At 47.1% G+C, this 71,778-nt stretch overlaps 2 protein-coding genes across 2 annotated transcripts; one reads left to right on the forward strand and one right to left on the reverse strand.

The window, feature by feature from the left end:
* Nucleotides 1-24,440: 24,440 nt before the first annotated feature.
* LOC135517135 (suppressor of cytokine signaling 6-like) lies at nt 24,441-33,277 on the forward strand. Its single transcript, XM_064941170.1, has 3 exons — nt 24,441-24,792; nt 26,360-26,419; nt 26,712-33,277. Exon 3 carries the CDS (start codon nt 26,735-26,737, stop codon nt 28,463-28,465), a length of 1,731 nt encoding a protein of 576 aa, XP_064797242.1. The 5' UTR covers nt 24,441-24,792; nt 26,360-26,419; nt 26,712-26,734; the 3' UTR covers nt 28,466-33,277.
* Nucleotides 33,278-34,613: 1,336 nt separating this feature from the next.
* On the reverse strand, nt 34,614-59,531 carry LOC135518485 (uncharacterized). The gene is made up of 8 exons (XM_064943657.1): nt 59,502-59,531; nt 56,789-56,842; nt 56,503-56,634; nt 56,113-56,322; nt 55,774-55,905; nt 55,462-55,593; nt 54,864-54,995; nt 34,614-35,705 (listed from the first exon to the last, which is right to left on the reverse strand). The coding sequence occupies exons 1-8, from the start codon at nt 59,529-59,531 to the stop codon at nt 34,614-34,616; spliced, it is 1,914 nt and encodes a 637-aa protein (XP_064799729.1).
* Between the last annotated feature and the right edge of the window lie 12,247 nt (nt 59,532-71,778).

Here is a 71,778-nt window from a genome sequence, read left to right on the forward strand (position 1 = left end):
AACGCCCAATTGCTTGGGAGCTCCATGGCTTGCAGAGATTGTCCAGATGTTAGTTTTGCTACCTTAGGGCATCCTGATGATATGGAATTGGCTATTTGAGGCGGGAGACTCGATAGATTAATGGCCTGTGCTGGACCGACCACTGATGGCTTGGTTCCTGAGAGGGAACAAGTTAGCGAGCTGCAGGTAATCGGCCGCTGTCATCGGCACGATACAGGGCCCGCAGGCTAGTTCCACTTCCAAGACCTATGCAAGTAAATGGAACTTCTTTACGCAATGGTGTGTTGGAGAGAATGCGGACCCTGTGTGATGCCAGGTGGAGAGTATTCTCTCAATCCTACGGTACCTATTTCGAGAAGCTACATTCGTCAGCTACTGTTAAAGTAGAAGCCTCTGTGATCTCAGCTTGTCATGAGGGTTAAGGTACGGTGTCGGTTTTCAGCCATCCACTTGATAAACGGTTCCTTTTGGGGACACGGAGACTAAGACCGGTGACCAGGACTACTGTTCTCCAATGGGATTTGGCATTGGTGCTCCAGGTGCTATGTGAGCCCCTCTTCGCGCCCTTGACGCAGATTTCACTCAAGATGCTGTATCTCAAGACAACATTTTTTTACTTGCCTTGACCTCCGCTAACCGAGTCAGGGATTGTACGCGCTGTCCACTTCACCTGACTGCCATTAATGGTGATTTGAGCAGAGCTGGGTTATGTCCTAATCCATCTTTTTTTGTTTAAGATAATTAAGAGCTCACAGATCTTGGAATTGCAGGCTTTCTCTGCCCCTCCTCACAATGAGGAAGGAGAGAAACGGCTTCATAACCCATATCCAGTGCGTTCTTTGGTAATGCTATGTGGAACGCACAGCAACAATTAGTTAAAAAGGCAAGTCACTTAAGAACAAATTGTTATTTACAATGATGGCCTACACCGGCCAAACCCTGACGACGCTGGGCCAATTGTGCACTGTCCTATGGGACTCCCAATCACGGCCAGTTGTGATACAGCTGGATTCAAACCAGAGTGTCTGTAGTGACTAGTCTTGCACTGAGATGCAGTGCCTTAGACCGTTGAATCACTCGGGAGCTGCTGAACCAGGTCATTGCCCCAGTCATTTGTGTGCCACGTGGAATGGCAGCCTCTGTGGTGTGGGAGTGGAGGATATTTGTATGGTAGCGATGTGGTCGTAGCTTCCCCTTTTATCAGCTATTATTTATTGGATGTGTCCTCAAGCTGTTTCGCACAGTCTCTACTCAGTGTTGCTGTTGAGAGGATGTAAGCGCAGAGTGTGGGTTATGGGCTGTTAGAAATATGTATTTGATACAGCCCTCTCCATGGAGGACAAACAAAGAGAGTGTTTTTCATGGTTATGGACTGCAGGCACAATTTTACAGATTTTTTTCGGTCCCCCAGTTATTGACTGGTTGTGGAATATTGACCAGGGAACACAGTGATTGAGGCACTTGTTTTTTTACGCACTGTTGACTAAGTCTTGGCCTGAGTTGGATCAGACCTTTTCATTATGCGGCAAGTGTTTGATTTGGCAGGGAGTACATTTTTTGGCTCGCGGAGCTACGCCCTATACCAATAGGAGCTATCCCTCCTACGGGGCGAGCTCCATGATTTAGAACTAAAGGTTATTCACGTAACCATGGTTCTCTGAGTGGAGCGAAGCCCCATAGGACCATGAGCCCTGCCGACCTCAGTTGTCTTGCTGAAGATAATATTCGGGAGACAGAATGAGAGTTGCACCCCATTATATAGGGGCTCCTGTAAAAAAATATTGCGCCCCTTTTAATTAAAAAATTGCAGGTAACTATTTGCATCAGCCATTTTTAACTAAATCCAACCAGGAGGATCATTTACGTATAATATACGTCGCTTTTAGTGCATTACAAACTCAAATAGATTAAGTGCAAACAACTAACAGGATCTCAAAAATTCCTTTTATTCAACTTAATTTTATCAGGTTCAGAACAGTTTTTTGGGGGGGGACCTGCTTAAGTCCTTCAAGTCCCAGAACTGATGTTATACATTTGATACTGCTTACTGTAATCAGTTATAGAACTAATGTTATATACGTTTGATATACTTACTGTAATCAGTTATAGAACTAATGTTATATACGTTTGATATACTTACTGTAATCAGTTATAGAACTAATGTTATAAGTTTGATACTGCTTACTGTAATCAGTTACAGAACTAATGTTATAAGTTTGATATACTTACTGTAATCAGTTACAGAACTAATGTTATAAGTTTGATATGCTTACTGTAATCAGTTACAGAACTAATGTTATAAGTTTGATACTGCTTACTGTAATCAGTTACAGAACTAATGTTATAAGTTTGATATACTTACTGTAATCAGTTATAGAACTAATGTTATATACGTTTGATATACTTACTGTAATCAGTTACAGAACTAATGCTATAAGTTTGATACTGCTTACTGTAATCAGTTACAGAACTAATGTTATATGTTTGATATACTTACTGTAATCAGTTACAGAACTAATGTTATAAGTTTGATATACTTACTGTAATCAGTTACAGAACTAATGTTATAAGTTTGATATACTTACTGTAATCAGTCCCAGAACTAATGTTATAAGTTTGATATACTTACTGTAATCAGTTACAGAACTAATGTTATAAGTTTGATATGCTTACTGTAATCAGTTACAGAACTAATGTTATAAGTTTGATATACTTACTGTAATCAGTTACAGAACTAATGTTATAAGTTTGATATGCTTACTGTAATCAGTTACAGAACTAATGTTATAAGTTTGATATGCTTACTGTAATCAGTTACAGAACTAATATTGTAAATTAAATTTGCTGAAATTACTCAGTATTGTAATTGATATTCTGTTTAATCTATAAATGTTTTCTGCTCAGTTACTTATGGTACTCAGGTTAGTAAAATGTATATGGGTTCCTGCTACACAAATATATACTCACAACTATACTCAAAAATCTGATGCAAATAGTTACCTCAATATACTTAAAATTTACTAAAAATAAAACAACAGTGTTCACCTTCAAACTTCAACACCTTTATGTTGAATACAGGTTTTCTTCAAACTTCAATCACATATTGCCCCTTAAATCCTACTCCTTAAGCATTTGTGGAGAGCTCATTATTTTGTAATCTCTAAGCATTCTGGGTATAACTCCACCTTGCCTCCTTAGATAAAATTACATCCAGGTAGCTTGCACCTGGCTACAAATAATTTCATATCTTCACAACTGCTTCAAGTTTAGGTGATAGTTTGGGATTAGCACTTTGACCTCACATCTTGTATAGTTTGGCAAGAATTCTCTGGTGGTCTGCGTGCCCCTTAACATCAAAGTGATATTTTAACAGAAACGTAAATTAACGATTTATCTTAATAGACTTTACACAAAGCACAATATGAACTTTATCTCAAATACAACTTCATTTAAACTGATTTAGATTAATCAAAACGTGCGTTTTTAAAACAAACATTGCACATATTGTTACAAAAAATATGCCAATGTCATGACTCCCACTGAAGGTGGCTCCCCTGCCTGTTCGGGCGGTGCTCGGCTCCCCTGCCTGTTCGGGCAGTGCTCGGCGGTCATCGTTGCCGGTCTACTTGCCGCCACCGAACCCTTTTTCCTTTTCTGTTCGTTTGGTCTTATTAGTTGCAGCTGTTCCTTATTGTGTTTCTTGATTTTTGCCTATTTAAGAAAGGGACTGGACGCCATGCCTGGACGCCATGCCTTGACTGTGGACCGTCGCAGGAGGTTCCGGACTGTGGACCGTCGCAGCAGGTTCCAGACTGTGGACCGTCGCAGGAGGTTCCAGACTGTGGACCGTCGCAGGAGGTTCCGGACTGTGGGCCGTCGCAGCAGGTTCCAGACTGTGGGCCGTCGCAGGAGGTTCCGGACTGTGGGCCGTCGCAGCAGGTTCCAGACTGTGGGCCGTCGCAGGAGGTTCCAGACTGTGGGCCGTCGCAGGAGGTTCCGGACTGTGGGCCGTCGCAGGAGGTTCCGGACTGTGGACCGTCGCAGGAGGTTCCGGACTGTGGACCGTCGCAGGAGGTTCCGGACTGTGGGCCGTCGCCGAAGGTTCCGGACTGTGGGCCATCGCCAGAATCTCCGGATTGGAAACTGTCGCCGGAAGCTCTGGACTGTGAACCGTCACCGGAAGCTCTGGACTATGAATGCGCACTGGACGCCCAGTGCGTAGAGCAGGTACGGGACGTACCGGACTGGGAAGGCACACTGGAGGCCCGGGGCGTGGAGCCGGCACAGGTGGCAGTGGACTGGTGACACGCACTTCAGGGTGAGTGCGAGGAGGAAGCACAGGACGTACCAGATTGGGAAGTCACACTTCAGGGAGAGTGCGAGGAGGAGACACAGGACGTTCCGGACTGGAGAGGCACACTTCAGGGAGAGTGCGAGGAGGAAGCACAGGACGTACCAGATTGGGAAGTCACACTTCAGGGAGAGTGCGAGGAGGAGACACAGGACGTTCCGGACTGGAGAGGCACACTTCAGGGAGAGTGCGAGGAGGAAGCACAGGACGTACCAGATTGGGAAGTCACACTTCAGGGAGAGTGCGAGGAGACACAAGACGTACCGGATTAGGAAGGCACACTTCAGGGTGAGTGCGAGGAGGAAGCACAGGACATACCGGATTGGAGAGGCACACTTCAGGGAGAGTGCAAGGAGGAGACACAGGACGTTCCGGACTGGAGAGGCACACTTCAGGGAGAGTGCAAGGAGGAGACACAGGACGTTCCGGACTGGAGAGGCACACTTCAGGGAGAGTGCGAGGAGGAGACACAGGACGTACCGGATTGGAGAGGCACACTTCAGGGAGAGTGCAAGGAGGAGACACAGGACGTTCCGGACTGGAGAGGCACACTTCAGGGAGAGTGCAAGGAGGAGACACAGGACGTTCCGGACTGGAGAGGCACACTTCAGGGAGAGTGCAAGGAGGAGACACAGGACGTTCCGGACTGGAGAGGCACACTTCAGGGAGAGTGCGAGGAGGAGACACAGGACGTTCCGGACTGGAGAGGCACACTTCAGGGAGAGTGCGAGGAGGAAGCACAGGACGTACCAGATTGGGAAGGCACACTTCAGGGAGAGTGCGAGGAGGAAGCACAGGACGTACCAGATTGGGAAGGCACACTTCAGGGAGAGTGCGAGGAGGAGACACAGGACGTTCCGGACTGGAGAGGCACACTTCAGGGAGAGTGCGAGGAGGAAGCACAGGACGTACCAGATTGGGAAGGCACACTTCAGGGAGAGTGCGAGGAGGAAGCACAGGACGTACCAGATTGGGAAGGCACACTTCAGGGAGAGTGCGAGGAGGAGACACAGGACGTTCCGGACTGGAGAGGCACACTTCAGGGAGAGTGCGAGGAGGAGACACAGGACGTACCGGATTGGAGAGGCACACTTCAGGGAGAGTGCAAGGAGGAGACACAGGACGTTCCGGACTGGAGAGGCACACTTCAGGGAGAGTGCGAGGAGGAGACACAGGACGTTCCGGACTGGAGAGGCACACTTCAGGGAGAGTGCAAGGAGGAGACACAGGACGTTCCGGACTGGAGAGGCACACTTCAGGGAGAGTGCGAGGAGGAGACACAGGACGTTCCGGACTGGAGAGGCACACTTCAGGGAGAGTGCGAGGAGGAAGCACAGGACGTACCAGATTGGGAAGGCACACTTCAGGGAGAGTGCGAGGAGGAAGCACAGGACGTACCAGATTGGGAAGGCACACTTCAGGGAGAGTGCGAGGAGGAGACACAGGACGTTCCGGACTGGAGAGGCACACTTCAGGGAGAGTGCGAGGAGGAAGCACAGGACGTACCAGATTGGGAAGGCACACTTCAGGGAGAGTGCGAGGAGGAAGCACAGGACGTACCAGATTGGGAAGGCACACTTCAGGGAGAGTGCGAGGAGGAGACACAGGACGTTCCGGACTGGAGAGGCACACTTCAGGGAGAGTGCGAGGAGGAAGCTCAGGACGTACCAGATTGGGAAGGCACACTTCAGGGAGAGTGCGAGGAGGAAGCACAGGACGTACCAGATTGGGAAGGCACACTTCAGGGAGAGTGCGAGGAGGAGACACAGGACGTTCCGGACTGGAGAGGCACACTTCAGGGAGAGTGCGAGGAGGAAGCACAGGACGTACCAGATTGGGAAGGCACACTTCAGGGAGAGTGCGAGGACGAAGCACAGGACGTACCAGATTGGGAAGGCACACTTCAGGGAGAGTGCGAGGAGGAGACACAGGACGTTCCGGACTGGAGAGGCACACTTCAGGGAGAGTGCGAGGAGGAAGCACAGGACGCACCAGATTGGGAAGGCACACTTCAGGGTGAGTGCGAGGAGGAAGCACAGGACGTACCGGATTGGGAAGGCACACTTCAGGGAGAGTGCGAGGAGGAAGCACAGGACGTTCCGGACTGGAGAGGCACACTTCAGGGAGAGTGCAAGGAGGAGACACAGGACGTTCCGGACTGGAGAGGCACACTTCAGGGTGAGTGCGAGGAGGAAGCACAGGACGTTCCGGACTGGAGAGGCACACTTCAGGGTGAGTGCGAGGAGGAGTCACAGGACGTTCCGGACTGGAGAGGCACACTTCAGGGTGAGTGCGAGGAGGAGACACAGGACGTTCCGGACTGGAGAGGCACACTTCAGGGAGAGTGCGAGGAGGAAGCACAGGACGTTCCGGACTGGAGAGGCACACTTCAGGGTGAGTGCGAGGAGGAAGCACAGGACGTTCCGGACTGGAGAGGCACACTTCAGGGTGAGTGCGAGGAGGAGACACAGGACGTTCCGGACTGGAGAGGCACACTTCAGGGTGAGTGCGAGGAGGAAGCACAGGACGTTCCGGACTGGAGAGGCACACTTCAGGGTGAGTGCGAGGAGGAAGCACAGGACGTTCCGGACTGGAGAGGCACACTTCAGGGTGAGTGCGAGGAGGAAGCACAGGACGTTCCGGACTGGAGAGGCACACTTCAGGGTGAGTGCGAGGAGGAGACACAGGACGTTCCGGACTGGAGAGGCACACTTCAGGGTGAGTGCGAGGAGGAAGCACAGGACGTTCCGGACTGGAGAGGCACACTTCAGGGTGAGTGCGAGGAGGAGACACAGGACGTTCCGGACTGGAGAGGCGCACTGGAGGCCTGATGCGTGGGAACGGTACAGGTTGCACCGGACTGGTGACACGCTCTTCAGGGCGAGTGCGGGGAGCAGGCACAGGACGTACCGGACTGGGGACACGTACTTCAGGACGATTGCGAGGAGGAGACACAGGACGCACCGGTCTGGGAAGGCGTTCTGGAAGCCAGAAGCGTGGAGCCGGCCCACGTTGCACCAGACTGCTAACCGGATCCTCTGGTCAGCTGTTGAGCAGAACACACTTGCACAACATCTCTCTCTCTCCCAACTTCCCCATAGCCTCACTGACAGTCTCTGGCTCTTCAGGACGAGTGCAGGGAGCAGGCACAGGATGTACCGGGCTGGGGAGGTGCACTGGTGGCCTGATGCGTGGAGCCGGCACAGATGGTACAGGGCTGAGAAAGCGCTCCTCAGCGCCCCTGCGCTGCAGCATACTCCTTGCCAAAACCTCTCTCCGGTATCTCTCAATAAATTACTCTATCGACTCCCACACAGGCTCTGGCATTCTGCGCTGCTCGACCGCTTGCTCCACCGACCACTCTTCGTGCCTCCCCCCCAAAAACAATATTGGGATTGTCCTTAAGCTTTCTGTGGGCGCGAACCCTGGCGTCGTCACTGTCCTCCATTTTTTCCTTCCGTCTTCCGCCAATGAAGGGTTTCGCATCCTCTCATGTCCTCCCAAGTCCAAAACTTCCTCAGCTCATGTTCACGCTGCTTGGTTCCTTTGTTGGTGGGATATTCTGTCACGGATGTGTGGAGAGATGGACTAAGGCGCAGCGTGATTAAAGTCCCACATATATATTTAAGCGAAACAAAAAGAAACAAACAACGAAGCATTACATCAGCGGTGCAACATGCACAAACTCAAAACAATATCCCACAAAGCAGGTGGAGACAGGGAACCCTTAGTATGATCCCCAATTAGAGACAACGAACCTCAGCTGCCTCTAATTGGGAACTATACCAAGACCACCAACATAGAAATAATAAACCTAGAACACCCCTTATTCAAGCCCTGACCTACTATACCATAGAGAACCAAGGGCTCTCCATGTTCAGGGCATTACAGGGTCATTTTTTACAGTGTGTACTCTCACTGGCTACAGGTGCATGCATACATAATTTCCCAGATGGGCGAGGCCTCAGGTTAAACCAATAGGAGCTCTCCTTTGGGGTTTCGCTCCACTCATAAAACCGTGGTTACATGAGTAGCTTTTTTTATACATATATATTTCAGAATTATCTTCTATGGGCTCAGGGACCAATCACAATGCAAATACAAACGAAAGATGTTATTGATTAAATCTCCAATGCATTTAATAAATCAAATCTGTTGTGATTGGTCCCTGAACCCATAGGAGGCCAATCTGAAATGTATATTAATGTCACGCCCTAATGTTTCACCTGTCTTTGTGCTTGTCTCCAACCCCTTCTAAGTTTAGCTCATCTTCCCCATTATCGCCAGTGTATTTATACCTGTGTTCTCTGTTTGTCTGCTGCCAGTTCGTTTTGTTCATCAAGCCTACCAGCGGTTTTCCCCTTGCTCCTGTCTGTTTCTATTTTCACAGTTTTGACCATTCTGCCTGCGTTGACACCTTGCCAAGTTCTGCACCACACTAGATTATTGACCTAGGCCCGCCCTGACCCTGAGACGACCTGCTGTTCTGTACCTTTTAGACTCTGATCTGGATTATTGACCTTGGCCCGCCCTGACCCTGAGACGACCTGCTGTTCTGTACCTTTTAGACTCTGATCTGGATTATTGACCTAGGCCCGCCCTGACCCTGAGACGACCTGCTGTTCTGTACCTTTTAGACTCTGATCTGGATTATTGACCTAGGCCCGCCCTGACCCTGAGACGACCTGCTGTTCTGTACCTTTTAGACTCTGATCTGGATTATTGACCTAGGCCCGCCCTGACCCTGAGACGACCTGCTGTTCTGTACCTTTTAGACTCTGATCTGGATTATTGACCTAGGCCCGCCCTGACCCTGAGACGACCTGCTGTTCTGTACCTTTTAGACTCTGATCTGGATTATTGACCTAGGCCCGCCCTGACCCTGAGACGACCTGCTGTTCTGTACCTTTTAGACTCTGATCTGGATTACTGACCTCTGCCTGCCCTTGACCTTGCATTTTTCCTGTCCCCTGTTCTAGTAATAAACTTTTGTAACCTCGACACTGTCTGCATCTGGATCTTCCCTAAACACGATAAGTAAACCTTATTATATTTTTCAGTCTGTTAACTCTGATTTAAGGCCAAGGACCAGAAATGCATTGGTTTTCACTTGTTTATAACAGTACAGAAGCTCTTAATTCAGGTTCCTCTGAATGTCCTCTTTGAATCTTGGAAATCCAACCAGCTATCAAGAAAGGTTAGCCTAAGGTAAGTCTGAACAGCTATCCTGTGCTTCTCAAGTCAAGCTCAATCATAAATATCCAGTCTGGAATGATTGAAGGGATCATATAACTTGTCAGTGTATGAACACATTTTCCATGACCAAGCCGATGTAGTGTTTGCATACGCAGCAAAAACGGTGTATTGATTCATTCAAATAGCAAAACTGTCATTGTAGGTTTAATTCATACTTCAGTCTAATGCTGGCAATCAGGTCTGTTCAATTATGAATTATGTCTTACATGCATAGGGTTAGGAATTGGTCATTATTTCATAAATTTAAAAAAAGAGACCCGTCCTTATCTCATCCTTTCTGGTAAATGTTGGATGAGCAGCATTTCTACACAGGTCTCACACCAGCTCAAAATGGAACTGTCCATTCCATTAATGGCATCTTAATGGGGGTCATATCGTTTAGAAATGAAAAACAGTCTTGAAATGTAAAGAGAGTCCTCTGACCAGGGATGGCCAATATTTAAAGAAGTTTTTCAAAATCAGGGAACCTTATTAATACATGACAGATCGAGTTAAGTTTTGAGAGCACCCAAATGATCTTGTCATTCAATTCATCTGATATATATATTTTAAAAAAACGTTAGTTTGCCAAAGAATCGGAGTGGACGTGTACAGCCTTTCTAAAAAAGTGTAGGCCTCATTTGTTTTCATAGCCACTCTGTCTGTACTACAGGAGATTGGCGGCGACTTAATGGGGGAGAATGGGCTCGCGCTAATGGCTGGAGCGGCATTAGTGGAATGGTATCAAATACATCAAACACATGATTTCCATATGTTTGATGCCGTTCCATCCTGACCATTTATTAGGACCTATATACTAGGTGGTGTCAGAGGAAAGCCCCAAAAATGGTCAGACTCCAGTCACCCAAGTCAGACTGTTCTCTCTGATACCACATGGCATCAGTACCGGAGCGTCAGGTCTAGATCCTAAAGACTCCTTAACAGCTTCTACCTGCAAGCCATAAGAATGCGAACAATTAATCAAATGGCCACCCGGACAATTTACATTGAACCCACCCTGCTACTCACAGTTTATTATCTATGCATAGTTACTTTACCCCTACATACATGAACAAATTATCTCGACTAACCTGTACATTGACTCGGTACCGGTACCCCCTGTATATAGCCTTGTTATTGGTATGTCATTTTCTTGTGTTACTTTTTGATTCGATTTTTTTTAAACTTTAGTTTATTTATTTTATTTATATTTTCTATACTCTTGAACTGCATTGTTGGTTAAGTGCTTGTAAGCAAGTGGTAATGTACGGAAACGGTAAGGATCCCCCAGCAGCCTCCTGTGGTCTGTAATAATCCAACTATTTCAGAGAGGATGCAGATATTTGATCAATCAGGAGGCTTATAATTAAAAACCTCAACAAGATGATAATTCGACATGAAAAATAAGATAATCACACAGTACTTGAGAAACCTGCAGGGTGTTGCGTACTTTTGCAAGTGAATTTGAGTTTTGATGTAATGTTTATTTTCTTTCCACTCCGAAGATCCTACTTCCTTCTTTTGAATTGGCTGAAGCGTCTTCAGTTTTGTTTTCCAAGCCTCCTCTCTGAAGTTGATTGAGCAAAACTGTCCTTACAATCCAATTCACCTGTGGTTCCTCCTGGAAACCTAGACACTCTCAACAATTAGTCTCTTCGGTCCCTCTCAATATTTTGGGGTGGCAGATGGCATCGTGGTTAGAGTGTTGGGCCAGTAACTGTAAAGGTTGCAAGATTGAATACGCGAGCTGACAAGGGAAAGATCTGTTGTTCTGCCCCTGAACAAGGCAGTTAACCCACTGTTCCTAGGCTGTCATTGTAAATACGAATTTGTTCTTTTAACTGACTTGCGTAGTGAAATAAAGGTACAAATATGTATATGTTGAAAGAGACATGTTGAGAGCATAGAGGATGGGCATGTTGAGAGCATAGAGGCTGGGCATGTTGAGAGAACAGAGGCTAGGCATGTTGAGGGCATAGAGACTGGGCATGTTGAGAACATAGAGGCTGGGCTTGTTGAGTGTATAGAGGCTGGGCATGTTGAGTGCATAGAGGCTGGGCATGTTGAAAGCATAGAGGCTGGGCATGTTGAGAACATAGAGGCTGGGCATGTTGAGAGAACAGAGGCTGGGCATGTTGAGAGAACAGAGGCTAGGCATGTTGAGAGCATAGAGGCTTGGCATGTTGAGAGCATAGAGGCTTGGCATGTTGAGAGTATAGAGGCTGGGCATGTTGAGAGAACAGAGGCTAGGCATGTTGAGAGCATAGAGGCTTGGCATGTTGAGGGTATAGAGGCTGGGCATGTTGAGAGAACAGAGGCTGGGCATGTTGAGAGAACAGAGGCTAGGCATGTTGAGAGCATAGAGGCTGGGCATGTTGAGAGAACAGAGGCTGGGCATGTTGAGAGCATAGAGGCTGGGCATGTTGAGAGAACAGAGGCTAGGCATGTTGAGAGCATAGAGGCTTGGCATGTTGAGAGCATAGAGGCTTGGCATGTTGAGAGTATAGAGGCTGGGCATGTTGAGAGAACAGAGGCTAGGCATGTTGAGAGCATAGAGGCTTGGCATGTTGAGGGTATAGAGGCTGGGCATGTTGAGAGAACAGAGGCTGGGCATGTTGAGAGAACAGAGGCTAGGCATGTTGAGAGCATAGAGGCTGGGCATATTGAGAGAACAGAGCCTGGGCATGTTGAGCGCATAGAGGCTGGGCATGTTGAGGGCATAAAGGCTGGGCATGTTGAGAGAACAGAGGCTAGGCATGTTGAGAGCATAGAGGCTTGGCATGTTGAGGGCATAGAGGCTGGGCATGTTGAGAGCATAGAGGCTGGGCATGTTGAGAGAACAGAGGCTGGGCTTGTTGAGAGAACAGAGGCTGGGCATGTTGAGAGAACAGAGGCTGGGCATGTTGAGAGCATAGAAGCTGGGCATGTTGAGAGAACAGAGGCTGGGCATGTTGAGAGAACAGAGGCTGGGCATGTTGAGAGAATAGAGGCTGGGCATGTTGAGAGCATAGAGGCTGGGCATGTTGAGAGCATAGAAGCTGGGCATGTTGAGAGAACAGAGGCTGAGCATGTTGAGAGAACAGAGGCTGGGCATGTTGAGAGAAGAGAGGCTGGGCATGTTGAGAGAACAGAGGCTGGGCATGTTGAGAGCATAGAGGCTGGGCATGTTGAGAGCATAGAAGCGGGGCATGTTGAGAGAACAGAGGCTGGGCATGTTGAGAGAACAGAGGCTGGGCATGTTGAGCGCATAGAGGCTGGGCATGTTGAGAGCATAGAAGCTGGGCATGTTGAGAGAACAGAGGCTGGGCATGTTGAGAGAACAGAGGCTGGGCATGTTGAGAGAACAGAGGCTGGGCATGTTGAGGGCATAGAGGCTGGGCATGTTGAGAGCATAGAAGCTGGGCATATTGAGAGAACAGAGGCTGGGCATGTTGAGAGAACAGAGGCTGGGCATGTTGAGAGCATAGAGGCTGGGCATGTTGAGCGCATAGAGACTGGGCATGTTGAGAGCATAGAGCCTGGGCATGTTGAGAGCATAGAAGCTGGGCATGTTGAGAGCATAGAGGCTGGGCATGTTGAGAGCATAGAAGCTGGGCATGTTGAGAGAACAGAGGCTGGGCATGTTGAGAGCATAGAGGCTGGGCATGTTGAGAGAACAGAGGCTGGGCATGTTGAGAGCATAGAGGCTGGGCATGTTGAGAGAACAGAGGCTGGGCATGTTGAGAGAACAGAGGCTGGGCATGTTGAGAGAACAGAGGCTGGGCATGTTGAGAGAACAGAGGCTGGGCATGTTGAGAGAACAGAGGCTGGGCATGTTGAGAGAACAGAGGCTGGGCATGTTGAGAGAACAGAGGCTGGTTATGTTGAGAGAACAGAGGCTGGGCATGTTGAGAGAACAGTGGCTGGGCAAGTTGAGAGAACAGAGGCTGGGCATGTTGAGAGAACAGAGACTGGGCATGTTGAGAGAACAGAGACTGGGCATGTTGAGTTCATAGAGGCTGGGCATGTTGAGAGAACAGAGGCTGGGCATGTTGAGAGAACAGAGACTGGGCATGTTGAGAGAACAGAGGCTGGGCATGTTGAGAGAACAGAGGCTGGTTATGTTGAGAGAACAGAGGCTGGGCATGTTGAGAGAACAGAGACTGGGCATGTTGAGAGAACAGAGGCTGGGCATGTTGAGAGAACAGAGGCTGGGCATGTTGAGAGAACAGAGGCTGGGCATGTTGAGAGCATAGAAGCTGGGCATGTTGAGAGAACAGAGGCTGGACATGTTGAGAGAACAGAGGCTGGGCATGTTGAGCGCATAGAGGCTGGGCATGTTGAGAGAACAGAGGCTGGGCATGTTGAGAGAACAGAGGCTAGGCATGTTTTGAGAACAGAGGCTGTGCATGTTGAGAGAACAGAGGCTGGGTATGTTGAGAGAACAGAGGCTGGGTATGTTGAGAGAACAGAGGCTGGGCATGTTGAGAGAACAGAGGCTAGGCATGTTGAGAGAACAGAGGCTGGGCATGTTGAGAGAACAGAGGCTAGGCATGTTTTGAGAACAGAGGCTGTGCATGTTGAGAGAACAGAGGCTGGGCATGTTGAGAGAACAGAGGCTGGGCATGTTGAGAGAACAGAGGCTGGGCATGTTGAGAGAACAGAGGCTGGGCATGTTGAGAGAACAGAGGCTGGGCATGTTGAGAGAACAGAGGCTGGGCATGTTGAGAGAACAGAGGCTGGGCATGTTGAGAGAACAGAGGCTGGGCATGTTGAGAGAACAGAAACACGTTTCCATATACGCATGTTCAACAAGAACACAACGTCAGCTCTGATGGAATTCTAAGGGCATTCGAGTGGTGTCATTCTGAGGGAGATTCTTCACCCAGAAGAGAGAGGGGGGGGGGGGTCCCTCTTTATCTGGATGTAAAATACCTTACTGAAAAGTCAGACTGTGTTTGGGCTTTGATGACTGAGTCTGGTCTGTGAAATGTTTCGCCTTACGCCCGTTCCCCTGTTTAGCAGCCAGTCAGTGTGTCTGTTGGATCAGTCATTCATGTCAGTAGTGTGCAGGGAGCAAAGCTTCACTTCAAATAAATGACAACAGTGCTGGTGTGAGTCATCTGCCCTTGTCTCTCGCTGAGCCTCATCGTTGTTGTAATCACCCTTCTTTTGGTCAAACGTTCTGCCGACTCATTCCCCCCCAAGCCTGATGTTCAATCCTTCCTTCGCATTTGGCTCTGAGCAGATGCCAACCTTGAGACAAGCGCAATGATTTGTTTGTTCAGTTTTCCCATGGTTGTCTGTCTGACTTAGGTGCACTGTTCGCATTATCAATTGTAGGTTGATTTCCGTCATATTTATTTTACACCAAAAACGAACATTATCCCTGCACATAAGTAAAGCTCCAGAACACCAGCCTATGGTTATGTGATGTCATATACAGGCCTCATTGTCGCGGTAACCCTTTGATGTTAAACTCATCGTCCCATCTTGTGTCGGTATTATCTGAAGACCTGACCATCAATTTCATAGGTGTGAAGTCGATGTGCTGAAAAGGTAAACAAGTTTGTTTTGTGATTACATGTATCACCGGGCTGACCTGCTATTGATGTGTAGGCTCTATCATTGAGTAAACGTGTGTACATTGTTTGAGTAGTCATGTGATGCTGTTGAGTTAGCTAGGATTCTGTGCTTTGAATGCTCACCCGGTTAAAATCACACTTACACAATTGCAAACATTTGCTCACGCAGTGTTAAAAGCAGTGTGTGAGTTGCAATCTCCAGCTATTGTCAACTCATGTTGACTTGTTGGTGGTTACAACATTGTCTTGTTGATACAGCTGTTCACGTACCCTTGGGGATACATACACACACACACACACACACACACACACACACACACACACACACACACACACACACACACACACACACACACATACATACATACATACATACATACATACATACATACATACATACATACAGTGGTGCAAAAACATATTTAGTAAGCCACCAATTGTGCAAGTTCTCCCACTTAAAAGGATGAGAGAGGCCTGTAAATCTTCATCATAGGTACACTTCAACTATGACAGAGAAAATGAGAAAACAAATCCAGAAAATCACATTGTGGGATTTTTAATGAATTTATTTGCAAATTATGGTGGAAAATAACACACACACACACACACATTACATACATACATACTCTCCAGACAGCCAGTGCGTCTCCTCGGGCCAGGATATCCTGTGTGTCTGCACAGCCCAGTGCAACCTGTGCCTGCGCCCCACACGTGCCGGGGTAAAATCACCATCCAGCCAGGATGGGTTGTGCAGGCCCTCAGTGCGAGACCTCCAGTGTGCCTCCACGGCCCGGTCTATCCTGTGTGTCTGCACAGCCCAGTGCAACCTGTGCCTGCGCCCCCACACGTGCCGGGGTAAAATCACCATCCAGCCAGGATGGGTTGTGCAGGCCCTCAGTGCGAGACCTCCAGTGTGCCTCCACGGCCCAGTCTATCCTGTGCATCCTCCGAGGATCAGGCTGTCTCTCCATCCCCTCCCTCCAGGTTCTCCCGCCTGTCCGGAGCTGCCAGAGTCTCTCTCCTGTCCGGAGCTGCCAGAGTCTCTCTCCTGTCCGGAGCTGCCAGAGTCTCTCTCCTGTCCGGAGCTGCCAGAGTCTCCCGCCTGTCCGGAGATGCCAGAGTCTCTCTCCTGTCCGGAGCTGCCAGAGCCGCCCTTCAGTAGGGAGCTGGCGGAGACGCCCGTCAGTCGGGAGCTGGCGAAGCCGCCCGTCAGTCGGGAGCTGGCGGAATCTCCTGTCTATTCGGGGCCCGCCCCAGTCCGAGGTCAGTGGCGAGGGTCTCAGCTCTGAAGGCGGCACTTAAGTGGGCCAAGACTAGAGCCGCCACCGCGGACAGATGCCCACCCAGACCCTCCCCTATGGGTTTAGGTTTTGCGGCCGGAGTCCGCACCTTTTTTGGGGGGGATACTGACACGTCCTGACCGTAGTTCCTTTTTTATGTCTCTATTGTAGTTTGGTCCGGGTGTGAGTTGGGGTGGGCATTCTATGTTGTGTGTTCTATGTTTTCTATCTCCATGTGTTTGGCCTGGTATGGTTCCCAATCAGAGGCAGCTGGCAATCGTTGTCTCTGATTAAGAACCATACTTAGGTAGCCTGTTTTCCCATTTTGAGTTGTGGGTGATTATTTTCTGTTTAGTGTGTTGTTTCACCTGACAGGACTGTTTCGTTTCTTTCATTCACTTTGTTATTTTGTTTTGAGTGTTCAGTTCTAATAAATTAACATGGACACTTACGACGCTGCATATTGGTCCGATCCTTCCTACTCCTCCTCAGAAGAGGAGGACGACAATCGTTACACATACATACACACACACACACACACACACACACACACACACACACACACACACACACACACACACACACACACACACACACACACACACACACACACACATACATACAGTAACTTGTGAATGATATATGTGACCAACCAGCTCAAATTGGCCTTATGTAGCAAAATTTGAAATTGTGTTTTTTTACATTGGATAAAGTGGAGACTCAGAGCTACAAAATGGTAAATCATACACTACAGTGGAGGAACAATGGGAAAGTAATTTTTGCTTTGAAAGTTGATAAGATTGTAAACTAACTTTTGAGAAAATGGCCTTTGAGTCTTTTGGTGCTACTATTGGAGAGCCCTTCTTTGTCTACACCCATTCAACATCGTTCACACCCTCTTAAGCTTCAGCCCCACCCATCTCCTTAAGTGTTGATCCGAGCAGTCTGTACTAACAGAAGTCAAGCACCCAAGCTAACTTGCTAGCTACTTCCAGACACAAAAGAGAGAATAGCTCACTGAACATTACTCGCCCTAGCAGAGCTGGTTAGGCTGTTAAGTTATCCAGAGCGTTGGTGACTGCAACTGTGCTGTCAGATTGTCCATTCTTAAATTCAAAACGTGTCCTCCTCGGAGCGTTCAGACCGCACAGAGGAAGCTCTGGCCGATGAGTAGGGTTGAGCTGTACTTTCTGACCTTACAATGGCAGTCAAGCACCCAAGCTAACTGGCTAACATTGGCTAGCTTGCTAGCTACTTCCAGACACACAATGAGAGAACACCCCTCTCTGACCATTTAACTCGCCCTAGCAGTGATGGTTAGGCTATTTACATATTATTTTCATATAGTATTTTCATATTTTCATATAGTGTTGGTGACTGTAACTGTGCTGCTGGCAAAAATTTAATTATGCTTTATCGCAGATACGTTTTCTGACGCAGGCCATATTCAACGGGTGATAAGCGTTCGTAAATTAATTCACCAGATATTCTGCTCTCTCTGACGAGAGTTCTCTGAAATTGGAGTAGATGGCCAGACTGAATTTAGGAACGTACCCAAAATGGTTACTTGCACGGTGGAGTCTTGTAAAGACATGTAGCTATCTAGGTATTCAATGAACCATAATCCCAACTCATGCCGTTACTACCCTGCATGAATCTGCAGGTAGCTAACCAACCAGGTTCAATGTTAGCTAGCTAACATTAGGCTATAACTAGCTAAGCAAATGGCTCTGAGATACGAATAATAATGTCATACACATAACGTTAGCTAGCTAGGTAAATAATTAACTATAATCATAACTCTTGATGTTACTACCCTGCATGAATCTGTAGGTAGCTAATCAACCAGGTTCATTGTTAGCTAGCTAACATTTGTCTATAGCTAGCCAAGCAAATGGCTCTTTCTGTCAAAGTTAGAAATGTGTAATATCTGAAAATGTAACTAGCTAGACTAGCTTACCCGTATACATAATTCATGGTTGAATGCGTCTGCTGTCGGATGCCATGGTTGCCCTTAGTTTGAATATGTAATCCGGAGACAGGTGTTTTCTCTACCTCCTTAGTTATCATACTCTAATTCCACTAATTTCAAAATGCAGTCCTCCAGAAAGTGGAGAGCAACACTTTTGCACTTTTAATACACAATACAAATAGCAGCGTTAGATAGGATTACCTAGAGCAGCTCAAATAGACAGAAGGATGATATATGGCAGACCAATCCAAACTCATCTCTCGGGATGTCCAGCCCACTCAATATCTTAGCCAATCATGGCTAGCAGGAAGGTTGCTGATTTTTCCATTGGCTAAATCAACTTGGCTTGTAATTAAACAAGTAATTGAACAAGTTTATTCATATTCACAGATGGCAAACAAGTTTGTTATTAAGGCACATGAAAGTTCACATGTTTGAGAAGGCATTTCCCACAAAAAAAACACTTTAAAAATATGCTTATGTTCATACCCAAATCTAACTGCCTAGCTCAACACCTGAAGCAAGGATATGCATATTTTTTGAAGTTTGTAGAAATGTGAAATTGATGTAGGAACCAATGAACCATTGCATTTCTTTTCAAAATGTTGTGTCCAGACTGCCCAAATGTGCCTAATTGGTTTATTAATACATAACTGTGCTTTCTCCTCAAACAATAACATGGCATTCTTTCACTGTAATAGCTACTGTAAATAGGACAGTGCATTTAGATGAACAAGAATTTAAGCTCTCTGCCAATATCGGATACGTCTTTGTACTGGGAAATGTTCTTGTTACTTACAACCTGATGCTAATCACATTAGCCTACGTTAGCTCAACCGTCCCGCGGGGAACCCATCGATCCTTTTAAGCAAACATGGATGATTTTTTCTTTCCCCTTTTCCTTCACAGAACATACAGTATTTTCATTCATCTCATGTCTTACTATAGCTGAATCATTACATTCAGTGTGGATACAACTGTTGTAAATGTAATTAATGCCCAATCCTCCAAGACCTCTTACAACCTCTCCCGTAGGAGAGCTGGGGCGACTTGAAGGACTGATTTAGCACAGGGTCGACCGCTGAATCCCAAATAACCAGCAGAACTGCTCTCGCCGGCTGGAAAAAAAAAACATAAAAGGTTCTATAGAACAAAACCTAGTAGTAGGCCTGAAAAAGTGAACATGATCCATTCAATACAGGTCCCAAGCTGCCTGCGTTGAGAGAGGGGAGCATGCGGCATGAGGGCGGGCACTGGCATGGTGCAGAGTCGCACACGCCCCCCGTGTTATTCCTTAGTAATTCCTGAAACAAAAAGCCCAAGTGGTCCCAGCGGCGCCGTCTCTGCTTGACATGCCTGCTGTAGACGTCTTCCGCTCCGTTGCAAATGTTGAGGATATGAGGATGGGCACCTTGGGACCCCCGACAAAACCCCCACGGCCGAGCAGTCAAGTCTATGGATCTGAGTCAAGTTGAAGGATGCCGCAGACCTATTGAGCAAATAATTTATGGCTGATGCAGCTTTCATTTGGAATTAAGACGAGACAAAGGAAGAAGAATGTGCCCCTTGTGTAGAGGTATCTCATAAAAGACAGGTTTCCCTCGTTGTTGTTCTGATTTTACATTTTCTTTTTAGCTTCCTGTACTTATACATACATTCAATATGTCTATGATCTTGTCATAGACATAAATGCTCCCTAAATCCCATTTACCTTGTACGTTGCAGTGCTATTCAGCCAATAATCCTGTTAATATTTAATCTCTCATCAAATTATGATAGTCTATTGAAATCTTCAGAATTCATTTGATACAAAAAAATACATTTTAACCCAGTTATAATATACATTTACAAAAACTGCTTGATTTCACTCAAATAAATGTAACACCACTTTTTTGCTAATAGCAACATGTTTACTCATTCTGCCAGGGAGTAAACAGCCCGTCACTAGAGAAACACTGTGTTTGTCAGGTCTAATCAGACATGTCGAACCATGGCACTCCGATTTGCTGCTGGCGGTGTCCGTGGTGCTTGTGCCCTATGAACACACGCACGCAAACACACACGCACGCACGTAAACACACACACACACACGCATGCAAACACACACACACGCATGCAAACACACACACACGCACGCACGCAAACACACACACACGCATGCAAACACACACAAGCACACGCATACACACACACACACACACACACACACACACACACACACACACACACACACGCACACACACACACATAACACACAAACACACCACCACCACCACCTCCCTCTCTGCCCATATCAAGTTTAGGGATCTTGATCAGCCCTAATAGGGTTCAGTAATTACTGTGTTTGCATAGGGCCTGTCTGCACCTCTAAGCAAGTCTGCCATGGTATGCCTTGTATGAGCTTGACAGTTTAACAGCGCAGACAAAATATAATAATGACCAACAGTGTATGGCCCAAATTAGGCCAGCAGCAGTAAACACAATTAGAGCCACTTTAAAACAAAACTGACACTAATTAGTCCACTAATTAGATCAAGTTTGAGCTGGTAGCTCTGATATAAGGTAACTCAGAAAAACAGTTTGGAAAAATTGGACAGCCCAATATGATATGTTTCGGAATACAAATTAGGATTCGCTTAATTGCATCATTTTCTAAGTAACACTAGTTTGGGGAAAATAAATAGTCCGTTTTGCGGGTGACAGAAAATGGACTCATAATATTGTCATGGAAAATATTATTACTAGTTGTAGTAGGGTAGCCTAGTGGTTAGAGTGGAGGGGTGGCAGGGTAGCCTAGTGGTTAGAGTGGAGGGGTGGCAGGGTAGCCTAGTGGTTAGAGTGGAGGGGTGGCAGGGTAGCCTAGTGGTTAGAGTGGAGGGGTGGTAGGGTAGCCTAGTGGTTAGAGTGGAGGGGTGGCAGGGTAGCCTAGTGGTTAGAGTGGAGGGGTGGCAGGGTAGCCTAGTGGTTAGAGTGGAGGGGTGGTAGGGTAGCCTAGTGGTTAGAGTGGAGGGGTGGTAGGGTAGCCAAGTGGTTAGAGTGGAGGGGTGGTAGAGTAGCCTAGTGGTTAGAGTGGAGGGGTGGTAGAGTAGCCAAGTGGTTAGAGTGGAGGGGTGGTAGAGTAGCCTAGTGGTTAGAGTGGAGGGGTGGTAGGGTAGCCTAGTGGTTAGAGTGGAGGGGTGGTAGAGTAGCCTAGTGGTTAGAGTGGAGGGTGGTAGGGTAGCCTAGTGGTTAGAGTGGAGAGGTGGTAGAGTAGCCTAGTGGTTAGAGTGGAGGGGTGGTAGAGTAGCCTAGTGGTTATAGTGGAGGGGTGGCAGGGTAGCCTAGTGGTTAGAGTGGAGGGGTGGCAGGGTAGCCTAGTGGTTAGAGTGGAGGGGTGGTAGGGTAGCCTAGTGGTTAGAGTGGAGGGGTGGCAGGGTAGCCTAGTGGTTAGAGTGGAGGGGTGGCAGGGTAGCCTAGTGGTTAGAGTGGAGGGGTGGTAGGGTAGCCTAGTGGTTAGAGTGGAGGGGTGGTAGGGTAGCCAAGTGGTTAGAGTGGAGGGGTGGTAGAGTAGCCTAGTGGTTAGAGTGGAGGGGTGGTAGAGTAGCCTAGTGGTTAGAGTGGAGGGGTGGTAGAGTAGCCTAGTGGTTAGAGTGGAGGGGTGGTAGGGTAGCCTAGTGGTTAGAGTGGAGGGGTGGTAGAGTAGCCTAGTGGTTAGAGTGGAGGGTGGTAGGGTAGCCTAGTGGTTAGAGTGGAGAGGTGGTAGAGTAGCCTAGTGGTTAGAGTGGAGGGTGGTAGGGTAGCCTAGTGGTTAGAGTGGAGAGGTGGTAGAGTAGCCTAGTGGTTAGAGTGGAGGGGTGGTAAAGTAGCCTAGTGGTTAGAGTGGAGGGGTGGTAGGGTAGCCTAGTGGTTAGAGTGGAGGGGTGGTAGAGTAGCCTAGTGGTTAGAGTGGAGGGGTGGTAGGGTAGTCTAGTGGTTATAGTGGAGGGGTGGTAGGTTAGCCTAGTGGTTAGAGTGGAGGGGTGGTAGAGTAGCTTAGTGGTTAGAGTGGAGGGGTGGTAGGGTAGCCTAGTGGTTAGAGTGGAGGGGTGGTAGGGTAGCCTAGTGGTTAGAGTGGAGGGGTGGTAGAGTAGCCTAGTGGTTAGAGTGGAGGGGTGGTAGAGTAGCTTAGTGGTTAGAGTGGAGGGGTGGTAGGGTAGCCTAGTGGTTAGAGTGGAGGGGTGGTAGGGTAGCCAAGTGGTTAGAGTGGAGGGGTGGTAGAGTAGCCTAGTGGTTAGAGTGGAGGGGTGGTAGAGTAGCCTAGTGGTTAGAGTGGAGGGGTGGTAGAGTAGCCTAGTGGTTAGAGTGGAGGGGTGGTAGGGTAGCCTAGTGGTTAGAGTGGAGGGGTGGTAGAGTAGCCTAGTGGTTAGAGTGGAGGGTGGTAGGGTAGCCTAGTGGTTAGAGTGGAGGGGTGGTATGGTAGCCTAGTGGTTAGAGTGGAGGGGTGGTAGAGTAGCCTAGTGGTTAGAGTGGAGGGGTGGTAGGGTAGCCTAGTGGTTAGAGTGGAGGGGTGGTAGGGTAGCCTAGTGGTTAGAGTGGAGGGGTGGTAGGGTAGCCTAGTGGTTAGAGTGGAGGGGTGGTAGAGTAGCCTAGTGGTTAGAGTGGAGGGGTGGTAGAGTAGCCTAGTGGTTAAAGTGGAGGGGTGGTAGAGTAGCCTAGTGGTTATAGTGGAGGGGTGGTAGGTTAGCCTAGTGGTTAGAGTGGAGGGGTGGTAGAGTAGCTTATAGTGGTTAGAGTGGAGGGTGGTAGGGTAGCCTAGTGGTTAGAGTGGAGGGGTGGTATGGTAGCCTAGTGGTTAGAGTGGAGGGGTGGTAGAGTAGCCTAGTGGTTAGAGTGGAGGGGTGGTAGGGTAGCCTAGTGGTTAGAGTGGAGGGGTGGTAGGGTAGCCTAGTGGTTAGAGTGGAGGGGTGGTAGGGTAGCCTAGTGGTTAGAGTGGAGGGGTGGTAGAGTAGCCTAGTGGTTAGAGTGGAGGGGTGGTAGAGTAGCCTAGTGGTTAAAGTGGAGGGGTGGTAGAGTAGCCTAGTGGTTATAGTGGAGGGGTGGTAGGTTAGCCTAGTGGTTAGAGTGGAGGGGTGGTAGAGTAGCTTATAGTGGTTAGAGTGGAGGGGTGGTAGGGTAGCCTAGTGGTTAGAGTGGAGGGGTGGTAGAGTAGCCTAGTGGTTAGAGTGAAGGGGTGGTAGAGTAGCCTAGTGGTTAGAGTGGAGGGGTGGTAGAGTAGCCTAGTGGTTAGAGTGGAGGGGTGGTAGGGTAGCCTAGTGGTTAGAGTGGAGGGGTGGTAGGGTAGCCTAGTGGTTAGAGTGGAGGGGTGGTAGAGTAGCTTAGTGGTTAGAGTGGAGGGGTGGTAGAGTAGCCTAGTGGTTAGAGTGGAGGGGTGGTAGAGTAGCCTAGTGGTTAGAGTGGAGGGGTGGTAGGGTAGCCTAGTGGTTAGAGTGGAGGGTTGGTAGGGTAGCCTAGTGGTTAGAGTGGAGGGGTGGTAGGGTAGCCTAGTGGTTAGAGTGAAGGGGTGGTAGGGTAGCCTAGTGGTTAGAGCGTTGGACTAGTAACCAAAAGGTTGCAAGTTCAAATCCTTGAGCTGACAAGGACTAAATCTGTCATTCTGCCCCTGAACAGGCAGTTAACCCACTGTTCCTAGGCCGTCATTGAAAATAAGAATTTGTTCTTAACTAACTTGCCTAGTTAAAATAAAGGTGACATCCTTTGGGGCTTGTCATTTGAATGGGTGTATGATGTGCATTCTGAGAGAATGGCATGGTGGGTGCAACAGGTAATAGAACCAAGCAGTCAACCATCATTAAAAAAAAAATCATATTTGACATGTTCATTGCTTTCTGTTCCCCAGTATGTTTGTGTTCTGTATTCATTGGTCTGGGGCATGTGTAGGTCAATAGAATAACATTATTTGTATTAAACACACACCATTCTGTGACCCATTCTTCAGCTATGTCTTGAAGGAATTTTAGAAATGGTTTCATACATCAGCAGCCTGGAGGCTGGATGTGATTCGCTGTATTTATCAGCTTGCTCTCTCCCACAATTCAACAGGCACCAGAAGGAGAGAAGAAGAGGGCGACAGAAAGTATTTAAATAAATAGATTGTTTGTTGAAGTACTACAATACAACATAAATAGCCAAAGCTAAAACGGGGAACCTTTGCAACACACTTTTGTTTTATTTTTATAGCTAGCGAGATACAGTTGCTTCCACGAAATGTGTTTGACTGCTAAGCTAGCCGACTGGCTAAACTAAGTAGCTAGCAAGTTAGCTCAGCTCGGTTCCGGCCTAAAATAGCTAACGCTCGCTCCATTTTCAGATTTCGGGAGAAAAAAAAGCTATTCAAGTGTACATTACCACGTATGCAGATGTTCATCTAACGAAGTAAGTACCCAAATATACATTATTACAGATTGTTTAATAAACACATGGCTAATGAATGTAGCTAGGCAGCCAAGTTAGCTAGCTATAGTAAGGTTATTTGGCTAGGTGAGCTAACTTTGTTGACCAGACCGCTAAATGCAGTATTACGTGTCGCCACATTATTAACATTTTGTTAACTAGCCGTTTACTACATTGATATTCAGCTGTCAAGGTGAAACTGACGTCGGATTTTAGCATACCTAGCTATGATTCATCATGTCACAGTTCTCTCTGAACGATTTAACAATGTAAACATGGCTAGTTCGCTAGATGGCTAGCAGAACTAAAGACTGTAGTAGGCCCAGATGGCTTACTAGCTATTAGCTAACATTGTTAATTTGGCAGCTGGCACACACAAGACCATGCCGTTTAACACCACAGCCAATTATTTAATAGCAATGCAAGTAAACTGAACAAAAATGAAACAATTTCAAGTATTTTGCTGACTTAGTGCATATGAGGATATCAGTCAATTAAAATAAATACATTAGCCCCTAGTCTATCGATTTCACATGACTGGGAATACAAATATGCATCTGTTGGTCAGACACCTTAAAAATGTATGCCTGCCCATACCATAACCCCACCACCACCATGGGGCACTCTGTTCACAACTTTAACATCAGCAAACTGCTCATCCACACGATAATACACGTGGTTGTGAGGCCGGTTGGACATGCTGCCAAATTGGAGGCAGTTAATGGTAAAGAAATTAACATTAAATTACCTGGCAACAGCTCTGTTGCACATTCCTGCAGTCAGCATGCCAATTGCACACTCCCTCAACTTGTGACAAAACTGCATAATTTAGAGATGCCTTGATTTGACCCCAGCACAAGGGGCACCATGTAATGATCATGCTGTTTAATCAGAGTCTTGATATGCCACACCTGTCAGATGGATTGATTATCTTGGCAAATGACAGATGCTCACTAACAGAAATGTAAACAAAGATGTGCACAACATTTGAGGGAAATAAGCTTTTTATGCATATGGAACATTTCTGGGATCTTTTATTTCAGCTCATGAGACATGGGACCAGCACTTAACATGTTGCGTTTATATTTTTGTTCAGTGTAGTTAGCTACCTATGATTTCAGGTGTGGTTGTTTGGATGGCAACTACTGTATGTGTTGTCAAAACATGACCTTTTGAGGTTAGAAACGTAATCAATAAACTAGCTGACTTTTTTTTTTAGCAATGACAAGGGCCTAAGCTACCGATACTTAGTTATGGGCATTCATTCTGTTCATATTTTAGCTGGCTATCGAACATTTCATTTTGAAACAGTGTGTAAATAATATTTAGCCAACAATAGCATGATGAACACTGTAAAAGAGACGTGTAAAGACCCCAGGTGAACGATAGCAGAAACCTCTTCAGAAAATGATTCCGCAATGTCACTGTGGTTGGTGACATTCATAGTTGTACCTACAAACAAATGTAGGTCTTTTTTTATTATTATTTCTTGAATCCCCATGATATTGCGATCAGATTCAACATGATCACATGTTTTATTTATTTCTAGAGCAAGGGGAAGCTGATGGAACTTTAGTCCAGCTGAGTCACCAATTCTAGTCATGCAATGGTGAGTAATCACTTTACACTGTGCACAGATAATACGAGGGTAAGCTTATCAGTAAACATCAGGGTGTGTCAAACGTCTGTAGAGGCGTGCCTGTGTTGTACCAGGATTATCTGCATTGAACGAGGGTATTGATTACCAATATAATGTAGGTAGAGGAACTGTCGGCCTAATGTTGGCCCACCCAAGAATTATAGAAACATTATTTGGTACGAGAAACACTTAAATGACTGTATTATGAAGAAAAATAAATAAAGTGGAACTGTAGTGATTTTTATTTGTGTTTTCTCTTAAGGGGATGAGCGCTCTGCAGTGTGTATGACCAGCTGTCTCCAGCCTGATGGGAGGACTCTGTGGATAGCAGCATCGTCTTCAGTACTCCAGGAGGAGAGTAGCCGCCCCTGCCAAGGAGGGCCGTTTAGAATGAAGAAAATCAGCCTTAACACCATCCGCAAGTCCCTCAACATCAAGGTCAAGGAGGAAGGAGGGGGGGACTTTGTCATGCTCCAGCAGCCCTCGCTAGCGGCCGACTTCTCCAAGGAGGAATCGCTCTTCGGAGGCTGCTACACTAAAGATCTTGCGGGCTGCAACCTGGGAATTGGTGATGTGGGTGAGGAGAAGGCGGGACACAACAAGGGCCGGTCTAAGAGTGAGAGCCTGATGGGTTCTCTGAAGAGGAGGCTGTCGGTCAAGCAGAAGGCCAAGGTCAAAGGTGGCTCATTAGCCATGGGGTCGGCTGACGATGATGACACCTTCTCCTCCTCCTCGGTCCCAATCAGCTTCAACGAGGTCAAGGCCCAGCGTCCGTTACGATCAGCGTCGCTCCGTAGCCACCATTACAGCCCGTCTCCATGGCCCCTGCGGCCTGTCGCTTCAGATGAGGCCTGCATCAAAATGGAGGTGAAGGTTAAAGCCATGGTCCATTCCCCCAGCCCAGACCTGAATGGCGTGAGGAAGGAGTTCCGCCACCATGACTTTCAGATGGAGAACATCTTCCAGGAGCCGCAGAACGGAGACCTGAACAGTGACAAACACGTGCCTGTAGTCCTGGGCTTCACGCCACAGGACTACATTCAGTACACCATGCCTTTAGAGGAGGGGATGTACCCAGAGGGGTCCCACTCTGTCCCCCACTCCTTCTGCCTGGACAGGTCGCTGCCTATGGAGGTGGTGACGGAGGCGGACAGTAGTTCCCTCCACGCCGACCACCAGAGTCAAGAGGACCAGGATCTGGTGAGTCTGAACCGGAACCTTCCAGCGGACCTCTTCGTGGAGTCGCAGTCGGTGAACGGCCTCTTCATCGGCTCTACCGGTGTGATGCTCCATAGCTGCAGGGTCAACGCTCAACAACACCCCGCTCCTCCCCAGCGCTCCCCTCTCCTGCCCGCGTTACCCAGCAACAACATCTCCAGGACTTACTCCAGGTTCGGCGGGGCAGATGGCCACGTGGCGGCCCGGGTTAGGCAACACCTGAACTTTGACCTCGACTCTGCTCCAGGGGTGAGTCGGCTGTACGACTCAGTCCGGAGCAGTGGACCAATGGTAGTAACCAGCCTGACTGAGGAGCTGAAGAAGCTAGCCAGGCAGGGCTGGTACTGGGGACCTATCACACGCTGGGAGGCCGAGGAGAAGCTGGTCAACCTGCCTGACGGCTCGTTTCTGGTCAGGGACAGCTCGGACGACAGGTACCTCCTCAGCCTTAGTTTCCGCTCCCAGACCAAGACCCTCCACACCCGCATCGAACACTCCAACGGACGCTTCAGCTTCTACGAGCAGCCTGATGTGGAGGGACACACGTCCATGGTGGACCTGATAGAATTCTCCGTCAAAGACTCTGAGAACGGAGCCTTCTGTTATTCTAGATCTCGCTTACCAGGGTCCGCCACCTACCCCGTCAGGCTGACCAATCCCGTGTCTCGGTTTATGCACGTGCGCTCTCTGCAGTACTTGTGTCGGTTTGTGATTAGACAGTATACCAGGATTGACCTAATTCAGAACCTGCCTTTGCCCAACAAGATGAAAGATTACCTGCAGGAGAAGCACTACTGACTCGGTTGACACAGATGTGAGATGGGACAGACAACGTTAGCAACTTGCACTTTTGGGTTCAGTTTAAGAGATTCAACAAAGGTTTACAGACATCTGTAGTTTGGAGACGATCGATTGGGTTCCATTGGCTCTTTGTTTGTGTCCAGGGATGTCTGAAATTGAACCCTATTATGTATGTAGTGCACAACTTTTGCCCAGAGCACTAGCTTAAAGTAGTGCACTACATAGGATGTAATTTCAGATTACACTTTGGTTATTTTTATTAGTGTCTAGTCCTCCGTTTCTCAGTTAAAGGATTGTCGCCAAGCCTCCAGAGAGACGTATCATAGCATCTCCGTTTCCCAGTTATGGTTAAGTCATCGTAGCCTAGCCTCCAGAGACGTATCATAGCATCTCCGTTTCCCAGTTATGGTTAAGTCATCGTAGCCTAGCCTCCAGAGACGTATAATAGACTATCCATTCATCAGATAAAGGGTTAAGTCATTGTGGCCACGCCTCCAGAGTGACATATCAGAGAATCTGTCAGGAAGTGTGCAGCGTGACTAAGTTACAGCTAACAACATTTATCAGCAGTGAGATGGAAAGATCAATATTTCTCTCCCCAGTTGCTGTAGTAAACTGTAAACGCTAGAATGGCAAGCTCAGCCTTCTGAATAATGTCAATGTGTTTTTGCCTTCTGACTGAAATGTACAGATTTAAAATATACATTTCATTTAATTCACTGCAGCCTTTTAAGATGTCAAACCCAAGCCAGCTTTTAATGAAACCATAATGAAATGCATATCCAGTCAGATTTTTTAAAATGTATTCTTCATTTGGCTATTTATTTTTGAAAGATTTCCCTACAACTCTAAACACAGTGGGGCATATCTTTTGACAAACAATTATTATAATTTGTTTTTGCATAAACAATTTTATCCTCTTAATTTCTGAGTTCTTAAAACAGGGTTAATTCAACCTTATTTGTCATCCATCAAGTTGGTTAATGACAACTGCTAATAAGAAGTGTAAGCTGTATGTGGGTGCATGTAGACAACTTTCTCTCTCCCACTATAATGGTACTATTAGGAAAGATACAGGATAGTTTGTGTCGTCATGCACTTCAACTTAATAAGCATGCATCAATATCATCGCTTTGTAAAGGAAAATATCAGTAAGTAATTAACCTGAAGATAAAAACATTTATTAACTGCTTCTTGAATTAGGAGTGTCAGAAAAAGCTGCCCTCGGAACAATTTAAGTGCCGTGTACAGTATGCTTAGCTCTGTGTGCATGAAGGGTGTTTGAACGGTCAGACGCTGTAGAGTCCTGGGCCAACTCGGTACACAGGACGGGAGTATCGACTAAAAAGGGAACGTCTCATTTTCATTTCTAGAGTAACATTTATCACTAAACACATTTTAAGGAAACTTTGTGAAAGGGAATCTCAAAAATGGGGCTGCTTAGGTCGAGGCATTTGGGGAGGGGGTTGGGGGGGGAGCCAGAATAGATGACTGGAGCCCCTTCCTCATATTTGGGAGGTCGCAAGGAGAGTGGGAGGGGAGATGTACGTGACAGAATTCCCTCCCAGTGCAGTAATGTCCTTCTCCATGGAGAATGAGCTTGAGGCTTTTGTGGGAAGTTTGCCCAATGACTTGCATGAGTGATGTCACGCTGTCATACTCTCGACTTCATGACAGTTTTCCAGTTTGACGTTTTAAAATGGATCCACTGTCATGCTTCCTGTCAATGTTAACCTACATATTCACAGTCTGGCCGGGCTGTTTTGTATCAGAACAAAAAGGGACAGAAGAATACACTGTATGCTATGCAAGTGCTTTCTAAACAGATACTTTGACAAGGAATCATAGTTTTACACATGTTAAAAGGATCTCCGACTACTTTGGTAGGCTGGTAGATATGTATAGTCTAGGCCTAGGTAGTAAATATCTGTTGGTATCTAAGGTGGTTACCATGACACCCGGATAGCAGAGGGTAGATAAGATTAGACGACGTCGGCATGTTTCAAAAGTGTTGCATAAAGATTTGTTTGGCATTTTATTGCTTTGAAATGTATAGTAATGAAGGATCTAGGTAATGTTGTCAGTCTGGTGCAGAAGGATTGTTCTACTCAGTTATGTCGCCATCACCAGCTGGGTGTTCTGTGTGCAAGGACTCTAATATTCGTTTTATTTCCTGTGACTTGTGACATTAAACTCTGTCATTTTGTGGACTCGTAGGGTGTTTGTTACCTGCAGGTTACACCAGGGACATAGCTGTGTGTGAGAGGTTACACCAGGGACATAGCTGTGTGTGAGAGGTTACACCAGGGACATAGCTGTGTGTGTGAGGTTACACCAGGGACATAGCTGTGTGTGAGAGGTTACACCAAGGGACATAGCTGTGTGTGAGAGGTTATACCAGGGACATAGCTGTGTGTGTGAGGTTATACCAGGGACATAGCTGTGTGTGAGAGGTTACACCAAGGGAATGGCTGTGTGCATGTTTTAGCAAGGTAAAATATTTTTTATCATGTAAGACAAATCTCCACTTGCTTGAAGATGAAGCCACGTTTTTGGGCACGGTTCCTCACCGGTAAATTTCCATTGTTTCCCCTTACTAATATTGTCCCTGGAATGATGGCATTAATAAAAGTCACAACATACAGTCCAACGAATGATTTCTCCTGAGCACACACAGGTGGGGTACCTGTTAATGAAATGAACTGAATTTTGTTATTATGTCTATGGGATACAAAGGGTAAGACAGCAGTTTCATATCTAAGACTGTTGCTAGGTTATCAAGGAACAACGATGACTAGAATGTGGTACATTGAATTGAAGAAAACAAATGTGAAATGAAAATGTTTAATTGTTTGACGAATGTACGCTTTGTTGTATTTTTTTTAAACATTTTATTCAGGGTCCGGACAAAGTGCTTGAGGTGCTTAAAGTAATTGAATTTGGCACTCCTGAAATTCAAGTACTGGAATACCTTGAAAATCAGACAATTTCTCCAGTTGGTACATGAAAAGTACTTGATCAAATATGTTTAAGAAAAAATATATATTTTTAAATGTATTGGTCTTGCATATTATTATCAGGCAGAGTACAGTGTTATTTCCTCACGTTTGGCGCTCTAGTTGCCAGGTGACCACACCAGCCACTCAGCCAGGCTGGTGCAGAACTGACTGATTATGTGTCACCAATAGCTAAAACGCTGGGCAAATGTAGATTAAATCCTACCTTTTGTGCGTATGGAACATTTCTGGGTTCTTTTATTTCAGCTCATGAAATATGGGACCAGCACTTTACATGTCGGGTTATATATTTTTGATCAGTGTAGTTTACCTACAAATAAATAAAAAAACATGTACCACTACATCACTGGACCCAATCAACTCATACCGTGTAAGGTGCACAAAAATGCGTCAGACTTTGACATGGGTGAATCGGCCCCGAAGAGCCACATGAAGGACGGAAGACAATGCTGCATCCAGTGCCAGTTCTACATCGTGACCTTTTTTCTCTGCAACAACTTCCAGAGCTTTTTGTTTTTACCAACCGCCTCGTTCACGCGTCGCCAGCGAAATTCAGCTTTATTAAGCTGCCGCCGTTCTGGTGGCCGATCAGGTGCCATTTCCCCTCACACAGCCCACCCAACCTTCTCCCGACCCGCGACTCTAGAGCTGCCATTCAGTAAACAACATGCTTTTGCGTAGCTATTAAGTAGTAGATTCCCAAATGCCCAATTAACACTAGTCCTAAAGCTGGAATTGTGTAGTAATGTGAAATGTGTTCACCATTAGGCATTGCCCAAAACTCTGCTCATCACTACTCAAATTACAACATCAGTACTGACTTACTGTTCATGTATGTAATACATAAGTAGAGAAATGATGTATTATTGAGTAGAATTTGTAAGGTAGTGATGAAATAGTAAGTTGTATTTTTCCATCAGGTTGTGGTGTTATACTGTCATCTGGTGGTAACTAGAAAAAATAGCATAAAAGGAACTATTACAGATTGATGACCCTTGAAAATAACTATTAGTGCTTGAAAAAGTACTTAGAAGTCCTTGATTTTGACTTACTACTGTCTGTACGAACCTTGATTTATTGTGTGGCAGAGCCAGGCAAACTGGTCCCCAATTGGCTAAACACTCACTGAGTCTTTATTATGGGTGTTTCTCTGCTATGATACTTCAGTAGCCCGTGACTTGTTTTGTTCATTATCACTGAGTCATTGCCTTCCTATGTGTGACTTTTAGAGGTTGATGCTTATTCAAACTGCTGAAGCATTTTTTTTAAATTCATGAGTTGTTTAGCAGTTGGCGAACAAGCTTCACCCATTTTATATTGTTTGTTTGTTGCGCATCTCTGCAAATGAAGGTGATTTGTTTACAATGATTTGGTGAATACCAGTTTTTATCCCCATCTTGGTTATTCTCGCTTCTATCATGGACACCTTTGGTACAATTGAAAAAAAAAAAAAAAAAGTTTTGTTTTTGTGTGTTCTACACATTTGAGTTACTTCATGAATATGATATTGCCTTTCTTGTATTAAACTATGGGGAAAGAGTGTCGCCATTTTGAAGTATGTACACACTGACTTTTATCACCTTGGGAGAACAAAGTAGATTTTGCAATTTGTAAACAGTTTTAGTCAGTGGAAAAATCATTAGCTATTAGTAAGTCCTTTTTTTTAGAAGGGGAAAAACAACTTCAGTTTACATTGTCTTTTTCTTTTGAAAAATAAACGATTGTGATTTATTGCACATTTTGGATACAGTTGAAGTTTTTGTATAAATTATAAATAAAAACTATATTCAGAGTCTGTGGTAATATATATATATTTTTTTCTTCTATTTGCTTCCAGTGTTTTAGAGAGAACACCAGAGTAACCAACGGTCCAGTGTACTTTAAAATGAACGGGTTGTTCTACTTTATCGCCTCTGACCACAGAACATTGGTTGTCCAGTTTCAGTTAATTCCCCAACGATTCTACATGTTGAGCAGGTGATCGCCAACACACGGTGGCCACCCGCTGTGTTCAGACGTTGGTCTTTCATTGAGCAGATGCTTTTATCCAGAGTGACATACAGGAGCAATTAGGGTTTAGTGCCTTGCTCAAGAACAGCTTTTTCACCTCATCTGCTCACGGATTCAAACCAGCAACCTTTTTTTGGTTCCTGGCCCAAAGCTCTTAACCGCTAGGTGCCCAGCCGCCATCTTTATGGACATAGGTAGCCCAATTCTGATCTCTCCCCCCCAATTGATTTTTTTACCAATCGGATCAGCTCTGAAAAATATCTGATGTGAAAAGATCTGATGTGATTGGTCAATATACCAGTGGAAAACAAATATAAAAACGGGGTTGCCTGCATGAAGAGCCTAATTCTCGTATAGTATTGAGTGAAGGGCCATACAAAGATTTCACCTATGATAAATTAAAACACAGAAGCTCCTTTTCTGACAGTACTTTCTCAAACACTCAAATTACCTTCATCTTTTATTTGTCAATCATCCGTGTGCTTGAAGTACAAATCGAGCTGTTTGTTTGACAAGCACGTGCTTTCCACACATACATAATCGAAGACTTCTGTCGTGATGCACTGGGTGACTTCTGTCGTGATGCACTGGGTGACTTCTGTCGTGATGCACTGGGTGACTTCTGTCGTGATGCACTGGGTGACTTCTGTCGTGATGCACTGGGTGACTTCTGTCGTGATGCACTGGGTGACTTCTGTCGTGATGCACTGGGTGACTTCTATCGTGATGCACTGGGTGACTTCTGTCGTGATGCACTGGGTGACTTCTGTCGTGATGCACTGGGTGACTTCTGTCGTGATGCACTGGGTGACTTCTGTCGTGATGCACTGGGTGACTTCTTCTCGGTTGTGATCAGTCTGTATGAAACGGGAGAGAACTTTCTCAGGGCGTTGCGTGAACTTTGTTTCCCTGTTTTCATTCCTACTGATCAGAGTAATGGTGGTATTTTGCCCCGGGGGACACAGTCGGTCCTCTCCGAGGTCCGGAGGGCAGTACTGCCTTGCCGTTCTGTGAAAATTAGTTTTTGATATTTCTAATACAATCTAAAACTGTAGACTTAATTTTGTTCTCAAAAGATGCAAAATAAATTGCCCCCTTTCCAGAAGGATGGGACCAGTCTAGTGGCTGTGAGAGTTCAGGGAGTAGGAAGTGTCTGGGAGTAGGAAGTGGGTGGGAGTAGGAAGTAGGTGGGAGTAGGAAGTGTGTGGGAGTAGGAAGTGTGTGGGAGTAGGAAGTGTGTGGGAGTAGGAAGTGTGTGGGAGTAGGAAGTGTGTGGGAGTAGGAAGTGTGTGGGAGTAGGAAGTGTGTGGGAGTAGGAAGTGTGTGGGAGTAGGAAGTGTGTGGGAGTAGGAAGTGTGTGGGAGTAGGAAGTGGGTGGGAGTAGGAAGTGGGTGGGAGTAGGAAGTAGGTGGGAGTAGGAAGTGTGTGGGAGTAGGAAGTGTGTGGGAGTAGGAAGTGTGTGGGAGTAGGAAGTAGGTGGGAGTAGGAAGTGTATGGGAGTAGGAAGTGTGTGGGAGTAGGAAGTGTGTGGGAGTAGGAAGTGTGTGGGAGTAGGAAGTAGGTGGGAGTAGGAAGTAGGTGGGAGTAGGAAGTAGGTGGGAGTAGGAAGTAGGTGGGAGTAGGAAGTAGGTGGGAGTAGGAAGTGTGTGGGAGTAGGAAGTAGATGGGAGTAGGAAGTGTGTGGGAGTAGGAAGTGTGTGGGAGTAGGAAGTAGGTGGGAGTAGGAAGTAGGTGGGAGTAGGAAGTGTGTGGGAGTAGGAAGTGTGTGGGAGTAGGAAGTGTGTGGGAGTAGGAAGTGTGTGGGAGTAGGAAGTAGGTGGGAGTAGGAAGTGTGTGGGAGTAGGAAGTAGGTGGGAGTAGGAAGTGTGTGGGAGTAGGAAGTGTGTGGGAGTAGGAAGTGTGTGGGAGTAGGAAGTGTGTGGGAGTAGGAAGTGTGTGGGAGTAGGAAGTGTGTGGGAGTAGGAAGTGTGTGGGAGTAGGAAGTGTGTGGGAGTAGGAAGTGTGTGGGAGTAGGAAGTAGGTGGGAGTAGGAAGTAGGTGGGAGTAGGAAGTAGGTGGGAGTAGGAAGTGTGTGGGAGTAGGAAGTGTGTGGGAGTAGGAAGTGTGTGGGAGTAGGAAGTGTGTGGGAGTAGGAAGTAGGTGGGAGTAGGAAGTGTATGGGAGTAGGAAGTGTGTGGGAGTAGGAAGGCAGATGACAGGAGGGAGCCATCCTGGAGGAGATCAGCTCTTACACAGTCTTCATGGTGATGAGAGGGGGGGGGGGGTAATGGTGTCAGGTTTGGACCTCAGATCAGCTCTTACACAGTCTGCATGGAGGTGGGGGGGGGTAATGGTGTCAGGTTTGGACCTCAGATCAGCTCTTACGCAGTCTGCATGGTGATGAGGAGGTGGGTGGGGGTGGGGGGGAATGGTGTCAGGTTTGGACCACAGATCAGCTCTTACACAGTCTGCATGGTGATGAGGAGGTGGGTGGGGGTGGGGGGTAATGGTGTCAGGTTTGGACCTCAGGTCAGCTCTTACACAGTCTGCATGGTGATGAGGAGGTGGGGGGGGGGGGGGTAATGGTGTTAAAACTGTCAAAACTGTTCGCTGCTCTGGCCCCCCAATGGTGGAACAAACTCCCTCACGACGCCAGGACAGCGGAGTCAATCACCACCTTCCGGAGACACCTGAAACCCCACCTCTTCAAGGAATACCTAGGATAGGATAAAGCAATCCTTCTCACCCCCCCCCTTAATGATTTAGATGCACTATTGTAAAGTGGCTGTTCCACTGATGTCAGAAGGTGAATTCACCAATTTGTAAGTCGCTCTGGATAAGAGCGTCTGCTAAATGACTTAAATGTAAATGACTTAAATGTTATGTTTGGACCTCAGATCAGCTCTTACACAGTCAGCATGGTGGTGGGGGGGGGGGTAATGGTGTCAGGTTTGGACCTCAGATCAGCTCTTACACAGTCTGCATGGTGATGAGGAGGTGGGGGGGGGGTAATGGTGTCAGGTTTGGACCTCAGATCAGCTCTTACACAGTCAGCATGGTGATGGGGGGTGTAATGGTGTCAGGTTTGGACCTCAGATCAGCTCTTACACAGTCAGCATGGTGATGGGGGGGGGGTAATGGTGTCAGGTTTGGACCTCAGGTCAGCTCTTACACAGGCTGCATGGTGATGAGGAGGTGGGGGGGGGGGGGGTAATGGTGTCAGGTTTGGACCTCAGCTCAGCTCTTGCACAGTCGGCATGGTGATGAGGAGGTGGTGGGGGGTAATGGTGTCAGGTTTGGACCTCAGATCAGCTCTTGCACAGTCGGCATGGTGATGAGGAGGAGTACTTTTATCTGCAGTCTGACTGGCCTCTCCAGGCTTCTGAGGTAAAAGATGCACCAATGTTCTCTCTATCTCTCTCTCTCTCTCTCGCTCTGCCTCTCTCTGCCTCTCTCTGCCTCTGTCTGTCTCTCTGTCTGTCTCTCTGTCTCTCTCTCTCTGTCTCTCTCTGTCTCTCTCTCTGTCTCTCTCTCTCTCTCTCTCTCTCTCTCTCTCTCCCTCTCTGCCTCTCTCTCTCTCTGCCTCTCTCTCCCTCTCTGCCTCTCTCTGCCTCTGTCTGTCTCTCTGTCTCTCTCTCTCTGTCTCTCTCTCTCTCTGTCTCTCTCTCTGCCTCTCTCTCTGCCTCTCTCTCTCTCTCTCTGCCTCTCTCTCTCTCTCTGTCTGTGCCCGCAATGCCGAGCCTTTAGGATTTATTCATAGCAGACACTGGTGGTCGCAAAGTGAGATTCCTCTATTTTTTAATCTCTCTCACTCCTTCGCTGTTCTCTGTATCCAAAACGTTCATTCCAAAATAAAGTTTAACTTGTATTTTCTGTAGGTGGAGTCGAAGGCAGAGAGTTGATGACGTCTCCATGTCACACAGTGTCTCAGTCTTGTTTCTAGGGGTGTCTGTGTGACATTGATGTGACCTATTGCAGTTAGTGATTGTTGTTTCTAGGGGTGTCTGTGTGACATTGGTGTGACCTATTGCAGTTAGTGATTGTTGTTTCTAGGGGTGTCTGTGTGACATTGATGTGACCTATTGCATTCAGTGATTGTTGTTTCTAGGGGTGTCTGTGTGACATTGATGTGACCTATTGCAGTCAGTGATTGTTGATTCTAGGGGTGTCTGTGTGACATTGATGTGACCTATTGCAGTCAGTGATTGTTGTTTCTAGGGGTGTCTGTGTGACATTGATGTGACCTATTGCAGTCAGTGATTGTTGTCTGTTGTCTGTTACCAATACTTTTACTGACTGTTGTGTGTACTCTCCAGAAACACTGTTGTGTGTACTCTCCAGAAACACTGTTGTGTGTACTCTCCAGAAACACTGTTGTGTGTACTCTCCAGAAACACTGTTGTGTGTACTCTCCAGAAACACTGTTGTGTGTACTCTCCAGAAACACTGTTGTGTGTACTCTCCAGAAACACCGTTGTGTGTACTCTCCAGAAACACTGTTGTGTGTACTCTCCAGAAACACTGTTGTGTGTACTCTCCAGAAACACTGTTGTGTGTACTCTCCAGAAACACCGTTGTGTGTACTCTCCAGAAACACCGTTGTGTGTACTCTCCAGAAACACTGATTTGAGTGTAGTGATGGAAGGATGACATTTGCCTGTTACTTGTTTTGAAAAACAAGTAGAAAACAACTCAATACGACTCTTAGATTATTTTTCCCGTGGAATTTAAACTGAACTAAAACCAAGAGAAATGTCCTTTCACTGTTCAGCCAAAAACATTCAGTCATAGAATCAAACCTATATGCTCTCAATCCTTGCTTTTGCCATTTCTTTCCTGCACCGATATACCCGCCTTTATGACAAAAGGTGCTTGTCTCTGCTTGTCTCTCTCGTTAAAGACTGTTTACACCCGAGGAACCATCCATCACCCGCCTGGCTCCTCAGATTGATGAGGAGGCCGGGCCATCTGCCGTGTTGCGTTCTGCACCCATTTGTCACCAGCAAACCGGCATGATGAAGACCGCTCAAATTAGCCAGCCTACATACAGTATACAGTGGCTTCAGAAATAGCCCTTAACTTATTCCACATGTCTTTCTTTTATAGCCCTAATTCAACATTGATTCAATATATCTTATTTTTCTCTCACCCATCTACACACTATCACATAAGGAAAAAGTGAAAGCATGTTTTCAGAAATGTTTGTAAATTTACTTAATTATTCACACCCCGAGTCAATACTTTAGTCACCTTTGGCTGTAATTACAGCTATGCATGTTTCTGTGTAAGTCTCTAAGAGCCTTGCACATGTGAATTGTACAATATTTGCCACTTATTCTTTAAAACAATTATTCAAGCTCTGTCAAATTTGGTTGTTGATCATTGCTAGACAACCATTTTCAAGTCTTGCCATAGATTTTCAAGCAGATTTAAGTCCAACTGTAACACTCATGAACATTCAATGTCGTCTTGGTAAGCAACTCAAGTGTATATTTGTCCTTGTGTTTTAGGTTATGGTCCTGCTGAAAGGTGAATTTGTCTCCCAGTGTCTGGTGGAAAGCAGACTGAACCACGTTTTCCTTTAAGATTTTACCTGTGCTTAGATCCATTCTGTTTCTTTTTGTCCTGAAAAACTCCCCAGTACTTAACGATTACAAGCATGCTCATAACATGATGCAGCAATCGATATGCTTGAAAATATGTAGAGTGGTACGCAGTAATGTGTTGTATTGGGTTTTCCCCAAACATAACACTTTGTATTCAGGACAAAAAGTTAATTACTTTGCCACATTTTTTGCGTATAACTACGATGTTATTGATCCATCCTCAGTTTTCTGCTATCACAGCCATTAAACTCTAACAGTTCAAAAGGCATTTTTAGCCTCATGGTGAAATCCCTGAGCGGTTTCCTTCCTCTCCGGCAACTGAATTTGGAAGGATGCCAGTATCTTTGTAGTGACTGGGTGTATTGAGCCACCATCCAAAGTGTAATTAATAACTTCACCATGTTCAAAGGGATACAAAGGGATATATATAGATGATTTGCTAAACACATTTTTACTGATGAACTTATTTAGGCTTGACGTATTTCTACTTTGACATTGTGTGTAGGCCAGTGACAAAAATACATCTCAATTTAATCCATTTTAAATTCAAGTTGTTACACAACAAAATGTCTGAAAAGGTCACGGGGGTGGGAATAGTTTCTTTAAAGGAACATGACAGTGCAGGAGGTGGTGGGTGAGCCTGGTCTGGGCACGATGGAGCTGAAGGAGGGAGGGCGATACCTGCTGGCAACAGATGTCTTTCAGCGGCAGGCAAGGTGGCAGAGTGAAAGGTTCAGCTCTATTAATGCTTGTGATCTCATGCCAGCCAGTCCCGAGACACCCCACCCCACCTCACCACCAGGCTCCTCTACCATCCATCATGCATTAGCCGTGTCTGAACTTCAATTAGCTCCGTTAGTTGCCTTGGTGACAGGCCTCCTCCTCTGAATGAAAGACTTGTTTGTTATGCTTTACGTGAAGATGATCCTATAGGTGTAGTAACGTTTCGGTTACTGTCGTAGCAACCTATTACGGATCCCCATTCGTTCCTACCAAGGCAGCAGCTGCTCCAACTGGGGTCCAGCAACATTAAGGCAGTTATATACAATTAAAAACATTACATTTCACAACAAGTTAAGTGTGTGCCCTCAGGCCCCTACTCTACTACCACACAAAAGCCGTGTGTGTGTGTGTGTGTGTGTATATAGTGAGTATGTTATCGTGTGTGTATGTATGTCTGTGCCTATGTTTGTGTTGCTTCCCCGCTCTTCCATAAAGTGTATGTTTATCTGTTTTTTTAATCAAATTTTACTGTTTGTATCAGTTACCTGATGTGGAGTAGAGTTCTATGTAGTCATGGCTCTATGTAGTACTATTTCTTTCACTTACTTGCTGTGCTGTTTTGTTGTTCATTTGTCCGTTGTTTCATTCTCAACCAGGACTTCATCATACATGTCAAGCAGTGAAGTTTCAGCTCTGTCTGTCCGTGGCCTCTCTTCCAATGTGCACTGTCACTGTGTCCGTTTCCATCTTGTCCAGCTGTGTATGTAACATTTCACGTAAACCCTGTTTCTTGTCTGTATCGAAGTAGCGGGTCTTGCACCTAGCATTGAGCATGGTGGAGACACAGTAAAGAGGCTCAGAGAAAATGCCTGTTAAAGAAGTAGTGCTCCTTGTACCTAGCATCCAGCATGGTGGAGACACAGTAAAGAGGCTCAGAGAGAATGCCACCGAATCGCTTGTTCACAGCCTCTAGTAGAGTACTTTTCCAAGTTAACCCGACGGTCTGTTGGCAGTTTTGTTGAGCAGGCGTTTCAATGCCATGTCAGAGGGTATCACGTCTGCTGCAAACACAGTTTATGAGCTTATTTCTCCAGTCAGTTGTTGGAATGGAGCTAGCTAGTGTGTTCATGTTTCCATGTTTCAAACATGTTCTCAAATGCCATTGAAATGGCAGCAGTGGTATGAGAACCAGCACATTCTTGAGCAACGCTGTTACGGATACCAGTATCCTGTGTGTGTGTATCCTGTGTTTGCTCTCCGTCTCCCCTCAAAGGTGAAAATCATCACTCCCCAATCAGTCAACCCAATCAATCATCAATCAGAAGACACACCTCCTCCTGTTTTCCTACCCTATCACAGTTCCTTTCCCTTGGTTTAAAAACCCTGTCAGTTGTTTGCTCTGGAGATCAATCTCTCTGTAAATGCCATGTCTGTAGGTCTCTGTGTTTCACGCTCTCGTTGTGTATTAACCTCTCTTTTGTTTGAGCACCTCCATAGTACTTTGTCATCACCTGTGAGTATTGTTTTGGTTATGGTGTGTTTGTTTGAATGCTGGTGGGAAAGGGGAAACCAAGACAAGTCGCCCATGGGCATACACTACCCGTAGGTAGACTTTGATAAATACACTAGTTAGAACTGGGCGGACCACCCACTGTATTTTTGGTTAGTTAGCTGTTGTTAAAGTAGGCTAGTCTAGCTTAGGTTTTTTTTTTATACTTTTTGTTTCTTTCCTTGGGTCCAGCTCAGCCCCTTTTCCTGCTCCCCCCATTACCGTGTGTTTTCAAATTGACCTTGAGTTTGACGGTAGATTTCAGTTGTCCTGGTTATTTCGTTCACACTTTTGCTTTGTCACTATAAAAATTTGCATGAGTTATGTTACGGGACTTATTACCATCCCCCCCCCCCAAGACTGTCGGGCCAAAAAGGGATCCGTAACAAACGCAATATGGCTTTCCTCAGTACGAAATCCTTGTGGACCCACTGTGCTGTCAGACTCTATGCTCATGGGGCTGACATCTCTGGTCCAAATGTCAGTCCTGAAGCTAATAGCAGTGACGCCCATAGCAAGTAGCTCATGAATGTTGGTTTCAACAATACTGTGCAACATCTGGGCAACATCTGAAAAATAGCGCCTACTTGGTAGTGTGTACTGGTGCTCAACCAGTCGGCGAAAGCCAACATCATCCACGCCAGAGAACGGTTGGCGTTAATGGATTTCACCTTAGAGTAAGAATTTCAGCGAGACAACTCAATCAAATGACTGCTCGACTTGACCACCTGCTCCACACAGCAGACATTGTGGGCTAGGTTAGGAATGCTGTGTTGCACGTGTAGCGCTATATTTCTCGTGGCGTCATTACATTATCTACCTACGTTATATAGGTATGCACGTCAGCTTTGACATAGGTTTTGCACATCGCCGTTAAACTAGACATCAGGCCGATGTTGACATTTTTAGCTAATATCGTCCGATTCCGATATGCTTACCGATTTATATCATGCATCCCTAAAGTCAATTTCTCCTCCACTTTGAGCCAGGACAAGGTCAATATAATGCTGTTACTGTAATAATTAGTGTTTATTAACAGGTATTAACACATTAATACAATTTTTAAATATTTTTTTTTAAACCTTTTATTTATACAGGTTTTTTCTCATTGAGAACATCTCTTCCAAGAGAGACCTGGTCCAATATCAGCAGAGGGAAAAATGTTTCAGACAAAACAATTTACATACACTAACATAACAGTAAACAAAACTATATATACACACATACAGTACAACAATTACATATATTAAAAACACAAACATCTTGACTAAAGACAGCTGGCCTAAAAACAATTGCACTCTTCTATTATATAAACATCGATCAAGTGTTTAAACTCCACCAGCGACACGAGATCACATTTGGAAATGTTCAGGAGAGAATTCCAGGACCACGGAGCTAAGTAATTAAAACTATTTCTACCATGTCCTGTTCTAATTTTTGGTACTGTTAGAAGCAAATCAGAATGGGACCGTAATTGATATTTACTGACCTGACTAAAAAATAACAGAGATAAAATGGCATTTTACCCAATATGGTGTATACCAGTGTTTAAGCCTACGTAAGGTCAATGAAGACCAGCCAACAGCGCTGTAGAGGTCACAATGATGTGTTTGACGTTTCTGATTTGAAATTAACCTGAGGGCTCTCAGGGTAGTGGCTGAGGCCTGCATAGTGGTGTGGGGGCTGTGCTTTGGCAAAGTGGGTGGGGTTATATCCTTCCTGTTTGGCCCTGTCCGGGTGTGTCCTCGGATGGGGCCACAGTGTCTCCTGACCCCTCCTGTCTTAGCCTCCAGTATTTATGCTGCAGTAGTTTGTGTCGGGGGGCCAGGGTCAGTTTGTTATATGGAGTACTTCTCCTGTCCTATTCGGTGTCCTGTGTGAATCTAAGTGTGCTCTCTCTAATTCTCTCTTTCTTTCTCTCTCTCGGAGGACCTGAGCCCTAGGACCATGCCTCAGGACTACCTGACATGATGACTCCTTGCTGTCCCCAGTCCACCTGGCCGTGCTGCTGCTCCAGTTTCAACTGTTCTGCCTTATTATTATTGGACCATGCTGGCCATTTATGAACATTTGAACATCTTGGCCCTGTTCTGTTATAATCTCCACCCGGCACAGCCAGAAGAGGACTGGCCACCCCACACCTGCATTACTTGCTGTTTGGGGTTTTAGGCTGGGTTTCTGTACAGCACTTTGAGATATCAGCTGATGTACGAAGGGCTATATAAATAAATTTGATTTGATTTGCATATACACTGCTCAAAAAAATAAAGGGAACACTAAAATAACACATCCTAGATATGAATGACATATTTTCATTAAATACTTTTTTCTTTACCTAGTTGAATGTGCTGACAACAAAATCACACAAATTATCAATGGAAATCAAATTTATCAACCCATGGAGGTCTGGATTTGGAGTCACACTCAAAATTAAAGTGGAAAACCACACTACAGGCTGATCCAACTTTGATGTAATGTCCTTAAAACAAGTCAAAATGAGGCACAGTAGTGTGTGTGTGGCCTGTATGACCTCCCTACAACGCCTGGGCATGCTCCTGATGAGGTGGCGGATGGTCTCCTGAGGGATCTCCTCCCAGACCTGGACTAAAGCATCCACCAACTCCTGGACAGTCTGTGGTGCAACGTGGCATGGGTGGATGGAGCGAGACATGATGTCCCAGATGTGCTCAATTGGATTCTGGTCTGGGGAACGGGCGGGCCAGTCCATAGCATCAATGCCTTCCTCTTGCAGGAACTGCTGACACACTCCAGCTACATGAGGTCTAGAATTGTCTTGCATTAGGAGGAACCCAGGGCCAACCGCACCAGCATATGGTCTCGCAAAGGGTCTGAGGATCTCATCTCGGTACCTAATGGCAGTAAGGCTACCTCTGGCGAGCACATGGATGGCTGTGCGGCCCCCCCAAAGAAATGCCACCCCACACCATGACTAACCCACCACCAAACCGGTCATGCTGGAGGATGTTGCAGGCAGCAGAACGTTCTCCACGGCGTCTCCAGACTCTGTCACATCTGTCACATGTGCTCAGTGTGAACCTGCTTTCATCTGTAAAGAGCACAGGGCGCCAGTGGCAAATTTGCCAATCTTGGTGTTCTCTGGCAAATGCCAAACGTCCTGCACGGTGTTGGCTGTAAGTACAACCCCCACCTGTGGACGTCGGGCCCTCATACCACCCTCATGGAGTCTGTTTCTGACCATTTGAGCAGACACATGCACATTTGTGGCCTGCTGGAGGTAATTTTGCCTTTCTCTGGCAGTGCTCCTCCTGCTTCTCCTTGCACAAAGGCGGAGGTAGCGGTCCTGCTGCTGGGTTGTTGCCCTCCTACAGCCTCCTCCACATCTCCTGATGTACTGGCCTGTCTCCTGGTAGCACCTCCATGCTCTGGACACTACGCTGACAGACACAGCAAACCACCTTGCCACAGCTCGCATTGATGTGCCATCCTGGATGAGCTGCACTACCTGAGCCACTTGTGTGGGTTGTAGACTCTGTCTCATGCTACCACTAGAGTGAAAGCACAGACAGCATTCAAAAGTGACCACAACATCAGCCAGGAAGCATAGGAACTGAGAAGTGGTCTGTGGTCACCACCTGCAGAACCACTCCTTTATTGGGGGTGTCTTGCTAATTGCTTATAATTTCCACCTGTTGTCTATTCCATTTGCACAACAGCATGTGAAATTTATTGTCAATCAGTGTTACTTCCTAAGTGGACAGTTTGATTTCACAGAAGTGTGATTGACTTGGAGTTACATTGTGTTGTTTAAGTGTTCCCTTTATTTTTTTGAGCAGTGTATATAACATCACTAAAATCTAAAACTGACAGTAATGTACATCGTACCAGCTCCTTCCTGGCCTCAAAAGAAAAACAAGCCTTATGCCGGAAATAAAATCAAATTTTCAGCGTGAAATTCCTTATCAAGTTCTCTACATGCACAGTGAAGCTAAGCTTATCATCAACCCACACACTCAAATATGTGTACACTTTAACTTGCTCTATAGTATGTCCAGCCAATGTAGCAATGACATGATTTGTAACATGCCTGGCATTTGAAAATACCATGCATTTAGTTTAACCTGAATTTAGAATCAGCTTCAAATTATACAGATTCTGTTGTGTGATGTTAAATGCTCTTTGTGCATTTTCAAAAGCTACAGATAAACTACTACCACCTGAATAAAGAACAGTATCATCTGCATAAAAATGAACATCCGCTGTTTCAATAAGATCCCCAATGTTGTTGATATGCAAAATTAACAAGAGTGGGCCCAAAATAGAACCTTGCGGAACACCTGAGCACCTCTCTATGGACTCAGATTTACAACCATCCTCCATTACACATTGTGTACGATTTGATAGGTCATTTATAAACCAATCTAGAGCATGACCAGTAATTCCACAACATTTTAAACGTTGCTCTAACACAGCATGGTCCACGGTGTCAAAAGCCTTTGACAAATCAATAAAAACAGACACACAATGTAACTTCTTATCAAGAGCACAGTGGATGTCATTTAAAACCTTCAATGTCGCTGAAACAGTGCTGTGGCCAGACCTAAAACCTGATTGCATTCCATTTAAGATGTTGTTTTCTGTCTACTAACTAAGGACTCCAGTACCTTTGACAGTACAGACAATTTTGATATGGGTCGATAGTTGTCAAGTAGCGAAGGATCTCCACCTTTCAGGAGAGGCAGTACTGAAGCATATTCCCATAACTTGGGGATTTCCTTAACATCAAGTGTGAGGTTAAAAATGCATGTTAAGGGGGAGTAATGATGTCTGCAGCTCGGTGTAGGAAGCGGGGGTCTAGTTCATCAGGGCCAGGGGATTTTTTAAAATCAATTTCTTTCAGGTCTTTACACACTTCTGAAACATAGAAGGATGAAAAGGAGAACCTGGTGAAGGACTGCACAGGGGTGTCAGGTACAGTCATAGGGGGCTCAATTATACCTTCAACCTTTTCAAATAAACTGTCTGCATCTGAAACATGCTGGTTCAAGGCTTTCAGCATGGAGGTTCTCTCAGTTACAATCTTTGTGCTTTCAGAACGGAGGTTCTCTCAGTTACAATCTTTGTGCTTTCAGAACGGAGGTTCTCTCAGTTACAATCTTTGTGCTTTCAGAACGGAGGTTCTCTCAGTTACAATCTTTGTGCTTTCAGAACGGAGGTTCTCTCAGTTACAATCTGTGTGCTTTCAGAACGGAGGTTCTCTCAGTTACAATCTTTGTGCTTTCAGAACAGAGGTTCTCTCAGTTACAATCTGTGTGCTTTCAGAACGGAGGTTCTCTCAGTTACAATCTGTGTGCTTTCAGAACGGAGGTTCTCTCAGTTACAATCTGTGTGCTTTCAGCATGGAGGTTCTCTCAGTTACAATCTGAGTGCTTTCAGAACGGAGGTTCTCTCAGTTACAATCTGTGTGCTTTCAGAACGGAGGTTCTCTCAGTTACAATCTGTGTGCTTTCAGAACGGAGGTTCTCTCAGTTACAATCTGTGTGCTTTCAGCATGGAGGTTCTCTCAGTTACAATCTGTGTGTCGACCAACAATTGTTTGGGAAGCTGTGTATCTTTTTACTTATTTTTTATTCGTTTTAGTACAATGCTTTTACTGTAATAATTACAGTGTTAGTACACAGGTATAAGCACACATTAATACAATTATGTTACTGTATTAACTATAGTGTTAGTACAAAGGTATAAGTACACATTAAAATAAAGCTCTTCAGACTCATTTGACATTTGGAGTTCTGAACATAGTTTAGGTAAGTTTGCATATTGTGTATTTGACTAATCTGCTGTGTATGTGACGTTTCCCCAAATGTCTCCACATTGGTTCATATACTGGGTCATGTTCCAATACCTTTCCATCATTCCAACCTCACCAGTCATCAGGCGGCTAGAGCTTAGGCAAACAAGTGGTCTTAATTGCAGCCTAGTGGTTAATGGGTAATGTTAGCAGTGGGTAATGTTAGCGAATGGTAGCAGCCTCTGTCACCAGGCAGTGGATAATGTTAACGACCGGTAGCGGCCTCTGTCACCAGGCAGTGGGTAATGTTAACGACCGGTAGCAGCCTCTGTCACCAGGCAGTGGGTAATGTTAACGACCGGTAGCGGCCTCTGTCACCAGGCAGTGGGTAATGTTAACGACCGGTAGCAGCCTCTGTCACCAGGCAGTGGGTAATGTTAACGACCGGTAGCAGCCTCTGTCACCAGGCAGTGGGTAATGTTATTAACGACCGGTAGCAGCCTCTGTCACCAGGCAGTGGGTAATGTTAACGACCAGTAGCAGCCTCTGTCACCAGGCAGTGGGTAATGTTAACGACCGGTAGCAGCCTCTGTCACCAGGCAGTGGGTAATGTTAACGACCAGTAGCAGCCTCTGTCACCAGGCAGTGGGTAATGTTAACGACCAGTAGCAGCCTCTGTCACCAGGCAGTGGGTAATGTTAACGACCGGTAGCAGCCTCTGTCACCAGGCAGTGGGTAATGTTAACGACCGGTAGCGGCCTCTGTCACCAGGCAGTGGGTAATGTTAACGACCGGTAGCAGCCTCTGTCACCAGGAAGTGGGTAATGTTATTAACGACCGGTAGCAGCCTCTGTCACCAGGCAGTGGGTAATGTTAACGACCGGTAGCAGCCTCTGTCACCAGCCAGTGGGTAATGTTAACGACCAGTAGCAGCCTCTGTCACCAGGCAGTGGGTAATGTTAACGACCGGTAGCAGCCACTGTCACCAGGCAGTGGGTAATGTTAACGACCGGTAGCTTTCCCTGCCAGATGGCAGCCGTTCCGAGGAGGAAAACACATCTAACACAGTTTGCTGTTTGATCGATCGGTGGTTTCTCTCCCTTCCAGCGATCGGGACGACAGGTAAAGTACTCCTAAAGTCATCATGATGAAGAGGACTGTTCACTAAGCACACTGAGCAGTGTACGCAGCACCTGGCATGTGGAAGACATGGATCATCCCTGTAGCTGGCACCCACCGTACTGTACTGTATGTCTGCTCACATACAACATGGGATGAGTTTGCACGTGCATAATTGAGCGTGTGTGTGGGTGTGTGCCCCTGCCAGTGTAATTTCCATAAGGGCATAGCCAGGGCCAGTGGGAGTCATAAGACAGACATAATTGCACCATTGAAACGCCTGGCATCTGGAACCACCAGGTAGCTCAGAGACTACCCTTCTCTCTCCCCGCCTCTTTCTCTCATTCCCCTCTTTCTCTCTCTTCCACAACTCAGTCTCTTTCACTCTCTATCCTCTCACTCCCTTATCTCTCTCTCTCTCTCTCTCCCTCCCTCACTCTGTGACATTGACAGCGTTCTCTCCTCCCATCCCTCACTCAGACGGGTGTGGTGGCGGGGCAGGGGGATGGGGTGAGGAACAGGTGGCGCCCATCAGGAAATAGATGGGGAGTGTTTTGAAAGGTGGCCTCTTCCCCCATCCCTCAAGGAGCTCCTGGGTAGGTTAGCTGTCCTTCAGTGGTCCAAGAGGCACAGAGAGGACGGGTAGAGGAAATGGGAACAGGTGTTATCTTGTCATGTGTGGTGAGGAGGTTGCTCCCTACACGTCTGTGGGAGAGATAGTCCACAGAGTATGTTTTGTGTGGCTCTGTACCTTTTATAATGGGATCCCCACCAGTCTTAGTATTGACATTTGTTCTGCAATGTTCTTTGCGTGGAAATTGAAGTGGTTTTGAAAGCAACATAAAGCTATCTTTCCCTACTATTCATCTTAGTATGGGTCCAACATTTATTCTCCAGTTAGACTTTACTACAAAGTGTAAATAGTGGAATTTTGGTCATAAACTCATTCTCATCCAAAATGAGTTTTGAGACTGTTCCTGACTACATCACAGCATAAATGAAGGTGGAGTTTGTTTTAACCCTGCCCATAGCTGGCAGCACACAAGTAATCATCAATTAGGAGTGCATCTTCACCCGACCCGATTGTAATGGCTTTGGTAAATTTGGGTTGACTTTGGATTTCCATATGGGGCTAGTTAGGGACCATCGGTAAATTACACAATGTACATGGACAATATGTTAACTCAATAGTTCTAAATTTCAATGACTTCAAGAACCTCAAACCAACTATACATTTTAGAAATTCATATAAAAATATTGAAAGCATTTCATGAGAATTAAAAGATGTGTAACATTAAAATATTGTCTCATTTACATTGTATAATTTATTGATGGTACCTAACTAGCCCGGAGATAGGCTATCCAAACAAAGTCAAACCAATTTTTGCCACAGTCCCACACCAGCAGACTAAAGCTAATTGGCTAACTCTTCCCACCTGCGAAAACACACATCAAACCACATTCCGAAACCAACTCATGTTTGAATTTAGTCATGGCCTCTAGCGTTTTTAAAATGTAAACAAGGTCAAATCACCTAGTCCTGCGCAACAAACGATGACAGAAACTGAGTTGTGTTTACATCAACATTTCACATTGACCTTTTTAGGAGACACTCTTATCCAGAGAAATTAGTGCTAAGTGCCTTTGCTCAAGGGCACAGACAGATTGCTCACCTAGTCAGCTCTGCGATTCAAACCAGTGACTTTTCAGTTATTGAGACAACGCTCTTAACCACAAGGCAATCCTGCCACCCCCTTTTGTGACAAATTTATAATTAATGACGCGTCTGCCTCCAATCTGTTTTTTAGGGCAGGCCAAAGTGCCTTGGCTTTGTGCTTTGATTGAATTGCCCCTCATCGCACACACTTTGACCTGCTGACGTCCCAGAGGCTCCTACCCTTCCCCTGCCTCCCTCCAGATCCCACATCCAAGATGTCGCATGGCAATTAACCAACAAAGCTTCCACAGTGCAGCTCTACCTTTCCTTTCCTGGGCTCTCGGCCTGCTGCCGTGCTGACTGCAGAGGTCCTCTAGCGCTTGGATGACCAGGGGATCTCTCAATCCACACGAGCTGTAGACAACAGCCAGCAGCCATGCAAACAGCCCGTGTGCCTCAAAAACATACTTCAATAGTGCTGTTCTCCATGGTTATCAGCCTGTGCACCAGTCTGTTGCTTTAGTAGGCTACTGTATTCAGAATGTGTGTTTTATTGTCACTACAAGCCTGCCAAGAGATGGTTCTGTAGTGTGAAAGTGGCATGCTAATTTTGGCCGTGTGTGTGTGTGTGTGTGTAAGCCTAATTTCATCCCTAAAATGTGTTTTATTTGAGAGAAGTAATGGTAGTCCAGTAGTCCAGTAATTAGTACTCTGCTATTATTCGCTGTGACATGTCTGATTTTGTGTTCGGAGTTGAAGCCTATGTCTTTTCTCTTTTAAATCACGGCTGTGGGCTGCTCTCATTTGATATGCACACATCACGGGGAGGGAGAGAGAGGTATGCTAATTGTAGCGCTTCACATCACAACTGGACGTGAATCATAAAATCAAATGGAGAATAAGGTGATGGTGTGTCGCTGTGGAGAGACTGGGAACATCGAGACCACCACACATCTAGCTGGATTTTCAGTCATGGTTACACATGACTTTACAGAGTTACAGAGACAACATTAAGGCCTTGCATTCCCTTATATTCATCCCATATAAGCTTGCTATTTTCCAGTACTATTCTCTTTGTTGTATGGAATACTGTTCACAGTGCTTGGCACATTACCAACTCCCTGACATTATCATCTTCCCAACATTACCACGTCTCCAACATTTAGAACTACCCAACGTTACCAACTACCCAACATTACCATCTTCCCAACATTACCATGTCCCCAAAATTACCAACCACCCAAATTTACCAACTACACTACATTACCAACTACCCAACATGACCAACTACCCAACATGACCAACTACCCAACATTACCATGTACCCAACATTACCAACTACCCAACATTACCATGTCGCCAACATGACCAACTACCCAACATTACCAACTACCCAACATGACCAACTACCCAACATGACCATGTGTCCAACATTACCAACCACCCAACATTATCATGTCCCTAACATTACCAACTACCCAACATTACTGTGTATCCAATATTACCAACTACCCAACCTTACCATGTCTCCAACATTACCAACTACCAAAATTCACCATTTCCCCAACATTACCAACTATCCAGCTTTACCACGTCTCCAACATTACCATGTCCCCAACATTACCAACTATCCAGCTTTACCACGTCTCCAACATTACCATGTCCCCAGCATTACCAACTACCCAACATTACTATGTTCCCAACATTACCAACTACCCAACATTACCATGTTCCCATCATTACCAACTACACAACATTACCAACTACCCAACATTATCATGTCCCAACATTACCAACTACCCAACTTTACCATATCCCCAACATTACCAACTACACAACATTAGCAACTGCCCAACATTACCGACTTCCCAACATTATCAACATTACCTTGTCCACAACATTGTCAACTATGCAACATTACCAACTACCTAACATTATCATATCCCCAACATTACCAACTTCCCAACATTACCAACTACCCAACAATACCATGTCCACAACATTACCAACTATGCAACATTACCAACGACCCAACATTACCATGTACCCAACATTACCAACTACACAATATTACCAACTACCCAAAATTACCATGTCCCCAGCATTAACAACTACCCAACATTACCAACTACCCAGCATTACCAAGTCCCCAACATTACCAACTACACACCACTACCAACTACCCAACATTACCATGTCCCCAACAATACCAACTACCCAACACTACCAACTAACCAACATTACCATGTCCCCAACATTACCAACTACCCAACATTACCAACTACCCAACATTGCCATGTCCCCAACATTACCAAATACCAAACATTACCAACTACCCACCATTAACATGTCCCCAACATGACCAACTACCCAGCATTACCATGTCCCCAACGTTACCAACTACACAACATTACCAACTACCCAACATTACCATGTCACCGACATTACCAACTACACAACATTACCAACTACCCAGCATTACCATGTCCCCAACATTACCAACTACCCAACATTACCAACTACACAATATTACCAACTAATCAACAATACCATGTCCCCAACATTACCAACTACTCAGCATTACCATGTCCCCAACATTACGAACTACACAACATTACCAACTACCTAGCATTGCCATGTCCCCAACATTACCAACTATCCAGCTTTACCATGTCTCCAACATTACCAACTACCCAACATTACCATGTCCTCAACATTACCAACTACCCATCATTACCAACTACACAATATTACCAACTACCCAACATTACCATGTCCCCAACATTACCAACTACCCAGCATTACCATGTCCCCGACATTACCAACTACGCAACATTACCAACTACCCAACATTGCCATGTCCCAACATTACCAACTATCCAGCTTTACCATGTCTCCAACATGACCAACTACCCAACATTAACATGTCCCCAACATTACCAACTACCCAACATTACCATGTCCCCAGCATTACCAAATACCCAACATTACCATGTCCCCAGCAATACCAACTACCCAACATGACTAACTACCCAACATTACCATGTCCCCAGCATTACCAACTACCCAACATTACCATGTCCCCAACATTACCAACTACACAACATTACCAACTACCCAACATGACCATATCTCCAACATTACCAACTACCCAACATTACCATGTCCCCAGCATTACCAACTACCCAACGTTACCATGTCCCCAGCAATACCAACTACCCAACTTGACCAACTACCCAACATTACCATGTCCCCAGCATTACCAACTACCCAACAGTACCATGTCTTCAACATTACCAACTACACAACATTACCAACTACCCAACATTACCATGTCTCCAACATTACCAACTGCCCAGCATTACCATGTCTCTACCATTACCAACTACCCAACATTACCATGTCTCCAACATGACCAACTACACAACATTACCAACTACTCAACATTACCATGTCTCCAACATTACCAACTACCCAACATTACCATGTCTCCAACATTACCAACTACCCAACATTACCATGTCCCCAGCATTACCATCGCTCTAACATTATATACTTTATTACCCTTATTTTAACAGGTACATTGACTGAGAAAACATTGTCAGTTACAGGTGGGATGAGTGGGGATGATTATGTGGCCATGGTGGTATGAGGGTCAGATTGGGAATTTAACCAGGACACCGGGGTTAACACCCCTACTCTTATGATAATTCCCATGGGATCTTTAGTGGCCACCGAAAGTCAGGCCACCCGTTTAACATCCCATCCGAAAGACGGAACCTTACTATGTCCCCAACTCATACATTACTCCCTCTCTATGCCATATTTGTGCATACAGCACAGTATTCGGGGGGCATGAGAGCTTCTCACACAGCTCAAGTGTTTTTTAGCCCTTGGGGTTAATGGCACCATGACAAGCTCATTAGCATTTAAACCATCGCCGCTCAAAGATGACAGCCTCGCTCGCTGACAATTAACAGCTAAGAGAACAAACATTCATCTTACTCTTTGACTTACATTGTCAGCAACACCACGCTTTAGTGCTCTATCTTGAAAGCTAAGTGTGTGTTGTGTTTTTACCTGAATGATTTGTTTCGTCGTGATTTGATTTAAGACTGAGGGGCCTGAGTTTCCAGCTTCTCTCCTCTCTCTCCAATTTTATTCAGAATCAGACAGCTATTAGAGTTCGGAGAGTTCTTGAAAGCTTCCCAAAATGCGATGCCAGAGTAGGTGACTCACTGTTTCCCAATAGGCATTCTTGGCATAGTGGCGTTCCTTTTTATAAGCATCCATCCATAGTGGGGAATGATGGAGGGAAAGCTGACAATCTGCAGGGGGATTACTGGATAGAGCTTGTTCTTATTCTTGTTTCTGAATGATGTTTAGATGTACTTGAATGATTTTAAAGCTCTTGGAATATAAGATTCCTCCGCTTACGCTGCCAAATGATTAAGTACGCCCCTTTTCACCAGGGATCTTAAACGTTCACATTAAAGGAAGATACATGTTACTTTAACTGATGACGAGGAAAGAAGATGAAAAACACCCCAGAATATAAAACGACTGCTGTCTCAAAGTGCTCTTTCACAGCATCTTTTTATTTTATTTCTGACTGCCGATCAGACCCTGGCGTGTCACTTTGGTTGAGTGGTGATTCTTTAATGGCACCATTCCATTTAGAGGATGATCCATAGAAAGTTCTAGGTGGTGTTCAGTCGCTGCCTTTCTATTCAGATTGACTCTCCCATCTGATTGGGGGAGATCAGTGGAGGTGCATCTGTCTCCAGTTGTCACATACATGGGAGTGGGAACAAATGGGCACGGGTTGAAAGTAACGCTGGAGGAGAGGGGTTGAAAGTAACGCTGGAGGAGAGGGGTTGAAAGTAATGCTGGAGGGGAGGGGTTGAAAATAATGCTGGAGGGGAGGGGTTAAAAGTAACGCTGGAGGGTAGGGGTTGAACGTACCGCTGAAGAGTAGGGGTTGAACGTACCGCTGAAGAGTAGGGGTTGAATGTAGGGCTGAGGGGGAGGGGTTGAACGTAGGGCTGAAGAGTAGGGGTTGAAAGTAGGGCTGAAGAGTAGGGGTTGAACGTAGGGCTGAGGGGGAGGGGTTGAACGTAACACTGAAGAGGAGGGGTTGAAAGTAGGGCTGAAGAGTAGGGGTTGAACGTAGGGCTGAGGGGGAGGGGTTGAACGTAACACTGAAGAGTAGGGGTTGAACGTAGGGCTGAAGAGTAGGGGTTGAACGTAGGGCTGAAGGGGAGGGGTTGAACGTAGGGCTGAAGAGTAGGGGTTGAAAGTAGGGCTGAAGAGTAGGGGTTGAACGTAGGGCTGAGGGGGAGGGGTTGAATGTAACACTGAAGAGGAGGGGTTGAAAGTAGGGCTGAAGAGTAGGGGTTGAACGTACCGCTGAAGAGTAGGGGTTGAACGTAGGGCTGAAGGGGAGGGGTTGAACGTACCGCTGAAGAGTAGGGGTTGAACGTAGGGCTGAAGGGGAGGGGTTGAACGTAACGCTGAAGAGGAGGGGTTGAAAGTAACGCTGGAGGGTAGGGGTTGAACGTACCGCTGAAGAGTAGGGGTTGAACGTACCGCTGAAGAGTAGGGGTTGAACGTAGGGCTGAGGGGGAGGGGTTGAACGTAGGGCTGAAGAGTAGGGGTTGAAAGTAGGGCTGAAGAGTAGGGGTTGAACGTAGGGCTGAGGGGGAGGGGTTGAACGTAACACTGAAGAGGAGGGGTTGAAAGTAGGGCTGAAGAGTAGGGGTTGAACGTAGGGCTGAAGGGGAGGGGTTGAACGTAGGGCTGAAGGGGAGGGGTTGAACGTAGGGCTGAAGGGGAGGGGTTGAATGTAACACTGAAGAGTAGGGGTTGAACGTACCGCTGAAGAGTAGGGGTTGAACGTAGGGCTGAAGGGGAGGGGTTGAACGTAGGGCTGAAGGGGAGGGGTTGAACGTAACGCTGAAGAGGAGGGGTTGAAAGTAGGGTAGAAGGTGAGTGGTTGAACATATGGCTGAAGGGGAGGGGTTGAACATAACGCAGAGGGGGAGGGGTTCGAAAGTAACGCTGGAGGAGAGGGATTGAAAGTAATGCTGGAGGGGAGGGGTTGAAAGTAATGTTGGAGGGGAGGGGTTGAAAGTAATGCTGGAGGGGAGGGGTTGAACGTACCGCTGAAGAGTAGGGGTTGAACGTAGGGCTGAAGGGGAGGGGTTGAACGTACCGCTGAAGAGTAGGGGTTGAACGTACCGCTGAAGAGTAGGGGTTGAACGTACCGCTGAAGAGTAGGGGTTGAACGTACCGCTGAAGAGTAGGGGTTGAACGTACCGCTGAAGAGTAGGGGTTGAACGTAGGGCTGAGGGGGAGGGGTTGAACGTAGGGCTGAAGAGTAGGGGTTGAAAGTAGGGCTGAAGAGTAGTTGTTGAACGTAGGGCTGAGGGGGAGGGGTTGAACGTAACACTGAAGAGGAGGGGTTGAAAGTACCGCTGAAGAGTAGGGGTTGAACGTAGGGCTGAGGGGGAGGGGTTGAACGTAACACTGAAGAGTAGGGGTTGAACGTACCGCTGAAGAGTAGGGGTTGAACGTACCGCTGAAGAGTAGGGGTTGAACGTACCGCTGAAGAGTAGGGGTTGAACGTACCGCTGAAGAGTAGGGGTTGAACGTACCGCTGAAGAGTAGGGGTTGAACGTACCGCTGAAGAGTAGGGGTTGAACGTACCGCTGAAGAGTAGGGGTTGAACGTAGGGCTGAGGGGGAGGGGTTGAACGTAGGGCTGAAGAGTATGGGTTGAAAGTAGGGCTGAAGAGTAGTTGTTGAACGTAGGGCTGAGGGGGAGGGGTTGAACGTAACACTGAAGAGGAGGGGTTGAAAGTAGGGCTGAAGAGTAGGGGTTGAACGTACCGCTGAAGAGTAGGGGTTGAACGTACCGCTGAAGAGTAGGGGTTGAACGTAGGGCTGAGGGGGAGAGGTTGAACGTAACACTGAAGAGGCGGGGTTGAAAGTAGGGCTGAAGAGTAGGGGTTGAACGTACCGCTGAAGAGTAGGGGTTGAAGGTAGGGCTGAAGGGGAGGGTTTGAAAGTACCGCTGAAGGGGAGGGCTTGAAAGTACCGCTGAAGGGGAGGGCTTGAAAGTAGGGTAGAAGGTGAGTGGTTGAACATATGGCTGAAGGGGAGGGGTTGAACATAACGCAGAGGGGGAGGGGTTGAAAGTAGGGCTGAAGGTGAGGGGTTGAAAGTAGGGCTGAAGGTGAGGGGTTTAAAGTAGGGCTGAAGGTGAGGGGTTGAAAGTAGGGCTGAAGGTGAGGGGTTTAAAGTAGGGCTGACGGTGAGGGGTTTAAAGTAGGGCTGAAGGTGAGGGGTTTAAAGTAGGGCTGAAGGTGAGGGGTTTAAAGTAGGGCTGAAGGTGAGGGGTTTAAAGTAGGGCTGAAGGTGAGGGGTTTAAAGTAGGGCTGAAGATGAGGCCATCAGTCACTGACTGAACAATGAAGACAGGAGCCAAAGTGGGGCACGCTTGAGTTCTGCTATCATTTTGTGTTGAAGCGAAGGTGGTTTATTCTACCTCCAGACACATCTACCTCAGCATACCAATGTTTCCTACATGGGTTTGTTGCCGGGAACCATTATTCACATCTTATCATACCCAAATGTTGCTTGGTATCAACTGAAAATCAAAGTAATAACTAAACCATACCCTTGACTAAAGAAAACATTTGCTTACTAAACCCTTGACTAGTTTCTTGTCTGGAAGTTAAACTTACGTAACCTCTTGCAGTCAGTTTACTCCTGTAATCACTGCGTGGAAAGCCACATTCAGGGTACAGCTCAGCTCTGTCGGTGCTCTGTGTCTCTGTGTGCCTCTTGGAACTCTCCTGTAGCCACACATTCTCCCTGGTTCAAATCCTTCCCCCTCCAGCCATTGAGCTGCATAGTTCCTTTCTGTCTGCCTCATGTCTGTGTGTCTCTCCAACACCAAGCCGAGCACCTGAATGCACTCCTAAATCTATCTACTCCCCTTCTAGCACCGGAATGCGCTCTTAGATCTGTCAACTCCCTTTCTACTTCTAAAACAAATGTTATCTAACAAGGTAAGTCAGTTAAGAACTTCTTATTATCAGTGAGAGGAACAGTGGGTTAACTGCCTTGTTCAGAACAACAGATTTTTACCTTGTCAGCTCGAAGATTTGATCTTGTAACCTTTATGGTTACTAGTCCAAAGCTCTAACCACTAGGCTACCTGATATTGCCTCTATGGAACACACTTTTAACATAGAGAGGTGTGGTGGGGGCTTCGTAGTGTTAGGAGGGAGGTGTGGTGGGAGCTTCGTAGTGTTAGGAGGGAGGTGTGGTGGGGGCTTCGTAGTGTTAGGAGGGAGGTGTGGTGGGGGCTTTGTAGTGTTAGGAGGGAGGTGTGGTGGGGGCTTCGTAGTGTTAGGAGGGAGGTGTGGTGGGGGCTTCGTAGTGTTAGGAGGGAGGTGTGGTGGGGCCTTCACAGTGTTAGGAGGGAGGTGTGGTGTGTCCTTCGTAGTGTTAGGAGGGAGGTGTGGTGGGGGCTTTGTAGTGTTAGGAGGGAGGTGTGGTGGGGCCTTCGTAGTGTTAGGTGGGAGCTGTGGTGGGGGCTTCGTAGTGTTAGGAGGGAGGTGTGGTGGGGGCTTCGTAGTGTTAGGAGGGAGGTGTGGTGGGGCCTTCGTAGTGTTAGGAGGGAGGTGTGGTGGGGGCTTCGTAGTGTATGGTGGGAGCTGTGGTGGGGGCTTCGTAGTGTTAGGTGGGAGGTGTGGTGGGGGCTTCGTAGTGTTAGGGGGAGCTGTGGTGGGGGCTTCGTAGTGTTAGGTGGGAGGTGTGGTGGGGTTTCGTAGTGTTAGGAGGGAGCTGTGGTGGGGGCTTCGTAGTGTTAGGAGGGAGGTGTGGTGGGGTTTTCGTAGTGTTAGGAGGGAGCTGTGGTGGGGGCTTCGTAGTGTTAGGAGGGAGGTGTGGTGGGGCCTTCGTAGTGTTAGGTGGGAGCTGTGGTGGGGGCTTCTGTATAGAAAGATGCAGCATGTGGCTAAATGACGTATCTATCCATTAGTCAGCATTTTGTGTTTTTTTTTTTAATGGTATCTGCGGTCCTGTAATACCAGGGGCCCCCTCAGTTGTTACCAGTTAGTAAATAATGTAATGCGCTTCTTGATGAGTAAAAGTGGCCGTGGACCATGCAATAGTGATGAGCAGAACTGCAATGATTCTGTTTGAGGATAACAGTTAAAAACCCACAGCTGTTGTGGGACGGATCTGCAGGGACAGAGAGCACTGGATTAGAGAATGCGTCACTTTATTTATTCATCTCACAAACTGTCAACTAAGTGCTTTAAAGATGCTGTGGATGGTTTCACTTCAGTTGAAGAATGCATGAGAGTGGAAAATAAATACCCCATCAACTAACAGGGTAGGGGGTCCGTCATTTAATGTTGTGTACTAAATAGAACACAAAAATGTTGATACCTGTTGTTCTTCAATCAAAAAAAAGGAGTGAACAATGATTGAAAACAAGGTAATAATTCTACATTCTGTTCTATTTCATCATCTTGAGAACCATTTAATCTCCTGTTTTATCTTTTGAAAACCTTCAAGCCCTTTTGACCTGAGAGCCTTTGTTCACTGTGCAGGTCATAGCGGTCTCTTGAATCATAATCAAGACCACCTACTGTTTGATAGGGGCTGATTTGAGTTGAGGGAAATAGGTACTCTGGTAAATGTACTCACCTATTTCAAGTGTCTTTTTTGACTGTCGAGCAAATAAACGGTCAAACACATTTAACGTTCACTTGCAATTTGAGGAATCTGTTGAATGGGTCTGTTGTTAAAATGACCACAATAAAATAGAACATGATTCAGTGACGATGTTCACCTTGTAGAGAAATTATGAAATCTTTATTTTGACCTTGGGACCCAGAAAGGCCTTTCTCTAACTCTAAACCAATCAAAAGAGGACTATTGCGCTCTCTCTGCAATTTGGTTGGTGCGTAACACCCTGGAATTTGGATAAGTAAAAAAAAATGAGATGGGTCTGGGCGGCAGGTAGCCGAGTGGTTAGAGCGTTGGACCAGTAACCGAAAGGTTGCACGATCAAATCCCCAAGCTGACAAGGTAAAAATCTGTCATTCTGCCCCTGAACAAGGCAGTTAACCCACTGTTCCTAGGCTGTCATTGAAGATAAGATTTTGTTCTTAACTGACTTGCCTCGTGAAATTATGATTTTGTTTGTTTTAAAGCCGTCACGTAAAGCTTACTTGGATTGTATTATTAACCTTTAAGCTTACACCTTCTTAAAAGTGTGCACGTTCAAATGTCACACCAGAAACAGCATTTGTAGGAAACACAAGTTAGGAGTCCAGTTGTTTCTCATCAGGGTATTAAGTCCTCTGCCAATCAGACACGGCCTCTCTGGTCGAGCTGTATTTCTAACTATAAACCACGTTCTTTCCACCTTTCTTGACAGGGTGCAATTTCTATTGAGATTGACATCTGTTACTGTTCACTCAATTCTGCAAAATTTTGCTTCAACCCTAGATGTCCCTGTTCAGCAGGTTCTGGTTCCTCCTTTAATTCCTAAACCTGGCACTAAAACTGAATTATGTCCATATGAAGGTAACAAAAACCAGAACTGTTTGATTAGCGACAGAGTCGGGACACGATGATGTGCAGCTATGGACAAAAAACCCTCATGTGTCTGTTTGTAATTGTAACAGTTAGTCATTTTCCAGAATACCCGAAAGTAAAAAAAATTTAAATCTCATGGTTCTCTTCACACAAAACATTCTCTGTCTGTGTGTGAGATTTGATTGATTATGAATTCTGATTCTGGGCAAGCCGTATTGCGCCGGTCTAACTTGGATGGTGTGAACAGTTTGTGTGAGCAGTTTTCAAAGACATCAGAACCTTTTCAATACTCTTCTAAGAGTTTAACAACTTGTACTTTTCAGATGATTCTACTTTGAACTACAATCAGTAGTCTATAGAAGTTCAGTCTGCCTTTCATTTATATAGCTAAATAAAAAAAAATATTTTAAAAATATCCAAACTTCTGCATACAGATTAGAATTCGAAACGGTATAATTTCTAATCAGCTCACCAGTCTTACCAAGAGTAGGCTTTGCCGTCTGGGTTACTTTAACTCTCTGTCAGGGGGACTTAACTCCCTCGCTGTCTGGGGTACTTAACTCTCTGTCAGAGGTACTTAACACCCTCGCTGTCTGGGGTACTTAACTCTATGTCTGGGGTACTTAACTCCCTGTCTAGGGTACTTAACTCTCTGTCTGGGGTACTTAACTCCCTGTCTGGGGTACTTAACTCCCTGTCTGGGGTACTTAACTCTATGTCTGGGGTACTTAACTCCCTGTCTGGGGTACTTAACTCTATGTCTGGGGTACTTAACTCCCTGTCTAGGGTACTTAACTCCCTGTCTGGGGTACTTAACTCCCTGTCTAGGGTACTTAACTCCCTGTCTAGGGTACTTAACTCTCTGTCTGGGGTACTTAACTCCCTGTCTAGGGTACTTAACTCCCTGTCTAGGGTACTTAACTCTATGTCTGGGGTACTTAACTCCCTGTCTAGGGTACTTAACTCTATGTCTGGGGTACTTAACTCCCTGTCTAGGGTACTTAACTCTATGTCTGGGGTACTTAAATCCCTGTCTAGGGTACTTAACTCTCTGTCTGGGGTACTTAACTCTCTGTCTGGGGTACTTAACTCCCTGTCTGGGGTACTTAACTCCCTGCCTGGGGTGCTTAACTCCCTGTCTGGGGTACTTAACTCTCTGTCTGGGGTACTTAACTCTCTGTCTGGGGTACTTAACTCCCTGTCTGGGGTACTTAACTCCCTGTCTGGGGTACTTAACTCTCTGTCTGGGGTACTTAACTCTCTGTCTGGGGTACTTAACTCTCTATCTGGGGTACTTAACTCTCTGTCTGGGGTACTTAACTCTCTGTCTGGGGTACTTAACACCCTCGCTGTCTGGGGTACTTAACTCCCTGTCTGGGGTACTTAACTCTCTGTCTGGGGTACTTAACACCCTCGCTGTCTGGGGTACTTAACTCCCTGTCTGGGGTACTTAACTCCCTGTCTGGGGTACTTAACTCCCTGTCTGGGGTACTTAACTCTCTGTCTGGGGTACTTAACTCCCTGTCTGGGGTACTTAACTCCCTGTCTGGGGTACTTAACTCACTGTCTGGGGTACTTAACTCCCTGTCTGGGGTACTTAACTCTCTGTCTGGGGTACTTAACTCCCTGTCTGGGGTACATTACCTCTCTGTCAGACTGGCTGTCTACAAACCCACCATTTAGAACACAGAAATGTACAATATGTGCAGGGTTTGGATCTAGGAATCACAGAGGTAAAGAACTGTCAGCAGCCTTGCCAGTGCTGTGGTGCCTAGCGGAATCTCAACCGGAGAGCCGAGGAGAAGAGGGAGGAAGGGTAGAACAGACGTGGGTGGTATTTAAAAACTCTTTATAAATAAATGAAAGATGAAATAGATATATAAATAAAGAATGCTCCTGAGCTGATGGATATCTGTTACTGGAAGGAGGCAAACAAAGCTGACAGAGTAAGAGCTGTTTACTCGACTTCAATACCTGTTCCTGCCGTTAGACAAATGCTTTCCTTATGAAAGAAAACCAGACGTAGCACGTTAGCGAAGGCAATTGTAAATATTTCAACAGTGAGATCTCTAATTCTAATTGGATGTGAATTGAAATGAGAGCCTTATGAGTGACACACGGAATGTCCTTCTATTTTATTCTCCTCTGGGGAGAAATAAGTGCCATTGAATAATGACTGACTCCTCCCCCTCCTACTTTTAAGCCAAAGCGTTGCCAGTAATGTAGAGCATGTACATGTTAAGCACAAAAGCACAATTTTTGACCTATTATGTAAATTGATTTGTCTCTTTTAGAAATAGATTTGTTTTATAAGTCTATGTTCAGGGAGCTCCTCTTTAAAAAACAGGCTGATTCCTTTCACGGCACGGCAGCAGTTTAGGGGCTTTCTTTCTTCTTTCTTCTCACTAAATACGCCTGGATAATATCAGAAGCTATTCTCTGTTCGACTCTTGCAGGTCAGTGGGAACCTCAGCTTCGAAGGGAAATGGGGTAGGATAGATTTACCATCATCAACTGTCAGGTAGATGTCTGGTTTGTGCTGACACTAATGGCAATGACATGTACAATGCAAACTGTGACCCGACTGCCTATTTCATCCATAAACCTGTGTTCATATATATCTGTGGTCATATTTTCATTGATGTCAGTAAATACCACAGATTTGTTCAATTCCTAATACTTTCCTTCTCCTAATCCTCTACCTCCTCCTCCTCCTCCTCCGCCTCCTCCTCCCTATCCTCTTACAGTTCCATCTGTTTGGCACTAGTCTCCTCTCTCCTCCTCCTATAGTCTGACTTTAGTCTCCTCCTCCTCCTACCATCTGGCTGTCTCCTCCTCCTTCTATCATCTGGACTGAGTCTCCTCCTACCGTCTGGCTCAAGTCTCCTCCTCCTCCTACCATCTGGCCCTAGTCTCCTCCTCCTACCGTCTGGCTCTAGTCTCCTCCTCCTCCTACTGTCTGGCCCTGGTCTCCTCCTCCTCTTACCGTCTGGCCCTAGTCTACTCCTACCGTCTGGCCCTAGTCTCCTCCTACCATCTGGCCCTTGTTTCATCCTCCTCTTACCGTCTGGCACTAGTCTCCTCCTACTGTCTGGCCCTAGTCTCCTTCTCCCCCTACCGTCTGGCCCTTGTCTCCTCCTCCTCTTAACGTCTGGCGCTAGTCTCCTCCTACCGTCTGGCATAGTCTCCTCCTACCTTCTGGCCCTAGTCTCCTCCTACCGTCTGGACCTAGTCTCCTCCTCCTGCCATCTGGCCCTAGTCACCTCCTCCTCCTACCATCTGACCCTAATCTCCTCCTCCTACCATCTGGCCCTAGACTCCTCCTCCTCCTACCATCTGGCCCTAGTCTCCTCCTCCTCCTACCATCTGGCCCTAGTCTCCTCCTCCTCCTACCGTCTGGCGCTAGTCTCCTCCTACCGTCTGGCATAGTCTCCTCCTACCTTCTGGCCCTAGTCTCCTCCTACCGTCTGGACCTAGTCTCCTCCTCCTGCCATCTGGCCCTAGTCACCTCCTCCTCCTACCATCTGACCCTAATCTCCTCCTCCTACCATCTGGCCCTAGACTCCTCCTCCTCCTACCATCTGGCCCTAGTCTCCTCCTCCTCCTACCGTCTGGCCCTAGTCTCCTCCTCCTCCTACCGTCTGGCCCTAGTCTCCTCCTCCTCCTACCGTCTGGCCCTAGTCTCCTCCTCCTCCTACCGTCTGGCCCTAGTCTCCTCCTCCTCCTACCGTCTGGCCCTAGTCTCCTCCTCCTCCTACCGTCTGGCCCTAGTCTCCTCCTCCTCCTACCGTCTGGCCCTAGTCTCCTCCTCCTCCTACCATCTGACCCTAGTCTCCTCCTCCTACCATCTGGCCCTAGTCTCCTCCTCCTCCTACCATCTGACCCTAGTCTCCTCCTCCTACTGTCTGGCCCTAGTCTCCTCCTCCTCTCTACCGTCTGGCCCTAGTCTCCTCCTCCTCCTACCATCTGGCCCTAGTCTCCTCCTCCTCCTACTGTCTGGCCCTAGTCTCCTCCTCCTCTCTACCGTCTGGCCCTAGTCTCCTCCTCCTCCTACCATCTGGCCCTAGTCTCCTCCTCCTCCTACCGTCTGGCCCTTGTCTCCTCCTCATCCTACCGTCTGGCCCTAGTCTCCTCCTACCGTCTGGCCCTAGTCTCCTCCTACCGTCTGGCCCTTGTCTCCTCCTCATCCTACCGTCTGGCCCTAGTCTCCTCCTACCGTCTGGCATAGTCTCCTCCTACCGTCTGGCCCTAGTCTCCTCCTCCTCCTACCGTCTGGCCCTAGTCTCCTCCTCCTCCTACCATCTGAACTGAGTCTCCTCCTCCTACCATCTAGCCCTAGTCTCCTCCTCCTCCTACCATCTGGCCCTAGTCTCCTCCTCCTCCTACCATCTGGCCCTAGTCTCCTCCTCCTACTGTCTGGCCCTAGTCTCCTCCTCCTCCTACAGTCTGGCCCTAGTCTCCTCCTCCTCCTACAGTCTGGCCCTAGTCTCCTCCTCCTCTTACCATCTGGCCCTAGTCTCCTCCTCCTCCTACAGTCTGGCCCTAGTCTCCTCCTCCGCCTACCATCTGGCCCTAGTCTCCTTCTCCTCCTACCATCTGGCCCTAGTCTCCTTCTCCTCCTACCGTCTGGCCCTAGTCTCCTCCTCCTCCTACCGTCTGGCCCTAGTCTCCTCCTCCTCCTACCGTCTGGCCCTAGTCTCCTCCCCCTACCGTCTGGCCCTAGTCTCTTCCTCCTCCTACCATCTGACCCTAGTCTCCTCCTCCTACCATCTGGCCCTAGTCTCCCTCTACCGTCTGGCACTATTCTCCTCCTACCGTCTGGCCCTAGTCTCCTCCTCCTCCTACCGTCTGGCCCTAGTCTCCTCCTCCTTCTACCATCTGACCCTAGTCTCCTCCTCCTACCATCTGGCCCTAGTCTCCTCCTACCGTCTGGCCCTAGTCTCTTCCTACCGTCTGGCCCTAGTCTCCTCCTACCGTCTGACCCTAGTCTCCTCCTCCTACTACCGTCTGGCCCTAGTCTCCTCCTCCTCCTACCGTCTGGCCCTAGTCTCCTCCTCCTCCTACCGTCTGGCCCTAGTCTCCTCCTCCTCCTACCATCTGACCCTAGTCTCCTCCTCCTACCGTCTGGCCCTAGTCTCCTCCTCCTCCTACCGTCTGGCCCTAGTCTCCTCCTCCTACCATCTGGCCCTAGTCTCCTCCTCCTCCTACTGTCTGGCCCTAGTCTCCTCCTACCGTCTGGCCCTAGTCTCCTCCTCCTCCTACCGTCTGGCCCTAGTCTCCTCCTCCTACCATCTGGCCCTAGTCTCCTTCTCCTCCTACCGTCTGGCCCTAGTCTCCTTCTCCTCCTACCGTCTGGCCCTAGTCTCCTTCTCCTCCTACCATCTGGCCCTAGTCTCCTCCTCCTCCTACCATCTGGCCCTAGTCTCCTCCTCCTCCTACCATCTTGCCCTGGTCTCCTCCTACCGTCTGGCCCTAGTCTCCTCCTCCTCCTACCATCTGACCCTAGTCTCCTCCTCCTACCATCTGGCACTAGTCTCCTCCTCCTCCTACCGTCTGGCCCTAGTCTCCTCCTCCTCCTACCGTCTGGCCCTAGTCTCCTCCTCCTCCTACCGTCTTGCCCTAGTCTCCTCCTCCTCCTACCGTCTGGCCCTAGTCTCCTCCTCCTCCTACCGTCTTGCCCTAGTCTCCTCCTCCTCCTACCGTCTGACCCTAGTCTCCTCCTCCTCCATCTGGCCCTTGTCTCCTCCTCCTCCTACCGTCTGGCCCTAGTCTCCTCCTCCTCCTACCATCTGACCCTAGTCTCCTCCTCCTACCGTCTGGCCCTAGTCTCCTCCTCCTACCGTCTGGCCCTAGTCTCCTCCTCCTACCATCTGGCCCTAGTCTCCTCCTCCTCCTACTGTCTGGCCCTAGTCTCCTCCTACCGTCTGGCCCTAGTCTCCTCCTCCTCCTACCGTCTTGCCCTAGTCTCCTCCTCCTCCTACCGTCTTGCCCTAGTCTCCTCCTCCTCCTACCGTCTGACCCTAGTCTCCTCCTCCTCCATCTGGCCCTTGTCTCCTCCTCCTCCTACCGTCTGGCCCTAGTCTCCTCCTCCTCCTACCATCTGACCCTAGTCTCCTCCTCCTACCATCTGGCCCGAGTCTCCTCCTCCTCCTACCGTCTGGCCCTAGTCTCCTCCTCCTCCTACCGTTTGGCCCTAGTCTCCTCCTCCTCCTACCGTCTGGCCCTAGTCTCCTCCTCCCCCTACCGTCTGGCCCTAGTCTCCTCCTCCTCCTACCGTCTGGCCCTAGTCTCCTCCTCCTCCTACCGTCTGGCCCTAGTCTCCTCCTCCTCCTACCGTCTGGCCCTAGTCTCCTCCTCCTCCTACCATCTGACCCTAGTCTCCTCCTCCTACCATCTGGCCCTAGTCTCCTCCTCCTCCTACCGTCTAGCCCTAGTCTCCTCCTCCTCCTACCATCTGGCCTTAGTCTCCTCCTCGTGTATGACTGGCCTCTGCAGGTGTGTAATGTGCAAGCCTTCCTCTACTATTCTTTTAATTGCAGGTGCTGTGACAGACTCCCAGAGACAGAGGCAGGCAGACACAGCCCCAGGTAGCATTAAATAAATACCCACTTTATCCTACTGACATTGGGCTCTGTTGGGAGCCTAAATAGTAACCTAATTATGGGCAGGAGGCGTAACTTGCCCATGAGTTACTGTGAGCTCATACTGAATTATTACCAGAGCTAATGGTGGGCTACACCAGGGTATTAGAGCTAATGGTGGGCTACACCAGGGTATTAGAGCTAGTAGTGGGATATACCAGGGTATTAGAGCTAGTAGTGGGATACACCAGGGTATTAGAGCTAATAGTGGGATACACCAGGATATTAGAGCTAATAGTGGGCTACACCAGGGTATTAGAGCTAATAGTGGGCTACACCAGGGTATTAGAGCTAGTAGTGGGATATACCAGGGTATTAGAGCTAGTAGTGGGATACACCAGGGTATTAGAGCTAGTAGTGGGATACACCAGGGTATTAGAGCTAATAGTGGGATACACCAGGATATTAGAGCTAATAGTGAGATACACCAGGGTATTAGAGCTAATAGTCGGATACACCAGGGTATTAGGGTAGGCAGGGTAGCCTAGTGGTTAGAGCGTTGGACTAGTAACCGGAAGGTTGCGAATTTGTTCTTAACTGACTTGCCTGGTTAAATAAAGGTAAAATAAAAATAAAAAAATAGAGCTAATAGTGGGATACACCAGGATATTAGAGCTAATAGTGGGATACACCAGGATATTAGAGCTAATAGTGGGATACACCAGGATATTAGAGCTAATAGTGGGCTACACCAGGGTATTAGAGCTAATAGTGGGATACACCAGGATATTAGAGCTAATAGTGAGATACACCAGGATATTAGAGCTAATAGTGGGATACACCATGATATTAGAGCTAATAGTGGGATACACCAGGATATTAGAGCTAATAGTGGGATACACCAGGATATTAGAGCTAATAGTGGGATACACCAGGGTATTAGAGCTAATAGTGAGATACACCAGGATATTAGAGCTAATAGTGGGATACACCAGGATATTAGAGCTAATAGTGGGATACACCAGGATATTAGAGCTAATAGTGGGATACACCAGGGTATTAGAGCTAATAGTGGGATACACCAGGGTATTAGAGCTAATAGTGAGATACACCAGGGTATTTGAGCTAATAGTGGGATACACCAGGATATTAGAGCTAATAGTGGGATACACCAGGATATTTGAGCTAATAGTGGGATATACCAGGGTATTGGAGCTAATAGTGGGATACACCAGGATATTAGAGCTAATAGTGGGATATACCAGGGTATTGGAGCTAATAGTGGGATACACCAGGGTATTAGAGCTAATAGTGGGATATACCAGGGTATTAGAGTTAATAGTGGGATACACCAGGATATTAGAGCTAATAGTGGGATACACCAGGATATTTGAGCTAATAGTGGGCTACACCAGGGTATTAGAGCTAATAGTGGGATATACCAGGGTATTAGAGCTAATAGTGGTATACACCAGGATATTAGAGCTAATAGTGGGATACACCCGGATATTAGAGCTAATAGTGGGATACACCAGGGTATTGGAGCTAATAGTGGGCTACACCAGGGTATTAGAGCTAATAGTGGGATATACCAGGGTATTGGAGCTAATAGTGGGATATACCAGGATATTAGAGCTAATAGTGGGATACACCAGGATATTAGAGCTAATAGTGGGATACACCAGGATATTAGAGCTAATAGTGGGCTACACCAGGATATTAGAGCTAATAGTGGGCTACACCAGGGTATTGGAGCTAATAGTGGGATACACCAGGATATTAGAGCTAATACATTACATTTACATTTAAGTCATTTAGCAGACGCTCTTATCCAGAGCGACTTACAAATTGGTGAATTCACCTTCTGACATCCAGTGGAACAGCCACTTTACAATAGTGCATCTAAATCATTAAGGGGGGGGTGAGAAGGATTACTTATCCTATCCTAGGTATTCCTTGAAGAGGTGGGGTTTCAGGTGTCTCCGGAAGGTGGTGATTGACTCCGCTGTCCTGGCGTCGTGAGGGAGTTTGTTCCACCATTGGGGGCCAGAGCAGCGAACAGTTTTGACTGGGCTGAGCGGGAACTGTACTTCCTCAATGGTAGGGAGGCGAGCAGGCCAGAGGTGGATGAACGCAGTGCCCTTGCTTGGGTGTAGGGCCTGATCAGAGCCTGGAGGTACTGCGGTGCCGTTCCCCCTCACAGCTCCGTAGGCAAGCACCATGGTCTTGTAGCGGATGCGAGCTTCAACTGGAAGCCAGTGGAGAGAGCGGAGGAGCGGGGTGACATGAGAGAACTTGGGAAGGTTGAACACCAGACGGGCTGCGGCGTTCTGGATGAGTTGTAGGGGTTTAATGGCGCAGGCAGGGGAGCCCAGCCAGCAGCGAGTTGCAGTAATCCAGACGGGAGATGACAAGTGCCTGGATTAGGACCTGCGCCGCTTCCTGTGTGAGGCAGGGTCGTACTCTGCGGATGTTGTAGAGCATGAACCTACAGGAACGGGCCACCGCCATGATGTTGGTTGAGAACGACAGGGTGTTGTCCAGGATCACGCCAAGGTTCTTAGCGCTCTGGGAGGAGGACACAATGGAGTTGTCAACCGTGATGGCGAGATCATGGAACGGGCAGTCCTTCCCGGGAGGAAGAGCAGCTCCGTCTTGCCGAGGTTCAGCTTGAGGTGGTGATCCGTCATCCACACTGATATGTCTGCCAGACATGCAGAGATGCGATTCGCCACCTGGTCATCAGAAGGGGGAAAGGAGAAGATTAATTGTATGTCGTCTGCATAGCAATGATAGGAGAGACCATGTGAGGTTATGACAGAGCCAAGTGACTTGGTGTATAGCGAGAATAGGAGAGGGCCTAGAACAGAGCCCTGGGGGACACCAGTGGTGAGAGCGCGTGGCGAGGAGACAGATTCTCGCCACGCCACCTGGTAGGAGCGACCTGTCAGGTAGGACGCAATCCAAGCGTGGGCCGCGCCGGAGATGCCCAACTCGGAGAGGGTGGAGAGCAGGATCTGATGGTTCACAGTATCGAAGGCAGCCGATAGGTCTAGAAGGATGAGAGCAGAGGAGAGAGAGTTAGCTTTAGCAGTGCGGAGCGCCTCCGTGATGCAGAGAAGAGCAGTCTCAGTTGAATGGCTAGTCTTGAAACCTGACTGATTTGGATCAAGAAGGTCATTCTGAGAGAGATAGCGGGAGAGCTGGCCAAGGACGGCACGTTCAAGAGTTTTGGAGAGAAAAGAAAGAAGGGATACTGGTCTGTAGTTGTTGACATCGGAGGGATCGAGTGTAGGTTTCTTCAGAAGGGTGCAACTCTCGCTCTCTTGAAGACGGAAGGGACGTAGCCAGCGGTCAGGGATGAGTTGATGAGCGAGGTGAGGTAAGGGAGAAGGTCCCGGAAATGGTCTGGAGGAGAGAGGAGGGGATAGGGTCGAGCGGGCAGGTTGTTGGGCGGCCGGCCGTCACAAGAAGCGAGATTTCATCTGGAGAGAGAGGGGAGAAAGAGGTCAGAGCACAGGGTAGGGCAGTGTGAGCAGAACCAGCGGTGTCGTTTGACTTAGCAAACGAGGATCGGATGTCGTCGACCTTCTTTTCAAAATGGTTGACGAAGTCATCTGCAGAGAGGGAGGAGGGGGGGGAGGGGGAGGAGGATTCAGGAGGGAGGAGAAGGTGGCACAGAGCTTCCTAGGGTTAGAGGCAGATGCTTGGAATTTAGAGTGGTAGAAAGTGGCTTTAGCAGCAGAGACAGAGGAGGAAAATGTAGAGAGGAGGGAGTGAAAGGATGCCAGGTCCGCAGGGAGGCGAGTTTTCCTCCATTTCCGCTCGGCTGCCCGGAGCTCTGTTCTGTGAGCTCGCAATGAGTCATCGAGCCACGGAGCGGGAGGGGGAGGACCGAGCCGGCCTGGAGGATAGGGGACATAGAGAGTCAAAGGATGCAGAAAGGGAAGAGAGGAGGGTTGAGGAGGCAGAGTCAGGAGAAAGGTTGGAGAAGGTATGAGCAGAGGGAAGAGATGAAAGGATGGAAGAGGAAAGAGTAGCGGGGGAGAGAGAGCGAAGGTTGGGACGGCGCGATACCATCCGAGTAGGGGCAGTGTGGGAAGTGTTGGATGAGAGCGAGAGGGAAAAGGATACAAGGTAGTGGTCGGAGACTTGGAGGGGAGTTGCAGTGAGGTTAGTGGAAGAACAGCATCTAGTAAAGATGAGGTCGAGCGTATTGCCTGCCTTGTGAGTAGGGGGAAGGTGAGAGGGTGAGGTCAAAAGAGGAGAGGAGTGGAAAGAAGGAGGCAGAGAGGAATGAGTCAAAGGTAGACGTGGGGAGGTTAAAGTCACCCAGGACTGTGAGAGGTGAGCCGTCCTCAGGAAAGGAGCTTATCAAGGCATCAAGCTCATTGATGAACTCTCCGAGGGAACCTGGAGGGCGATAAATGATAAGAATGTTAAGCTTGAAAGGGCTGGTAACTGTGACAGCATGGAATTCAAAGGAGGCGATAGATAGATGGGTAAGGGGAGAGAGAGAGAATGACCACTTGGGAGAGATGAGGATCCCGGTGCCACCACCCCGCTGACCAGAAGCTCTCGGGGTGTGCGAGAACACGTGGGCGGACGAAGAGAGAGCAGTAGGAGTAGCAGTGTTATCTGTGGTGATCCATGTTTCCGTCAGTGCCAGGAAGTCGA

This window comes from Oncorhynchus masou, chromosome 28, assembly GCF_036934945.1.
Source record: "Oncorhynchus masou masou isolate Uvic2021 chromosome 28, UVic_Omas_1.1, whole genome shotgun sequence".
Classification (NCBI taxonomy): Eukaryota; Metazoa; Chordata; class Actinopteri; order Salmoniformes; family Salmonidae; genus Oncorhynchus; species Oncorhynchus masou.

What these genes read in the sequence shown, in the direction of transcription:
- LOC135517135 (XM_064941170.1), top strand. Translation starts at nt 26,735, where the DNA reads ATGACCAGCTGTCTCCAGCCTGATGGGAGGACTCTGTGGATAGCAGCA.
- LOC135518485 (XM_064943657.1), bottom strand. Translation starts at nt 59,531, where the DNA reads ATGACCTGCACAGTGAACAAAGGCTCTCAG. An exon ending in TCAACCCCTACTCTTCAGCG is followed by an intron (nt 55,906 to 56,112) that starts GTACGTTCAACC and finishes CCTCCCCTTCAG; the next exon opens with CCATATGTTCAACCACTCAC. An exon ending in TCAACCCCTACTCTTCAGCG is followed by an intron (nt 54,996 to 55,461) that starts GTACGTTCAACC and finishes CCTCCCCCTCAG; the next exon opens with CCCTACGTTCAACCCCTACT.